The 72,089-nt window shown below is 44.5% G+C and overlaps 1 protein-coding gene across 1 annotated transcript; it reads right to left on the reverse strand.

Annotated features, from left to right (window-relative positions):
• Positions 1 to 44,156: 44,156 nt before the first annotated feature.
• Positions 44,157 to 48,280, reverse strand: LOC124649920 (acyl-[acyl-carrier-protein] desaturase 7, chloroplastic-like). Its single transcript, XM_047189491.1, has 2 exons — positions 48,083 to 48,280; positions 44,157 to 45,137 (listed from the first exon to the last, which is right to left on the reverse strand). The coding sequence occupies exons 1-2, from the start codon at positions 48,278 to 48,280 to the stop codon at positions 44,157 to 44,159; spliced, it is 1,179 nt and encodes a 392-aa protein (XP_047045447.1).
• Positions 48,281 to 72,089: the final 23,809 nt, after the last annotated feature.

Consider the following 72,089-nt stretch of genomic DNA (forward strand, 5'->3'; position numbering starts at 1 on the left):
ACACGATAGAAAATTAATTATTTATATTTTCGAAATTCCAACATCAAAGTGTTGATATTAAAATTATGAAACTAACGCAAAAAGAATCAACTAAAACGGAGTTGCGGTTATTTAATTATGATTTTCGGAAGATTTAGCGTTTTCGCGGTTTAGAACGAACGTGCTCCGTCCGATCTGATGACTCCTGATACATTGTCTCCGAACGCTTCATTGATCTTCACCGCCGCTGCGACTCTCAACAAAAACAATTTTCAAAAAGAAAACTACTGATACCAGGAATTTAATTTATAGGAGACTCACAGATTTGAAGATAGCTAAAACTAGATTCAAATTTAAAATTTAAACTTACAGATTCGAAAATTCTATAATTAGAAAAACTAGTACCAATACATAGATCTTTTAATTACGAATTCAAAGCAAGAAATAAAATCTAAAACGGAGCTCTAGATTTAAAGATATAAAATTTTGAAGTTTTCACCAGAGCATGAGCTAGCTCATTGGAACTGATCGATTGGATCGTGGCATTACAGGCGAGAAAAAAAAAACATTGCACGACATGTGCTGCTACCGATTCTCTGATACGTATAAATAAAGCTAGCTCTATACGGAGTGTTACCAGGTGACGGTGGACGACGGAGGAGATGGTCGCGGCGGTCGTGTGCGGATGGACACGTCGGTGCGCTGGCCTCGGGCTCTGAAGATGGCGACGATGTGCGGGTCGACGAGATAATCTTCTCCCCTTGCTCGTCAGCGACTCTCCTAGTCCCAAACGACGTCAATCTTTGGCTGGAAGCGACGAACTCCGGCGGAACTCCGACGTCTTAGTCTGCTCGTTTCCGGGGTCCTGCGTGTGGGAAAAAGAGGTGAGGAGAATGCGGTCGACGATCTAGGAAGGTTAGAAAGAAGAGGGGAGGCAGGGAGGTCCTGGAACCTCGACTTCAAGTTCGCGACGGTGGAACTCCGGCGAGATCGGAACGAGCTCTCTGGTGGTCTAGAGTTTGCGATTTTAAGAAAAACGGAGAGAGGACAATGCGTGAGTATATATGGAGGAGTTTTCGTGGAGTAGGGGTCATGGATTCTAACGAAATCGGGACGAATTTCTGGGGATTGAAGTTAGTTTGTTCGTCCCGTGTTCATGTCGAACTCAGCCAGAGGTTGAAGATAGTATGCGGGCCCAGCTGTCATCATCGGCAGAGAGAAAAAAAGAAAAACAAGAATAACGGGGGACATGCGCTGCTCTGCCTAGCTAGGTCCGGCTCGGCCGCTGCGGTCGCGCGCGCGTGCGCGAAAACGGCGAGGAGCTGGTTGGCTTGGTAAGTCTGATCCGGTCGTCATCTCCTCTTTTCTTCTTTTTATATGTTTCTCTTATATAAATGTATCTAACTCTAAATTGGATCCAACGAAATTGATAAATTTTAATAATTTAAAAATAGTAATTTAAGATAATTATGAACATATTTCCTGTACAATATATACAAAAATAAATTCTAGTGTTTAATTAAATTCAACGATCAATCAATCAAACAATTAAAACATGATCCATTAAAACACAAAAGTAAAATTTTCAATTATACAACATAAAAGAACCAATTTAACATCCAAATAAAAATGAAGAAGTCATTTTATCTTCGCTCTTGATTTTCCCAAATTACATAATGTTATTAGATGCAAATAACCCCGAACAAAAGCTTCTCCAAAACTTTACTTTTAATTTAGGAAAGTCATTTTATTCCCTCTCTTTATACATTTAGTATGGTTGGATAATTATTTAGTTCAAACTAAAGAAGTGGTTGAAACAAAATATGAAAACAGTTTGGATAGTCATGTTAATCCACTCGTATAAAAAAAAATATTTTAAAGCGAGGTTGAAAAATAAAATCCAAACAAGTCATCCTAATTTCTTTTCATTCATAATTCCAATCAAATTCAAACAATTCAATCAACTTAATTTATTAATTTTAACATTCCAAAATAAGGAATATTTTGGGATGTTACAGACTACCACCCTTAAAAGGAATCTCGTCCTCGAGATTTGAGAAGGCTAGAAAGAAAGAAAGGGTTTGGAGAGAAACTAGGGTGCTACCACCCTTAAAAGGAGTATTCCTTGGTGTTGCAAAAAATTTATGGTTTCACCTTGTACCCTCGTCTTATATTGGTAGCTCTATCTTCTGGACTTCTTCAAAGCTATTCTCTTTAGGATGTCTTAATGTCGTTGTCTTGTCTGACACATATGGATGAACATGTGAGGTTGTCTTGGTACCACCACGATGTGATGATTGCTTCTTGTTGGCCTTCAATGGCTTGCTTCTTAGTACACCATGTTGAGTGCCCTTCTCCAGGTTTTACTTAAGGTAGAAGATCATTTTCTTCATGTCCGTTGTTTTGTAGTCCTTCTCCATGTTTTAGATGTTCTTCTGGTCTTCAAGACATATCCACGTCGTGAATCCATTGTTTCGGGGTTTAAGATAGGGGAGAATAGACTATAGAAAGAAACGGAAAGATACGTTGGTACCCCATACAAACAAATTTATTTTGAATTTGTTTTTTGTTGATGTCAACAAAATAAAAAAAAAAAAACAACTCACATTTTATCGCTCCTAACGTTGTAGCGGAGTCTATCTAGGTTTGGTTCCTAATAGGGAACTTGAAATCTTCATAGTCTTCATAGTCTTCATAGTCTTGAGAAGTGTCTTTGTAGTCTTCTAGTCTTCTGAACCTTCATAGTACTTCAAGGTCTTCGAAGTATCTAGTAAATTATCTTTGAAGCATCATTGGCTGGAACATTGTAGATCTGGCTTGGTGTAAGATATCATCTTGAGAAGTCTCTTGGTGAAATGGGTAATGGTCAACTAAGATATTGAAAAGATAAGAAATATAGAACATTTCAAACTTTTAAGACAGAAGATAAGAAGTAATAGTATTTTATAAATTACTTAGAAATTATTAGTAATAAGGTTTTCCATGGCTAAGGTCACGTCCTACAGTCAACTTGTGCTCTGATACCATCTGTAGCGACCCCGGATCTGGTAAGATCCAAAGTCCCTGTGATTAAACATGCTAGTCCCTGGATCATTAGCTAGCACTCACAGTCGATGAATTATCATGTAAAACACAAGTCTTTATTACACGATTCGAATAATCCAGAGTACAAATAATTACAACTTGCATAGCCAAATGCTAGCTCAATACAACGAAAACGAAATAACATCTTGGAGTCCCATCAATGCCACGAGCTCGTTGAGTGTAGACTCGCGACCTACGCATTCTCACAAGTCATCGATTAACCCGCAACATGAAAGGTTGCAGCCACGAGAGTGGTCAATACTTTGAATGTATGGCAAATTACACCAAGAAGAGGAAAATTTGGCTACATCTACATGCAAGGCAGACAAGAGGAGGCTTGAGTTTTATTTGCGTAAAGCCAGTTTTTACTTAAGAAGTAGAGAAAATTCTTTTATCCTACTTTGCAAAATTTTGATAAAGTAATACTGGCCGAGTGGAACACATGGATATTACACACCAAGCGTCCAAATCAACCTAACACTTGGATATGACACACCAAGTCCCAAACACTTGGATATTACACACCAAGTCCCGAGCACTTGGATATTACACACCAAGGCCCAAAACCCACCTATGAACGATATTACACACGCCATAGGGTTTTGAAAACTCATTTGAAAAGAGAGAGGAAATCATTCAGAGGCTCCATACTTCAGATGCTCAAATTGTCCTGTTACCGTGGACACGGCTGATCGATCAGGTTAACACTCTCGAGAGGTTGCGCTCTTTACCCACAATTCACAACCAAGCCTTTTCGCCAAAACTCTTCATCTTCATTAAGGCTAGGACAAGGTCACGACGAAGCTTTTCCTTAGCAGCCCCTCTACCTTCCGGATCCGCCCGTGCCCAAAATTCCTCCCAATGGCGGTACCCGGTGAGGTTTCCCACTAAGTACTTAGCCAAGACAGAGCCCATATTGTATTGTGGTTGCACTCGGAAGCTTCGACATCCGGAACATGGCAGACTTCTTTGATCCCGGGCGGCAGTCCTCCACCAATCTCCACACTCGTTGTCCCGTCAAAACCATTCCGCCCAGAAGAAAACTTAATTTTATTTTGAAGGAGACTTTTGGGAGAAAAGTTGCGCTCATAAACAGAGCTCAAGTACTTAGAAAATTTTCTTGTTTCGAACCCCTTTTTGATATTTACGTAGCATAAGCATAGCACTTAGAAAAATTTAGGGATTCCTATGACCATGATATCAAGTGGAAATATTTCCAAGTAATATTTCTACTCATGGCAATCTAAAAAAAATAGCTCGCGAACTTGTAAAATTTTACCAAGTAAAATCTACAAAAACATCCTACACATGCATACTATTCATTTGAAGGAAAAAGACATGCATAGTAGAAAACTTGGGACAACGTGAACAAAGGTGTAACTTGCCTTAGTAAAATTTGACGATGATTTCTTCCTTGTGAATTTTCGCTCGCACCCCGAATAAATCTAACGCATAGAAAATTACACGCAATAAACAACCATTGCAAATAAAGAGCCAAATAAAACACATAATCATGTAGAACAAAGGAAAATGCAAAAATATATTAAATAACATATTTATTTCGTGGTACCATATTTATTTTTTTTAAAAAAATTAGATATGTTCATAAAAATTATGTTTTAAAGGGATTAATTTAATAGGATTTATAAAACTCCAAATATGTTAAAATTAAGGTTTAAGCGCTTTAATATTACACGATAGAAAATTAATTATTTATATTTTCGAAATTCCAACATCAAAGTGTTGATATTAAAATTATGAAACTAACGCAAAAAGAATCAACTAAAACGGAGTTGCGGTTATTTAATTATGATTTTCGGAAGATTTAGCGTTTTCAGCGGTTTAGAACGAACGTGCTCCGTCCGATCTGATGACTCCTGATACATTGTCTCCGAACGCTTCATTGATCTTCACCGCCGCTGCGACTCTCAACAAAAACAATTTTCAAAAAGAAAACTACTGATACCAGGAATTTAATTTATAGGAGACTCACAGATTTGAAGATAGCTAAAACTAGATTCAAATTTAAAATTTAAACTTACAGATTCGAAAATTCTATAATTAGAAAAACTAGTACCAATACATAGATCTTTTAATTACGAATTCAAAGCAAGAAATAAAATCTAAAACGGAGCTCTAGATTTAAAGATATAAAATTTTGAAGTTTTCACCAGAGCATGAGCTAGCTCATTGGAACTGATCGATTGGATCGTGGCATTACAGGCGAGAAAAAAAAACATTGCACGACATGTGCTGCTACCGATTCTCTGATACGTATAAATAAAGCTAGCTCTATACGGAGTGTTACCAGGTGACGGTGGACGACGGAGGAGATGGTCGCGGCGGTCGTGTGCGGATGGACACGTCGGTGCGCTGGCCTCGGGCTCTGAAGATGGCGACGATGTGCGGGTCGACGAGATAATCTTCTCCCCTTGCTCGTCAGCGACTCTCCTAGTCCCAAACGACGTCAATCTTTGGCTGGAAGCGACGAACTCCGGCGGAACTCCGACGTCTTAGTCTGCTCGTTTCCGGGGTCCTGCGTGTGGGAAAAAGAGGTGAGGAGAATGCGGTCGACGATCTAGGAAGGTTAGAAAGAAGAGGGGAGGCAGGGAGGTCCTGGAACCTCGACTTCAAGTTCGCGACGGTGGAACTCCGGCGAGATCGGAACGAGCTCTCTGGTGGTCTAGAGTTTGCGATTTTAAGAAAAACGGAGAGAGGACAATGCGTGAGTATATATGGAGGAGTTTTCGTGGAGTAGGGGTCATGGATTCTAACGAAATCGGGACGAATTTCTGGGGATTGAAGTTAGTTTGTTCGTCCCGTGTTCATGTCGAACTCAGCCAGAGGTTGAAGATAGTATGCGGGCCCAGCTGTCATCATCGGCAGAGAGAAAAAAAGAAAAAACAAGAATAACGGGGGACATGCGCTGCTCTGCCTAGCTAGGTCCGGCTCGGCCGCTGCGGTCGCGCGCGCGTGCGCGAAAACGGCGAGGAGCTGGTTGGCTTGGTAAGTCTGATCCGGTCGTCATCTCCTCTTTTCTTCTTTTTATATGTTTCTCTTATATAAATGTATCTAACTCTAAATTGGATCCAACGAAATTGATAAATTTTAATAATTTAAAAATAGTAATTTAAGATAATTATGAACATATTTCCTGTACAATATATACAAAAATAAATTCTAGTGTTTAATTAAATTCAACGATCAATCAATCAAACAATTAAAACATGATCCATTAAAACACAAAAGTAAAATTTTCAATTATACAACATAAAAGAACCAATTTAACATCCAAATAAAAATGAAGAAGTCATTTTATCTTCGCTCTTGATTTTCCCAAATTACATAATGTTATTAGATGCAAATAACCCCGAACAAAAGCTTCTCCAAAACTTTACTTTTAATTTAGGAAAGTCATTTTATTCCCTCTCTTTATACATTTAGTATGGTTGGATAATTATTTAGTTCAAACTAAAGAAGTGGTTGAAACAAAATATGAAAACAGTTTGGATAGTCATGTTAATCCACTCGTATAAAAAAAAATATTTTAAAGCGAGGTTGAAAAATAAAATCCAAACAAGTCATCCTAATTTCTTTTCATTCATAATTCCAATCAAATTCAAACAATCCAATCAACTTAATTTATTAATTTTAACATTCCAAAATAAGGAATATTTTGGGATGTTACAGAGTGCTACCTTTAAATTTCCATTCTCCACCTTTACAATATATAGCTCATGGGACAAATAGCTTAAAAACTATTGTGGTATTGAATATGTACTTATGCACTTTATCTCTTATTAAGTTGCTTGTTGTGCGATAACCATGTTCACTGGGGACGCCATCAACTACTCTTTGTTGAATATCATGTGAGTTGCTATGCTTGTTCGTCTTGTCTGAAGTAAGGGAGATATACCACCTTATGGTTAGAGCATGCATATTGTTAGAGAAGAACATTGGGCCGCTAACTAAAGCCATGATCCATGGTGGAAGTTTCAGTTTTGGACAATATCCTCAATCTCAGATGAGAAAATTAATTGTTGCTACATGCTTATGCATAAAAGAGGAGTCCATTATCTGTTGTCTATGTTGTCCCGGTATGGATGTCTAAGTTGAGAATAATCAATAGCGAGAAATCCGATGCGAGCTTTCTCCTTAGACCTTTGTACGAGCGGCATAGAGGTACCCCTTTGTGACACTTGGTTAAAACATGTGCATTGCGATAATCCCGGTAGTCCAAGCTAATTAGGACAAGGTGCGGGCACTATTAGTATACTATGCATGAGGCTTGCAACTTGTAAGATATAATTTACATAACACATATGCTTTATTACTACCGTTGACAAAATTGTTTCTTGTTTTCAAAATCAAAGCTCTAGCACAAATATAGCAATCGATGCTTTCCTCTTTGAAGGACCATTCTTTTACTTTTATTGTTGAGTCGAGTTCACCTATTTCTCTCCATCTCAAGAAGCAAACACTTGTGTGAACTGTGCATTGATTCCTACATACTTGCATATTGCACTTATTATATTACTCTATGTTGACAATATCCATGAGATATACATGTTACAAGTTGAAAGCAACCGCTGAAACTTAATCTTCCTTTGTGTTGCTTCAATGCCTCTACTTTGAATTATTGCTTTATGAGTTAACTCTTATGCAAGACTTATTGATGCTTGTCTTGAAGTACTATTCATGAAAAGTCTTTGCTATATGATTCACTTGTTTACTCATGTCATATACATTGTTTTGATCGCTGCATTCACTACATATGTTTACAAATAGTATGATCAAGGTTATGATGGCATGTCACTCCAGAAATTATCTTTGTTTATCGTTCACCTGCTCGGGACGAGCAGGAACTAAGCTTGGGGATGCTGATACGTCTCCGACGTATCGATAATTTCTTATGTTCCATGCCACATTATTGATGATATCTACATGTTTTATGCACACTTTATGTCATATTCGTGCATTTTCCGGAACTAACCTATTAACAAGATGCCGAAGTGCCGATTCTTTGTTTTACTGCTGTTTTTGGTTTCAGAAATCCTAGTAAGGAAATATTCTCGGAATTGGACGAAATCAACGCCCAGGGTCCTATTTTGCCACGAAGCTTCCAGAAGACCGAAGAGGAGACGAAGTGGGGCCACGAGGTGGCGACACCATAGGACGGCGCGGCCCAAGCCCTGGCCGCGCCGACCTATGGTGTGGGCCCCTCGTGACGCCCCTTGACCTGCCCTTCCGCCTACAAATAGCCTTCGTCGCGAAACCCCCAGTATCGAGAGCCACGATACGGAAAACCTTCCAGAGACGCCGCCGCCGCCAATCCCATCTCGGGGGATTCGGGAGATCGCCTCCGGCACCCTGTCGGAGAGGGAATCATCTCCCGGAGGACTCTACGCCGCCATGGTCGCCTCCGGAGTGATGTGTGAGTAGTCTACCCCTGGACTATGGGTCCATAGCGGTAGCTAGATGGTTGTCTTCTCCTCATTGTGCTTAATTGTCGGGTCTTGTGAGCTGCCGAACATGATCAAGATCATCTATCCGTAATTCTATATGTTGTGTTTGTTGGGATCCGATGAATAGAGAATACTTGTTATGTTGATTATCAAAGTTATGTCTATGTGTTGTTTATGATCTTGCATGCTCTCCGTTACTAGTAGATGCTCTGGCCAAGTAGATGCTTGTAACTCCAAGAGGGAGTATTTATGCTCGATAGTGGGTTCATGTCTCCGTGAATGCGGGGAGTGACGAAACCTCTAAGATTATGGATGTCTTGTTGCCACTAGGGATAAAACATTGGTGCTATGTTCGAGGATGTAGTTACTGATTACATTACGCGCAATACTTAATGCAATTGTACTGTTGTTAGCAACTTAATACTCGGAGGGGTTCGGATGATAACTCGAAGGTGGACTTTTTAGGCATAGATGCATGCTGGATAGCGGTCTATGTACTTTGTCGTAATGCCCAATTAAATCTCACTATACTCATCATAATATGTATGTGCATGGTCATGCCCTCTTTATTTGTCAATTGCCCAACTGTAATTTGTTCACCCAACATGATGTTTATCTTATGGGAGAGACACCTCTAGTGAACTGTGGACCCCGGTCCAATTCTCTATACTTGAAATACAATCCATTGCAATCATTGTTCTACTCGTTTTCCGCAAACAATCATCATCCACACTATACATCTAATCCTTTGTTACAGACAAGCCGGTGAGATTGACAACCTCGCTGTTTCGTTGGGGCAAAGTACTTGGTTTGTGTTGTGCAGGTTCCACGTTGGCGCCGGAATCCCCGGTGTTGCGCCGCACTACATCTCGCCGCCATCAACCTTCAACGTGCTTCTTGACTCCTACTGGTTCGATAAACCTTGGTTTCTAACTGAGGGAAACTTACTGCGGTACGCATCACACCTTCCACTTGGGGTTCCCAACGGTCGCGTGCTGTACGCGTGTCAAGCTAAATTTCTGGCGCCGTTGCCGGGGAATCTGAAGAAAAGTTACACCACAAAGATCTCTAACTCCCACGTCAACTACACGCCAGCAGGAAGCCAACAAGCTTATCGACACGCTTGCTCAGAAATTAGAGCAAAGTGAAGCGGCTCGCAAGAAGGCTGAACTTGATGCTAGCAAAGCTAAAGCGGAGGCTGATAAGGCCAAGGCAGAAGCTGCTGGTGTCGAAGATCTGCAAAAAAGACTTGATGATGCTGAAACTGCTTTGACCGAGCACAAAGCCGCGCAGGCTACTCGTGAGAAGGCGATCATCAAGCGCTTGAACACGCAGATTCAGCGCTTTGTCGGTAATTTTGTCGATCCACTCTATTTTTCTTAGACTTGCTTTTCTTTACTTACTGTCGACCAACATATATTTTCTGCGATAGGTAAAACAAACCAAGAATTTGAGCTTGAAGATCCCGACAACGATCCTCTTCTTGACGCGCTCTCTGTCCTTGAGCTTAATGGAACCGAAGCTCGCGAAGGCATTAACAGGCTGACGCAGGATTGTCACGGCTGTTCCCCTATTTCTTCCCGAAGAAAGCAGAACCCAAGACTTTCCTTGCACTTGCCAAGGACTTCAACCCACCAGAGGATCTTGGACTGAAGATGCGCCAAGAAAACATGAAGATTGCTGTCGAAAGTACTGTCGCCTTGGTTGCCGACGACCAACAAACTATCGGCCGGGCGAAAGTAGGCAACACAGAACAGATAGAGCAAACACAATGGCGATCGCTGATCAGGGCGGCAAAGCCCAACACGAAGAAAATCCTGGCCTATCTCGGAATCAAGCCATCTTCAACTCCTAGCTCATCAAAGCCGGAGGTCTAGTTGAATGCCCCTTCTTTTTATTTTTTCTGTTTCTTTAGCTATTGTCGCCATATTAGCTTTGGCGACAATTACCTTAGTAGTCCTTTTGAAGAACTCCTTCTGTAATATCCATGTAAATTTCCTGAAGATCAATGGAATTCTGTCTTGTGCAACCATTTGATATTGCAATTTTCTTTTCCAGTTGATATTTGATAACTACTCTGCCAATCCTCATCCTGCCGATACTTCTCCTGCTTCCTCCTTCTCGAAGAAAACACTAGTCGATGATAGCCTCATCGAAGGTTCTTCCAGCAAACAATTGTCGCAAGATTTGCAAGAACTTCGACAACAACTTCAATCCATGAAAAAACAAACTCTGGCAATGATGGAACAATCTCGAAAAGCATCCGAGAGAGATAAAATTGCTCTTCAACAAGCCAAAGAGGCCATAGCTGCCAAGGATGTTGCAGTGTCGGAAGCTGAGAAAGCCACTACTCGAGAAAATAGCATGCTCGAGCTAATGAGTGAAGCTAGCGTGGATATGCTAGGTATGTTTTTCCAACCTCACACTGCTTCTTTTTTGTTTTACTGTGCCTCCCCTTAGATTTCTTGCTTTGTCGCTTAATAGGCTTGGTTCTCGACGCTGCCGCTGAAGATGAAAGAGTGAATGTTAGAACGAATCTCCTCGTCAATCTTTCTCTTAACCATGGCTGTCATGCATTGCGGGCCACCCACGAGCGAACCCGACAAATTGTCAGGTTCCAAGATCGCGCTTGTCAGGTGCGCGAATTTCTCAATTTCTGCACGAGAACCTTAACCCTTGTTTACAAGACTTTATTTCCTCGAGATGATGCTCCCGAAACTCTTCTTGGACTGATGGAGAAATTTAGAGATGCCCCTCGCATTCATAATTTTGTGCGAGCTCAATTGACTGCTGGAGCAAGGTTCGCCATGATTATGATACACATTTGCCATCCCAAGTTGGACCAGACGAAGATTGTTGCTGATTGCTTGGCCAAGAAATCACGGCAAAAAAATAACATTGACTCAATCAATGAGATGGTTACTCCTGTGGCTGAGGCGATGATGGATGAACTTCTTCGGATGGATTCAGAATTCTTCATCAAGGGGACCTATGCTGAGCACAAGACAACCAAAGGTTTATCCATAGATAGTATATTAGGCCTAAACTGAGCTGTACTATATTGCGAGAAATTATGTCTATATCTTGTCGATCTCTTTTTGTTCCGAAGAATTTGTTTATATTGTAAAGTAGCCTATATTGTTGGAGCCCCGAGCCTCCGGGCCGTAGTTTATACTGTTTTGCTATCTCAAAGATTTTTCTCTTGTTGCAAGAAGATATATTTATTTTTCCGTCGATGGGTTACGAGCCCCCGAGTGTCTTGGTGGTGAAGTTCTATATTTTAGTTGCGAGTTTTTCAGACCAAAGCAATAGGATTTTGACGAGTATACTATATTTATAGTTGTTAGCTCCCGATGTTCTATTTAGCGAGGTATTCTTGTACCAAGGCGAAATATTTCGGTAAGTCTAGTTTATCTATATTGTGTATATTTTGTAACTTGAAGGCGTTGAGCCCCCGAGCGTGTCGAAGAATAAGAAGTATATCTCCACTATCTTTATTATATTGCAGCACCGCGAGCCCGCCTCATTAAAAACCTTTCCGGCCCCACTCGGTGCCCCGAAAAGGAAAAGAGTGCGTCTGAAAACTCGCGGGCGTTTCAGTACATTGTGTTTTTACAGAGGAGGACTATATTTCGACTCTAAGCGTAGAACCGCCTGAGTTGTGCCACGTTCCAGGGGTTTTTCTCGGGAACCCCTGTCTTCTTGTCCTTGATCCTGTATGCTCCTCTGTCGATGACTTCCGTGACGATATAAGGTCCCAACCATGGTGACTCGAGCTTTTCAGTACTTTGCTGGTTAAGCCGTAACACCAAATCGCCAACCTGAAAAGATCTGGGCCGCAATCGTCGACTGTGGTAGTTTTTCAAGTCCTGCTGGTACTTGGTAACTCGTGATAGTACTTCATCTCGAGCTTCATCGAGTGCATCCATATCGTCCTCCCGAGCTTTTCGTGATGTTTCCTCGTCATACTCTGTTACTCTTGGAGAATCATGCTCTATTTCAATTGGTAGTACTGCTTCGGCTCCGTGGACGAGAAAAAACGGAGTTTCTTGTGTCACCGTATTTGGTGTTGTTCGGATACTCCATAAAACACTTGGCAATTCTTACGGCCGGGTATGTCGAGCTTTTCAAGCGGTCCTAGCGGACGTTTTTTAATGCCGTTGCGAGATGATACCATTGGCTTTTTCGACTTGGCCATTGGTTTGTGGATGTCCTGCGACGCAAAGTGCAATTTAATGCCTACTTCTGCGCAGTATGCCTTGAACTCCTTAGCTGTAAAGTTGGTACCGTTGTCTGTGACAATGCTATGAGGCACTCCGAACCGAAAAATGAGGCCTTTCACAAACTTTATTGCCGACGCTGCATCTGGTGAATTTATTAGCTTCTCTTCTACCCACTTTGTGAATTTGTCGACAGCAACCAACAGGTACTCATATCCTCCTGGCGAAGCTTTGTGCAACTTGCCCACCATATCGAGTCCCCATTGGGCAAAGGGCCACGACAATGGTATTGGCATCAGCTCCGCCGCCGGAGAGTGAGGTTTTGCGGCGAATCTCTGGCACGCGTCGCAGGTTCTTACTATCTCTTTTGCATCTTCGATTGCTGTCAACCAATAAAATCCTGCCCGAAAAACCTTGGCTGCAATAGCTCGGCTGCTCGCGTGGTGACCACATATTCCTTCATGCACATCCTTTAGGATTATCCTTCCTTCTTCGGGTGTGACGCACCTTTGCAGGACGCCTGAAATACTTCGCTTGTATAACTCCCCTTTGACCACTTGTGAAAGCTTTGGACCGTCGAATAATTCGCCTTGCCACAACTGGATCGTCGGGTATTTCTTTCCGAAGGATATATGATATGTACGCTTGCATCCAAGGAACTTCTACCATCATCACAAGCTCTTGGTCCTCTTCGTCCTCCACGGCTTCTTTGAGGGGCGCCGAAGTTCTTTCTTCCTTTGCTTTTTTCTGCGTTTTCTTCGGCTTTGTGGATCTCTCCGCTATTTCTTCCCAAAATACACCTGGCGGGATTGGGAGGCACTGCGACCCGATGTTTGCGAGAACGTCGGCTTCATCATTGCTCAACCTACTGATGTGATTTACCTCGCATCCATCAAACAGCTTCTCAAGCTCATTGTACACCTCCTTGTATGCTATCATGCTATCATTGACTGCATCACATTGGTTCATAACTTGCTGAGCCATCAATTGTGAGTCACCAAAGATTTTTAGTCGAGTTGCGCCGCAAGCTTTCGCCATCTTCATCCCGTGTATGAGGGCCTCGTATTCTGCTTCATTGTTGGATGCGTTTGGGAACGTCATCCGTAGGACATACTTTAACTTGTCGCCTTCGGGTGATATAAGTATCACTCTCGCGCCAGCTCCTTCTACTCTCTTGGATCCATCAAAGTTCATGGTCCAAGTTCTCGACAAATACGGGGTCCCGTGTTTTGCAGCTCCATCCACTCTGCAATGAAATCTGGCAAAACTTGCGACTTGATTGCCTTTCTTTTTTCATACGTGATGTCCCGAGGGGAAAGTTCTATTCCCCAAAGGGAGACACGCCCTATAGCTTCTGGATTGTTCAGTATATTTGAAAGAGGTGCTTCATTGACTACTATTATCGGGTGTGCCGAAAAATAATGGCGCAACTTTCTTGCCGTTGTAATCACTCCATATGCTAGTTTCTGGTACTGCGGATACCGCTGTTTGGGAGACGATAAAACTTCACGGATGAAATATACCGGCCTTTGCACTCCATGGAGTTTCCCTTCTTCTTCTCTTTCGACGACTAGCACCGTGCTAACCACCTGGGGTGTGGCTGCAATGTACAGCAGGAGAGGTTCCTTTTCCTTTGGCGCCACCAAGATTGGTGGTGTCGAGATTGTGCGTTTTAGATCCTATTGTGCGTTTTAGATCCTCGAAAGCTCTATCGGCTTCTTCGTTCCACTGGAATTTCTCCCCTTGCTTTATTAAAGCGTAGAACGGTAACGCTTTTTCTCCCAGCCTGGCGACGAATCTGCTTAAAGCTGCGACTCGCCCAGTTAATTGTTGTATTTCTTTCAACTTGGTTGGCTTCCTCATTGTTACGATAGCTTGTATTTTGTCGGGATTTGCTTCAATCCCTTTTGCTGAAACTAGAAACCCAAGAAGTTCTCCTGCTGGGACGCCAAAGGAGCACTTCGTCGGGTTCAGCTTGAGGCAGAATTTGTCGAGGTTGTCAAAGGTTTCCTTGAGATCCTCGATCAGCGTCGTCCCCTTTTTTGACGTTATGACGACATCGTCGATGTACACTTGCACATTTTTTCCAATCTGTGTCGCCAAACACTTCTGCATCATCCTTTGATATGTTGCTCCCGCGTTTTTCAAACCAAAAGGCATTGTTCTATAGAAAAACACGCCATAAGGTGTGATGAACGCTGTTTTTTACTTCATCTTCTTCTTTTAATCTGATCTGGTTATAACCAGAATATGCGTCCAAAAAGGACGTTCACATCCTGCCGTGGAGTCGATAATTTGATCGATCCTTGGGAGGGGAAAGTGATCCTTTGGACAATGTTTATTGAGACACGTAAAGTCAACGCACATGCGAAGGACCTTAGTGTTTTTCTTCGGTACCAACACTGGATTTGCTACCCATGTGGCCTCTGTGTGCAGCTCCTTGATAAAACCAGCTTCTCTTAGTCGATCAATTTCGACGAGCATAGCCTTGCGGTTTGGTTCCGAAAACGTCGCAAAGGTTGTTTGATTGGTCTCGCTAGTGTATCCAAGTTTAGGTGGTGCTCGGCAAGTTCCCCGGGTACTCCTGGCATGTCAGCTGGACACCATGCGAAGATTTTCCAGTTCTCACGGAGGAACTCGATGAGCGCGCTTTCCTATGCGAGGTCCATGTCGTTTGCGATGGACATCGTCTTTTTCGGGTCTGTCGGGTGAATTTGCACCTCCTTAGAATTTTTCTCAGTATTGAAAGTTGATTCTTTATTTGGCCTTCCAACGTCTGGCAGCACGTCATAGTCAGTCATGAGCCTTGACGCCAAATACTCAGCTTGCATCCCGAAAGTTTCTGATATTCGATGAAAATCCTTATCACATTTATCGGCAAGGGCGAAGATTCCTTTGACTGTGATTGGTCCCTTAGGTCCAGGCATCCTCCACAACAGGTACGTGTAATGTGGTACCGCCATAAATCTAGCATATGCTGGTCGTCCCAATAGAGCGTGGTACTGTGACGGGAAATCTACGACTTCAAACTCCAACTTCTCGATTCTGTAATTTTCTCGGGTCCCAAACTGAACGTCGAGATTAATCTTCCCCAGCGGATAGCTTGGTTTCTCTGGTGTGATATCGTGGAATCTCGTGTCTGTTGGCTTCAGGTTTGCTAGGGATATGTTCATCTTCCTTAATGTATCTGCGTACATAAGGTTTAAGATGCTGCCGCCATCTATAAACATGCGAGATACGTCAAATCCTGCGATGACCACTGGTAGTATGAGTGCTGACTGCCCTGGTCGAGGAACTTGCTGTGGATGGTCCGCTATGGTGAAGCCAATGTCTTGCCCTGACCAATTAAGATACTCGACTGTTGGTGGAGGCATTTTTTCTGCCATGAACACCTGCCGCGAGATTACTTTCTGAGCTCTATTGGATGGCCTTCCCTTCTGAATCATCGAGACCGCTCCGTTAGAATTAGGATCCACGTAAGGCGGTGGTGGAGGTGCTGCCGCTATTCTGAGCTGATGTCGATTGTCGTCCGTAATCGCGGGAGGAGGTGGCAAGTGAATCTCACTCCTGGGTTCTCGAGGATTTCTCGTCGTTGCCCGAGCATTAGCATGCCCCGCATACCTTAGCATTGCCTGGAAATTGCGACAATCCTTTTGCAGATGTCCTGACTATCTTTTTCCATTGCTGTCGAGGAAAAAGTGCATCTGACACGGCCCGTTCATCATCTCTTCGGGAGACACGAAGGGTCTCTGGAACCTTGGCCCGCTATTTTGCCTATTGTTTCGAGAGTCATCTCTATTATCGCCTCGTTGCTCGTTGCTTCTCTGGTACTCATCTCTGTTGTTTCCTCCTGCGCTTGCTCGGAAACCAGCCGAGATTTGTCCTGGAGCATCATAGCTCGAGTACTGCCGAGGAAATCGTCGCCTTGGTTGATAATTTCGACCGCGGTCTTCCTCTGGCGACCTATGCCGTTTGTTGTGAACAACATCTTCTCCATCTGCCCATCTATTTGCTATTTCCATTAACGCGGATACTGTCTTTGGATTGGTCCTCCCCAAATCCTCGACAAAATCTCCACGCCTGATCCCTGCAACAAACGCATCTATTGCTCTTTCGTCAGATATATTTTCTGCCGAGTTTTTGATGATATTCCACCTTTGGATATATTTTCTCATTGGCTCGTCTGGCTTTTGTCGGCACGCTCTCAGCTCTTCTAATGACGCAGGTTTTTTACATGTGGACCGGAAGTTCTTGACGAACACGTCCTCGAAGCTATCCCAGCTGTCGATAGATCCTGGAGGGAGTTTCTTTATCCAAGATCGTGCGGCTCCACTCAAATGCACCTGGATGCTTTGCATAGCTGTTGCTCTGGTTCCTCCTGTGAGTTTCACCGTCTCGAGATAATCAACTAGCCCATCCTCTGGATCTTGAAGGCCGTCGAATTTCTTGAAGTTATCAGGTAACTTGAATCCCGAAGGGACTCGAGTTTTTCGAACTCTCCTTGTGAAGCATGGCAACCCACACATATCCTCGTCGTTTAGCTCTGGGGACTGCCGATGTTCCCTTCTGCTTTGTCGCGCTCTGTCGACCCTTGCTTGTGCTGCCGTGTCCCTTGCTCCACTTGGTCCTTCGGGAGCTCCTGCTGTTGCTGCCGCAGGTCGTGGACTATTTTGCCTTGCTGTTCCTTCGGGAGGTGTTGATACAAATGCCGTCCCCATGGCTCCAACTCCTGCCATTGCCATGTTATACAGTGCCTCCCTTGGATCTCCTGGTGGTGGCCTAGATGCAAGGATGAAAGCTTGTGTCGCCATATACCCAGCCTTACGGTGTCTTGGGGATGATGTTCCCTCTCGTGTCTATCGACATAAAAGACATGTCGAGGTTTTGAACCAAGTGCTCTCTTTCTCCTTCAGGTACGTTTTGCAACCTTGATCTTGCTCTGTTCCGAGCTTCCTTGTGGCTATCACCCGAAGTTCTAGATTGTCGACTCAGCTCTGCCCTTCGCCTACTTGATGCAGAGGCTGCCTCCTTTCTTCTGTTTAGCTCAGCTTTCTGTTTTTCCAATTCCCTTGTAGCTCGTGCGAGCCTATATTGATATGCTTGTAATTCTTCTAGCGTGGCTGTGGTGGCCATTGGTTCTGAGCTATCCATAGCCCTTGCGGCTCTATCTCATGCTGCTTGCGGGAGTTGGACTCTGTCTCGCGGCTGTGGCCCGATATATTTATTGCCTAGGCCTCGTCGCAAATCAGAGGGATAGACGTATGGATTTCCCAAATCTTCAAAAGCCTCAGATGTTTCCTCCTGATCACGACTTGGCTCTCCGATGACATAAATCTGATGATACTTTGTATTCAGATCTATGTTGGGTTTGGTGACACCATCATGCAGATTGGCGAAGACCTTGCCCATCGTAGTAGATTTGTCGATGAAGTCGTAGGCTGTCGACACTCGCTTGAGCCATCGCTTATATAGGAGTCCGCAGATGACTCAAACGACATGTCGCTGAAGATCTTGGCAAGTTTTTCTCTTGCCCTGGTGCTGATGAAGCGTGACGACGAAGTTTCTTCCTCTACTGATTCGGTTGACGATGTATAGCTTGAAAAAACGGAATCGGCCGCCGACGATCCCGACGAAATCGGAATTTCGACACGATACGATCCCTCTTTCTCGACGCGAAAGTGAAATCTTCCGAACGTCATCTCCATAGGCTCCTCCAGATACGCATATGCATCCAAACGGGAGGGCGGGTGAGGAAAAAAATCGACAAGACCAGTTGCGATCTGTTTAGCTCGATCCATCGCGTTGCTTGCGGTTGATGAAGTCGACGATCTTGAACGTGCCATCGAGATCGGATCCTTGACGCCTCTAGTTCCCACAGACGGCGCCAATTGACAAGGTATTAACTTGTCAATGCCTACGGGTTGTAGACTAGGGTTTAGTTGGAAGTAGAGGGCAAGTAGATCTCGAAGGTTTCAGCCGAAAAGTACTCGACGATTATGATACTAGGGTTTGAGAAACGATGATTCGATGCTTTCTTTGTCCCTCGACTCCCCCTTATATAGGAGGCGGAGCCGAGGGATTCGTATTGTACAAGTTACAGAGTCCGGGAAGGTTTCTAACTCATCCCGCAAGATTACAAATAGTGCTTCCTATTACAACTCTAACTTTCCTTAATAATATCTTGGGCTTCCGAATCTTCTTATTCTTCGGGTAGTGGGCCTTCAGTAAACCCCGGGTACTATCTTCGGCAGGCCCATTGGGGGTGCCTATGTCAGTCAGATATCTCATCCAACAAGGAGAAAACCTAGTTTAGCCATAGAAGGGAACTAGCTTCCTAAACCTAGCTCCTATTTAGCTAGAATCTATTCATAGCCCCTATAGCTAGTCAAATACTCTACAAATAGAGTTCGTGATAGAATTAGACTACGAGTCGTTCTTCTGGAGTTTATTTGCAGATTTACCTCATTGTAAAATAGGAGGTCTGTGCTCGATCTTATGTACGTAGTCTGTATGCAATTCTATAGACATGCCTTGGACCCGCATATGTTTCTGTTGTACCACTCTGAGCAATATAATACTAGTGGAACGGTGTTTCATTGGTGTTATATCAGACTTGCATACTACACCATGCAGTGGTATGCCGGGTCACCACATTTTAGTCCTAGGCCAGCACTAAGATTCTAGAATTTTCTTTTCATAATACTGCATGATTTTAATACTTCAAGGACATATGAATAGTATGGTTTCTCTCTCTCCCAGATTTCTTACTACCGAGAACGCTTTTGATTGCATTGTCATTTGTTTTATTGGGCTCTAAATTAAAATAATACTGTATTAAACTATTTGTTGCATAGCATTAGCCCACCCTTTGATCATACCTTGTATAAAGGTTGGTTTTGTGCTTTTTTGTGTTCATGCTAACATTTTGCACGCCTTACCACCTTGGACAAAGTAGTTATTGTCTGGTTACCTTTAGATTTTTTGTTTCATAGAGAATTAAGTGCAACCTGTTTTTGTACTTTACTCAACGGAAATTGCAGTCAATTATCTTGATAATATATCTCAATTCCTATGTGCTAACTATTCCTTCTGTAGGAATTTGAGAAGATTTGTGCAAATTGGTGATGAAATCCAAGCTGCTCGATTTCTTCTCGGACATGGATGAGCCCCTCAGGTTTAACAGATCTCTCAGAGGATCTCTGCCAGCATGAAAAGTTCATGTTCCAGTGAGAAGGCTCACCATCACCTACGTCATGTTACTTAGGTATAAATTGTATGATGGAATTTCTGAGTAATAGGCACAATTATTATCTGAAAAGTAGATGCCATGCTTTGTTTAAGATAGCATAGTCCAGTAATTATATATGTATCCAGAAATTTCATATTTATATGCATTTGGCCTGAAAAATAGGGTGGGGAAGGCAACTACCACCGGCGGTTGTCTGGCTTGTGGGTGTTGCCATTTTACAACATTAGAGATTAGAGAATATACTGTTATATCCACATCTGTATTGTTAGTAATTTTGGATCGATCCTTTTTCATGCATTGACAGGCGTTTCCTTGTTTTAATCTATTTGAAACATGTTTCCTGGTGGCAGCGACGCATAGGTACCATGCGGTTTACTCGTCTTATTTTTATCCTCTTTTATCATGTATATTTTGGTGAATGTTCAGCAGCTTATGTGCTATTTTTCCCCCTACTAAACAGAATTTCCTCTATGTAGGAATTATATACTGAGTTTGATTGTGTTTCAGGATATTAAGTGTCCGTAAGAATTTGAAACAGGCTACAGATCAATTTACTTTGGTAATCTATGTTCAGTTGCATTTCCAAATAAATGTTTCACTTATCCCGCAAAAAATCCTCTATAGTTCAGTTGCATGACTTTAAAAAATCCAGTTATAGGACTAAACAGTTAGGGATTTGTACATACATATTTGATGTTGTGATCTCTGGCACAACAAGAATTCTTATGTGTTACTAACTGTAGAATGGTGTTTATCATTGGTATTGGTTCTAGGCTACAACTTATTGTGCTTACTTCAGCAAAGTTGACAACATATTTATCCTAAATCGTTCAGCTAGCTCCTAGATATTTTACTATTCCATTTATTCATAGTACACTAGCGCAATATTATACATGGTTGCTTTTGGAGCAGAGTGTTCACTGGGAAATTGGCAATGGCAAGTCTGCAAATCTGTCTATGACAAGTTGGTTGTTGAAGAGATTCTTGAGACAATTTGTCCAATTCTTCCAACTGCCAAACGACAGACAGTGGATGGTCTAATTATTCCCTAATTAGGCAAATTGGGTTCCAAGAGCACGTAGATACCTCATCAAACTGACTAATGATTTTTCTACATGGCAGGTGGCATTTATTCAGTCAAGTCATCCTAGAACCTGACACGGGCCTGCTTATTATCTCCTTAATCTCCCTACTTTTATACCTGATTTGTGTGTTGCCGGTTGACATGGAGCCTCCTTCAGGTATTTATGGCCAGGCTGATAGCTATTTGCAGTCAAGCCTTATGTTTCGTTACACAATTTTATATTGAGAGTTTCTATCTCATGTGCGCAGGGCCATGACCGTTTCATCGACATCAGGAGTGCACATGCCTTTGTCTCAGGGAACCCGGCACCACGGTGAGGCTGGACAGGTTAACAATATACTAGCCAACTTTCTCTTCAGTGTTCAGCTTAAACTGCAACTGGACAACTCAATCAATATTATTTGGTTTATCAATCAATATTATTTGGTTTATCTGTGGCAAATGGTTTGTGCTATTACTGAAATCAACTCATAGTTTCAAGCGATATTGTTTAGATCATAGGATTTGGCTCTCCCATGCAAATATGTAAGCACTGTCTATATAGGATCTGAAGGCTGAAGCTTAAAGTCCAGCTAAAATCTCTTGAAATATTATGTGCACGGTGTGAATTCTTTAGTTTGCACACCTTCTGAAATGACATGTCTTCTCTGATCCCTTTCATCTGTCAACTACTTAAATTATTAGTGATAAAAACATCCTTTGCAAACAAATTGTCTTTTCACCATCTAGAAGGTTGATTTTATCTATTTTCACTTAAATATGGTGACCTACTTGAACTCCTTTTTCCTTTTTCTTATGCCTACTAATGATGTTCTACCTCAGCAAATTCATTGAGAAAGTTGGTGGGAACCTCCCAAAACGGCATGTGAGTATGTGACTAAAGCATGTTTCTAGAATGTTTGCTTCTCGTGTTTTAGCTGATCGATATTGTATTGCCCATTACTTTGTGAAGTGAAATATGTTAAAATGGATCTTTTGCTATATAACAGGTCTAGAGAGAATCAGTTTGTGCTATTCAGATTGACTTGCGATTTTCTTAGTTGTGTTTTTATCAACATATTTTCTTATGCTCGACTAATCAGGACATTAGTCTAGAAACGTCCATTTTACCTTATTTTGCTCGAGGTATATGGCGTTAGAACTATCACTCTCTCTTTAATTTGTGGTGGTTGCTGATAATCTCTGCTTCAAGAAATGGCATTGCTAGAATATCTTTTATTGTATTGACTAATGTAGCTATATTTTTATTTGCAGTTTTCAAAGGATATAAGAAAGTTAGGAGATGCAATCGCTGGGTGATGATAACGGTGAAGCAATAGTTTTTGTTGTTGCCACAACCTACAAGCAAATGTAGGTATACAGATGTTGTAGAGTTATGGAAGAAGTTAATGGTGTCGCATCTTATTTGGCTTCACATTATCGATAGAAATCTGCATTGGCGCTGATCATTATCGATAGTTGTATTGATTAGAATGATGGAGCAGTTCAAAAGTTTCCAATCAAGCTTTGTTTTTGTAGAATGTTTATTTTCCTTTTCTTGAAGGAAATAATTGTGTTGTCCGAGGTACTTGTTCTATACAACCTGATATGTATTTTATTTTGCTCAGGTTTATGGGCTGGTCTCCTTAATGCACAATGTCGGTGATTGCAGGGGAAGATGTGGCTGTGATCTGATCTTGTTCGCTTGTCTGATGTTTGAACTTGTAGTTTCTTCCATTGCATATAGGTATATTTTGCCCTCCCCTCTTCCATTCCACCTCTTAATGAATTGTATCCTTATTTAACATTAGTTGTTTAGATGCATAATTATATAGTTCCATCCAATCGGTTACCATTTCTTGAACTGTATCACTCAGAAAATTATTGTTTGTTTCCATGAGTGCCGCTCATGGACAGCCAGGTTGCAGGTAGCTAAACTTTACTGATTCATTCTTCGTGTTTGCAGGAAGCTAGTATTTAATAGGGACACAAGTAACAATAGGATTCCACATGTGAATAAGGATTGGATCGTGAATGTCGACGCGAGGTCAATACACTATGATCTGACCATCTACAACATCCAACCATGTTTGACCCTTTCAGTTTCAGTGTACGCATTGCAAGCCTGAAGAAATTAGTACCATAGATATAGCTTTGTGATTAGACTGATGGTACATTTGGTTTTACAGCTGCAGAACATGCCCAAGAACAAAAATCCAGGAAAAAGAAGTAGTTAACATTGTTTTAACAACAACTCACCTAATTTTACAATACCTGGTTGGTCATAGGACTAATTTAGTTCTATGGTGGCCGACGAACTCTCGTAGTTCTTAAACATTATGCATCTGATATTTCGCATGTCTGGTGCTCACTGATATACAATATTTCATATTTAGAGGCAAGAAAGTCAGGTTGGTTCTAATTTTAATTTTTGTGTTGATGCATTGCCTGTTTAATGCTCTGGATTGTTGAAATTTTGAATACAGTATTAAATGTGTATTATGCCGCGACAGTAGGCTTGTGATGTCTTGTATGGTGGCCTAGGCCAGCCAAACTTCTCTAAAACTTCTCCTTAATTAATGAGACGAGACAAAGCTTTTGCCTCCGTTTCAAAAAAAAAAACTGCCCATAGCATTGACAGATGGTAACTGATGCATTGGCCATTATTATTTTCAGGCTGGCCCATCAGATCCCGAGCAATTCCCCTCATTTTAGTCGGGAACAAGGTTCATGTAAACACTGGAAGCAAACGAGTGGTTAGTTTCTGGAACACTCAGCTTTTTTTTACCACAAATGCTCTACAATTAATTCTGGTAGAAATGAAAAAGTCAAGTGTTTACGCATGTCCAGCTTTGCATGGCGACGCTTTTGACCTCTAAGAAATTTCTTCGCTTATTGCTTGAAAATGAGGATGCTACATGTGGTTAATTACAACCTCCTACATTCACATGATAGCATTTACTAATTTTTTTTATCATGAAACTGGTTCTGTCGGAGCCAAGGTCCAGTTCATTTTTGTTTGCGGGATATAGATGTTTGTCACACATAGCTTTGCGTGTGTATAAAATAACCTCTTACGATGGCCAAGGGCAATTAGATATTACTATAATTTCTGCTCTTATGATGTACTATCTTAAAAAGCCAATCAAGAATAGTAACATGTTTCACATGATAAGTTTATGGTTCTGTTAAACAGGAAAAAATGAAAAAGAAAAGAGAATTGGCGATTATGGCAGAAGCACGAACTCACATGCTTGCATCAATGCATAAGGCAGGTTCTATCACTTTTCTTGCTCTGGTTGATGGTTACTATTCTCTTGTTAGAAGCCGCGTCTTTGATGTTGGGGCCTGGCATATTCTTTTCGATATGCTAATGGTCGGCCTGGAACTTTGTGACATGTTTTCTTAGACTACAGTAGACCAGTTATTAAGTGGCATACCTTTTTCCTTGGTTTCTATTTTAGTTCTCAGATGTCCTAAATATTGCTTTGCTTCGCCATATCGGCTCACTCTTGATGCTTGAAAGCTATTACTTCAAAACTATGCTCTATCTTCAAAATTTCAGATGTTTGTTTATGCTTTCAGTTGCTTTTGTTTTGGCAGGAAGCTATTTTAATTGTTTCTTTTGCAACATTGAGTTAAAAACTTCGTTCGTGATAAAATTGACCAGGATTTGCAAACCAGACATTATTAACTTTGTTTCTCTTTTCTGTGCTTTGCCTTCAAACGTGCGGATACCTGATTATGTTTTCAGTTCCTTCTTTGGTTTATTACTATTCATTTTGAAGCTAAAATGTTTGTCGCTTTCTTTTCCAAAATAAAATACAGTGATTATGACAGCAGTGGAGACTTTCCCAAATTAATAAAAAAATAGTTATTTCAAGATTATGTTATCGTGTGCTTTCCCCTGTTTTCAGGAATAGAAGAGATGGTAAATTCATTATAATATGTTTAATTTGGTTCCTAAAGATCAAAGTTGTTTCTCCTTTCTGTGATTTGCCTTCAAAGGTTCAGATACTTCATTATATTCTCGATTACTTCTCTGGTTAATTATCTCTGGATTCAAGTATATGGATATCGTTGTTGCGGACACACCGTTGCTATAGCAGCTATTAGATACATGGAGAATGCAGCTAATTTGGTGGTCAAGGATTTGAACTACCGCTGGTTAAAGCAAATACAAGAAGAGAATGGACATATCAGGAGTCAGCTTACATATATCGCTGTTGTGGAACACACCGCTGCTGTAGCAATTATTATCGTGTATGCAGTACTTTTGTTTTGTGAAACCAAAATGAATCCAGAGCAAGGAGAAATTGTGCCATCACACTAGACCTTCAACCATTCCATACCGTCTTATGCAGTGTTGTTGGCTTCAGGACAGTGTTATTAGACCTTGGCTATATTAATGTAGAATGTACACATTAATTCAACCAGCTATGTTCTATAATATAACTATTACAATATTAGACTTAGATGAAACAATACTTTTATATCTATTGATGTTGGAATCTATATTATGTGTAATGTACACATGAATTCTTCCAGCTATATTTTGTAATATACTTGTGATAATATTAGACTAAGATGAAAAATTACTTGTTTTTATCTATCAATATTGGAATCTATGCTATGCGTACCTCATGGATACCTTGATAAGCCTCATAGTTTAAAGCCAATAAATCTCAATTATATATAACACCATAGATAGAACTTATTGTTACAATACTATCTCACTTTTATCCTTGTGCCGGGGTGCAACGGGTACCTACAGAAACATAGAATTGCGGTACAAGGTACAATTAATTGTCTGCATTTGTTCGTTGTCTGGCTGAATTGTTATCCGAATTGAACTACTAACCAAAATTTGGCTGAGGGTCGCTGTAGTGGCTACGATGCTGAGTGGGTCTAAGGGGTCGGAAGAGGAAAATGAAGATGTAGGAGAGGCCGAAGGAGCCGTCGAATGGGGGGCCAGGGCAGTAGCCAAAGGATAGCGGAGGAGCCGTCGAAGACATTTTCTCCAATGCATGTCGTCTGATGCTGTTGGAGCTCAGCCTGGATGGCCAGCCAACCCGGCTACTCTCCCTTTACCACTAGGCTTGTGGCCGGAGGGTCAGAGCTTTTGAAAGCAATTAAATTACATGTTAATTCTTAATACTATATAATAAGCTAAAACTTATGGTTTAAATTCTGACTTGATTATGCCATTTGCGCGATAGCGCAACGGGTCATCTAGTATGGAGAAAAACTGACTCTAGTTATGTGCACCCGGTTCACCCCATCTTCAGGGCAGCCATCTTCGAAAAAAAAGATTTATTCTTTCTGCTCAGTTATTGTAAGCTTTGGACTCTACATGCACTTCTGTTTACAAACAAATATTTATCTTGATTTATTGAATGCTATTTTTTATTACTATACAATTTATTTACATTTGTATTTTATAAGTATATGGATATTGATATTTTGCATGTCGTGTTAGTATAACAGATCAACATCTATTTTCATATATTAGAACATTTATTTCGATAAGGGGACAAAAAAATTGTAACACAACTAGCTTTTTTCTTGTTATTGAAATATTTTATAAGAGTAAATACGGTTTTCGAGATATAAATAAAACTTCACCGAGGAAGTGCAGCTCATGTGAAATCCCTTGAGGAATGACTAGTTGAATGCCCGTGCGTTGCCACGGTCACATCTCTTCTGCATGAACATTCACATGTATAAAAAAACTCATACTCCCTCCGTTCCTTTCTATAGTGCCTATTGTTTTTTGGCACGGAAATTAGCGCGAGTCATTTTTTCACACAAAACCCCCTAGCGATATCACAGACAAAATAGGAAACTGAAAACCGATCTCAGAAATACATGACCAGATCGGTTTCCAGATTTTCTGGACTTGACCTGATCGGTGGAAGGGGTTCTTTGCAAAAAAAACATGGATTTACTCTTATATTCTGAAACAAATGCGAAAAAACAATAGGCATTATAGAAAGGAACGGAGGGAGTACTATTTTATAGATATTTAAATTCCAATTTGCTTGAAGATATCACTTAGGTAGTTACAAAGTGTTTGTGCATGAAAAAAAACTGTATACATGCTTTAGTTGATTTCTAGTTGCCCCGTGACTTGGTTCGCCCTCTTGTCGTCATCCTACCATCTCTGCTGCTCCGCCCTCTTGTTGATGCTTTTCATCAACATCAGATATCTTTTCTCAGACTGGTTTATGCATTACCATTTTTCATTGAAGATGTATATCAGAATATTTTTCACCTACAAACATGAAAGTGCAATATTAGTACCTTGAGATGTTTTTCAGAAAAGTATAGCACCATCATTTGGGAGATACATATCAACAATCATGTTTAGCAAAACTCAAGCCACTATCAACTGAACCAAACATCTCCATTCTACCAAATATATCCAAGAAAAATCAATGAATAGGCGGGAGGCAGGCACCGTAAGATTAAGATGGTAGTAGTTGGGATTTTAGCGCGGGGTGACCCTTGGAAACAAGAACTGAGGAGGCAACTTCGCCAACAGCTCGACACAATTAAACTCCTCGGGTTTAGATTTATGAAGAGATTCAATGATACACGTAAAAAAATCTTGGTCAAATACTTTGTAAAACATCTACTTCCTCCGTTACATAATTCTAGTCATGGTTGTAGTTCAAATTTTACCTAAAACTACGACAAAATTATGGAACCGAGAGAATAACATTTTACATTTTCCTACCAGAACAGAGGTGCAGATTTCTAGCTGAGTGTGTTTTCCTTCTCTAAAGTAGATCAACATGAGATAAAATATGGATTTTTTTCTAGACCATCCAGTACATTCTTCCACCTTTGATACATATTCGCGGTAGGCTTTGCAGTTTCAAAAAGAGATCCATATGAAGCAAAGATTTTAAAAAGTCAGCATGATTTGAGATGATTTAGCACAAGTGAACACACATACAAAATCAAGTGACTAAATCAATGCTCTTACTCTAAATATTTGGGTTAGTAGAAAACATAAAGTTGCATACATACTATGCAATCAATTATCTCAATCACCGTGACACCTAGGGTGGTTCTAATATCCCTTTATGTAAACACAAACTTGAGAGATACATAAATCCGAATTAAGCACATAATTGTGAAACCTCACCCTGTTCATAACCCCAAAACCGACCAAGATGAGAGGTGACATTGTTTATGTTTAGTTAACAACATATGGTATAGCTTAAAAGTTAATCATTTAATCTGCATATTTATCTTGACAAGTTGAAAACAAAGAGTTATATTTTGTTCTATGTTCTGGAAGGTGATCTACATGGACTACTGTTCAGTTAAAAAAACTTGATAATACCTTCATGCCAATAGCAACCATCAAAAAAAGAAACACATGCATCCTAGCTTATGCTTCTGCACTTATCTCTTTTGCCTAGACATAGGAAATGGCAGCACAAAGAGATCAAAACCTCGGCCATAATTTTCAGTTAACAGCCATGGAAAATCCGGCATATGGTTATAGCTATCTGATTTTGAACATAAATTGTGGAAGCCTTGAGCTGCATGTGGATGAAACTCGTTTTGGCTGTTTTGTACATCGAAGGCAATATATGCCAATGGAGCCCAACGGTAGTACCCAATCGGACGAGCAGTTTTAGAAACTTAAAGAACACTAAGAGATTAGTCCGCAAGATCCACAACTTAGCATATAAGCGCACACACAAAGCTCACACCTTATTTCATTTGACCAGTAATACTTGACAGATTGGAAGACTAAGATATTACTGCTTTTACTTGATGAACTCTATGGCCGGTCAGTTTCCAACTCATGTGATCGACGCAGAAAGAACTCAGGGTAAGCTGCATTTGGGTTCAAGGATACCTTTTGGACATGCAAGAAATCCATCAAGCACTTCTTGAATTTCTGCAGAATACAGGGTTGAGGAAGGAAAGGGAAAACTCATTGATGAAGGATAGGGAGGGGGAGCGAGAGGAGAGGCGTACCTGGTCACGATGAATACAGTGAGAATTCTCATGGTAGCCAACAGGTTCAGTTTATCTTCAAATTGATGCTTCAAGAAAGAATACTCACAAACTTCTTAGCTCAAAAACGAGCTGCATACCTGCAAGATTACAATAAATAAATTTAGTATCATGCATTGTGAAAACTATTTAGACGAGGAAATTTTAGTTAGGATAGTAGGCCATTCTGTATTCATAGATGTTAAAGGAAGCTCGTAATATTTGTAGTGGAAAACTATTTCTACTCAACTGACAGGCTAAGAAACAAGGTAATTTTCATCAAATAACTTCTCGACAATCATCTGCATTATAGATTTTGGAAGCACATATGTTTGAAAAGTTCATTACTACGTAACCGATGGAAATATGATGAAGAGTATTCACTAAGAAATCCAAAGTGGCGATATTCACTCCAGAAGTACCTATCAAATGATCATTGACGAAATTAGACTTAGAGTTAGAGATATAAAACTGGTAGGAAGATATCAAGACGATGCCAAACATATATGTTTCAGAAAAAAAGGTCTCTAACAGACACCTACAGGAGTACTCAAAATCAACATAGGAAGGAAATTACTATAGTGAAACAGAAATAAAATTTACCTATTTTCAATACATGCAAGTGCAGACTATCTAACACACTTGGACATGTTAAATGGTCACTGATAGTAACTAACTGATAACATGAACGGACATGTTAAATGATCACTGATAGTACCTAACTGATAACATGAGCGGTGCATTGACGATAGAGACAACTAAGACAAACTGAACAACATTGTAGCCTAGTAACCAAAGCCGGTTGGATGAATAGGCAGCTCCGTAAATTGCGAACCACCTCGGCAGCATGAATTACCCTACCTTCTACTCTAGCCAACAGTATAAGCGACCCCATCCGAATTCTCTCCGCGGACTGCACCTTCTTGGCATGCACTTTCTCCGGTATATTTAGTTTACCCCAAATCCGACAACCCAACACGAAATCTCTCTCTCACACGCCAGCGCAGGGGCGCATGCCTCCTACACTATGGTGAAGCCTCTCTGACCTGCGCTCACCGGCAATTCACCCACACCACCGTGCTCCTCGAACTTGTGAGTCACACCTCCTCATCACTTCAGTACAATATTTTTTACCTAAGACGGAAGCTCTATACATATATGCTTTCATCTTGTATGCCTTTGAATTTCTTCCATTGTCGCTGGTTTTTTTTTTGAGATAATTGTCGCTGGTTTGTAGCTTTGTACTGTGCATTTTTTTAAGTTATAATGCAACAATCGAAACAAATTCAAAGCAGTTTTTGTTTGACACTTCCAAGCACATATATAATTTAGTAATATATATTGGAACTGCAAGTGTTGATAATCCTTGTAAAATTTTGGTAAGAGAGTGCACTTAAGTTATGACATACATACATTTATACTTTTCTGATGATTGAGGTCGGTTTAACAATTTACAAAAATAAAGATGGTTATACTGGATATAAAGGCTACAAATAATAGGGAAAGCAAACTGTGATTACCAGCATATGATTCTGGTCCTTCGAGATAACTGCAGTACTGATATTCGCTCATCTTCAGAATCCATAGATTTAAATTATAGCATTTCTCGTCTTGAAAGAAAAGAGAAATTCTGAACTGAATGAAATTAATTCTAAATTAAAGAATCAGTCATCTAAGTAAAATAATTGACACAAATAAATTTCGAAAATTGGATATGAGTAATAAATAGAGATACAAATGGCAATTTATATCAGCAATCGTGTACAAATCTTAACAATATTTATCAACTCTTGGCTTTGGTTATTTGTCTATCAATGTAATAACTAACAAATTCTATGGAACAACTGAACAAGTCAATCCCTAAAAAAGCGGAAATTCAATTCGGCTCCCGGGTGCATATGCTCCCTCTATCAAAAAATTATATTTTGAAATGTCGAAAAATTTTGAAAAAAAATTCTACATGTACGTCTCCACAATATACGTACGTTCGTCAAGTTTCGCGAGGAACCAATATGTTTTGTGGTCTGTGTAAAAAAGAGAAAATTTATCTCCTGAAAAGCCTTATTTTCAGCATTGAATTTTGTCTTTTTTACACACGTCACACGACAAGTCGGATTTTTATGAAACAACTTTGTGAGCGTGTAGCACGTGAAGATGTACGTTCAAATTTTTCGTTTCAATTTTTTGAAATTTCAAAATGTATGTAACATGCATTTCAAAATAAAGGGAGCATATGCTCCCATGTGCCAAAACACCATTCCCCTAAAAAAGCACGAAGAAAGTTAACAGAACCAGAAAAGCTGGCTTGTCCTAAACACAGGCTACTGGAGAAGACAGGGCGGATGTCGTCAAAAGAACTTGCTGACCTTTGGCTTCCATTCCATGACGGAGAAAAGAAAGATCTGTCTCAAAACGGGTGGTCGCATGAGCGCCGACAGTTGGGCTAACAATCTTGCCGCCTCCAGGCCACGTCGCGGACATTCACGAGAGGAGATGCAGTGCGGCCCCGATCCCTGGCTTGCCGCCGCCCGTGTCCAAGGAGATCTGCGTGCACGGCGCGAAGAGGGGACGGTCGGTTCTCTCAAGATTGGAGTGATGGGGGCGAGTCTGGGCATGGTGCGCGGTGCCTCTGCAGGCGGCGGTGGGACTAACGCGACATGTGGTCGGGGTGGTGGCTCCTTGCCAGAAAGGGAGTGAGGAGGTTTCGCAGAGGGGCGCAACCGCGCAAGGGTAGTGGTGCAAGGGGGTGAGAAGCGTGGGAAAGATGGGCGGGCCTCCAAGGTGGCAAGGTGGTTCCAGAAATCGGGAGAGATATCACCCGGTTTTCTTTCGCGGATCGCTTCAGGCCGATATCCGTCGGGATGGAAACGGAAGGCCAACCTACCAACCATGCCACCACCTAGACATTTAATATATAGGATAAAACCCGTGCGTTGCTACGGATCAAATCCCGTGACTAAAATCTATTTCTTTTAAAAATGAGCTGCATTAAGATTTTAAAATTGCAAGTGCAAGTATTGTCATAATTTTCATTGAACACTTCTAAAAATGAAATACAAAAATACCTAGTGGAATTAATCAAAGCCAACAGCACTAATATCTTGTACAGTTCCAGATATAGCTTATTTAGAGGTTTCAACTGTACTCAGGATGCGAGCGCCGCTACCAGGTTGCTCCCGATCGTTGAGGAGGCGACGGCCGATCCGATAGGATCAGGAAGGCAACAGCATCTTACCAGAGTTTGAGCACTTGTACATGTATTGCACGACAATAAACTGGCCTCTAGATTTTTTTTATGAAGGCTGTGATTTTCGCCGAAGCCTGGTTTCTGTGGACACGTGATCGATCGCTCAAGACTATGGCGGGTCTCGTCGCGTTCGTGTATGCAGTACCAGACCTTTGATCTACTAATTGTTATGGAGTGCTACATCTTTGATTCGCTGGTTGTGATTGAACCGGCATCATTGTAATATACAAAATCTGACACAAACGCACTGATGGAATAGTTGGCACTGAGAGCGCGTCCGCGAAGAAGGTGCGCGGCTGGTCCTCGCCAGCGTGGTCACGGTCGAGGTAGGCTGCGACCGGGGATATACCGCCTCACCGCCTCGCCGGCATGATGGCGGCCGAGGATATACCACCTCTCCGTCGCGACCATGGGAGTATAGCTGTATATCCGGGACCGAGGATACCGGCTCTGATGCGACCAAGGGAGTATATGCGGCAAGGACGGCCTCGCGCGTCCTGGGAAGTAGATGCGATGAAGAGGGCTGCCGTGAGGTCAGTTGCGATCCACTCTGTTTGAGTAGGACACGGCAAAATCACAGACGTGGCCTTCCTCCCTTGGATACGAAACAAACATTTTGTTCGAACAGAAAAAAGTCCAACCGGTATGACTTATGGGTGGCATAGTGGGTAATTTCAGTCTGTTTTTGTATTTCAGTGGGAGGGCAAATCCGTCCAAAAAAGTGTTGGACCAAGGAAACAATCCTCCCTTTATTATTAGGTAGGTACTAGTAAAAGTCTTGCGTGCGTTGCACCGAGAGAAAAAATATACTCGCACATCTCATCAAACCATGCATACATGTTGACACTTCTCCTCTTTGTCACCACCGTCGAGGGCGGTGACACATGTATAGCTAACTTATACCCAAAAACATACTATCATGGCGCCTTACCCAATCGAAACGTATTATCTTACTTACCTAAGAAAACTTTGTTAGCTCGTTCACTTTGTACTTGCACGAATCCTCGATAGAACTTCGATAGTACACCACACCTTCCACCTTTGAACCAAACCATCCGCCCCCCTAAATAAAACCTTGGTGATTTGCTCCCTTCACCGTCCCACCAACCTGAAGGAGAAATTCAGCAGCACACCACACCTTCCACCTGCGCGCCGCCTCCCTGCCCTTCACCTTGCACCAGCGCACAGCCTCACCCTCGCCGGCCCTTAGCTACGCCGCTTTTCCTGTTTGTGGGCATCCCTCCCTCCCCTTCCTTTTACTCCAGATCTTCGTCCTCCTTGTCGGCCAACCACTTTTTTTTCATTTGATGAAACACAATCAATAAATATTATTGAATAATGGTGCCAGTAAGACAATACCAGATATAAAGTATTAATTCTCACACAGAAACAACTATCAAAGCCTAGCCAATTATCAAAGCCTTCAAAGCTGTGAACAAACAAAAATTGAATATGTTTTCTTGTGCAACCTTTTTTTTTGGAAGGAGAGAGGATTGAGCAGCCAGTCTTGATGGGCTTTGCCAGCCTGATGTCGATGTACATCGCGAACTTTGCAGCCTCCCTCTTGATCTGGTGCGTGAGGTTGTGTGTCGGCGTCGTAAGGGCATCTCCAACGCTCCGACCCAAACGGACGCATTGAACCGTCCGTTTTTTGCTGTTTGGGTCGGCCTCTCGAGAGGCGGATAGACGAGGACATCCGCGATTTTTTTCGTTGCCCAACGCGCGGAGACCCAAATACTATTCCTCTTCTCCGCATGTAGTACTAGTTGAACCGAGAGCACATATCGCCGAGCACACATCGCTCGCCCCTGCCCACTGGTACACGGCCGGCACGGCGGGCCCGAGCGGCTTCGGCTCGCGCACCACCGCCGAGGAGGCCACGGACGGCGCCGGCGACCCGAGCCACGTCGGGGATCCGGGCGGAGACGGCGCGGGTGCCGGCCAATCGCGGCGCCGGGCGGTGCTCCCGGCAAGAAACCCAAGGCGGCCGAGGACGCCGCGCGCGCCTCCTCGCCGAGCTCGGCCCCGCCACGGACGCCGGCCGCGTCGTGGTGCTGCCGCTCGACCTCTCCTCCCTCGGCTCCGCCCGTAGCGCGTCCCCGCTCGTGCCCGCCCGTGGTCGGGCCCACCTCCGCCCGTGGCGCGCCCCCGCCTGTGCAAGCTCTGCCGGCGCGAGCGCCTCGCGCACGCGATGCACGGCGAGCTCGGCCGAGACGAGCGCCTCGCGCGGGTGCACATCGCCGCGCGCACGACGACCAGGGGCGGCGGCTTCTCGGCGAGCGGCATGGTGGCCGGCATGCGCGACGCGGCGAGTCGTGGCGCGGGCGCGGGCACGAGCACGCCCGTGGCCGACGCGCGCCGCCCCCGCCTGTGTCCGCCCGTGCCGCCCCCGCCCGTGCAAGCTCTATGGCCGATGCGGCCGGCGCCGCGCCGCCCGCCCCGCCCGTGCCCGTCCCCGTCCGTGGCCGACGCGGCCGGCCGGATGGAGGCGCGGCCCCGTGCCTCGCCGCGTGCACGGCCCGTCCGCCGCCGCGGCCCCGTTCGACGCCGCCGGCGTCGGCTGCAAGCTCGTAGCGGGCGCCGCCCCGTTCGACATCGCCGGCGCGGCTCCAAGCTCGGCGGGGGCACGGAGCTTGTTTCGCCTCCGGCGACTTCCGGCGGGTGTGAAAAAAGGGAGACGGCGGCGACCGGTGCCTCCATGAGTAGGCGACGGCGGCGGTCCACGAGGCGAGCCAAACTGCGTCGGCTCCACCAACGATTTTCATGGAGAAAGGAGGACAGAGGAGAGAGAATGCTGCGGGGTCTCTCGGCTTGCTTTTGTCTCCCTGTCAAATGGGCCGGAACGCTTGTCCGGCCGGACGAACGACCACGGATGGACGCGCGCTCGCGTCCGCCTCGACCCAAAGCGCTCCCGGATTTGCGTCGGTTTTGGGTCAAACCGGACGCTGAGAGTATCCGCTTTTAAGATGGGTTGCCCCGCTGGGTGCAGTTTTGACCCATCCGGACCAATTCGGAGTCCGTTTTTGGGTTTGGGTACCCGCGTTGGAGATGCCCTAACAATCGGCGGCATGCTTGCGACCTAGGACGGCACGAGGGCACGAAGGCGGCTGCCTTGCCGGAGCCGGTCTGGCAACGCCTACGACGTCGCGTCCCCGGATGCCGAGCGACACGGAGGGCATCTGGATCGGCGTCATCCCGTCCACCCCCTCTTCCATCTACTTTTGTACTGCATGTCCACGCACATGCCCACAGTGTCGTATATTGCGGAAGCGGCCGAGATCACCCCTTCTTCCATCTACTTTTGTACTGCATGTCCACGCACATGTCCAGAGTGTCGTACATTGCGGAAGCGGCCGAGATCTTCATCTTGTGGTCGTCGATTCTAGCGAGGAAACAGGGGAGAGTCGGCGGCGTGGAGTGATCTCATGCGGCTGGTGTTCTGGGACCTGTCACGGGGTTTGGCGACGGCATTTGGCCTGTGATCGCCAGATGACTTCAGGTACTGCTCCATGATCGCCTTCAGCTCGGCCCAAGACAAGCTGCACCTGGAGCGGAGAGGTATGATTCTTGAGGTCCTGCACAGCTTCGACCGGTGCATCCACGGCCACTTGTCTATCTGCCAGTGCCAGCGCCGCCGATTTCGCTTTTCTCTTTGAAGGGTCATGCTTCCGTTCATCATGGTGGCTTCATATATCTTGTCTGACAACAATCGATCGCTTCCATATTTAAATACGGAGAGAAGGCAAGAAGCGGAGGATAATGGGTCTGGTCGGGAAGCTTCGTTTGGATCGGTCACGTTCTCGCTCAGCGATCCAATGAAGGAAATACAATCTCAGCAGCGGTACGTGGGTACCAAGTGGAGATCCATGGAGAATAGACTTCTACCGATGCACGATCGAGCGAACGAACCAAACGACGGACGAAGAGAGCGACCAAACCACGGAAACGATTCTAGTTCTATTGATATTTTTTATTTTTACTTGGTGGCGGAGTGGGTTATATTTACTTTTATGGGAGGGTAAATTAGTCCAAAAAAATATTGGACGACGGAAACAATCCTCCCTTTATTATTACTAGCAAGAATGCCCGTGCGTTGCAACGGGAAAATATACCGATATAACTTTGGGAACAATTATAGTATGGACCATCGCCGATTGCGTGGACCTGCAAATGTGTGTGAGGGCCGCCACCGTGAAAAGAAGCTCGTAGTCGCGACTCGTTGCGCCGCCAGCAACCGCCTCTCCGATAACCTTTCGATCGACATGGTTGTCAACTCGTGGTCGCTCCGGTAACCTACATAGATATCCAAACTAATTTATCGGTTCTCCAATTACGTTGGGTCTCATCTATATTGTGCTCAGGAGAAACAAAGCATAATTAAAAAATAGTTACAGAAAAGAGACATATGGTTCCAAAAAAAGTATCATGCAAATTAAGCTAGCTCTCACATGATTAAAAATAAAGTTTTATACAAACATACGCGATACTATAATTATCGAAACTGCAGATTCCTAATACCCGCCGAAGGCCGCCCTGCGCATTATGGTTGCGGAAATCCTAGACGTACGGAAAGATTGTTACGGGATAGTCTGTTGTGTTTGGTTGCATAGAATTGGGGCGTGGAATAGGAATTTGGGCCAAATGGGCCAATTCCACCGTTTGGTGTGCGCTCGGAATCTTTGCATGGAAATGTAACCAAATTCCGCGCTCCGAATCCCCTAGTGCAAAGAGCGGGCCAAAGATTCCGAGCTCCTTCGCTCGGAAACGCTTGGAAACGAGCGTACGCTCCACCCCTCTCCCTCCCTGCCTCTCTCCCGTCACCCGCCGGCCGCCGCCGCGTGGCCCCGCCACCAGCTCCCGCGCCGGCCGCCGCCGCGTGGCCCCGCGCCACCAGCTCCCCCGCCGCCTGGCCCCGCCACCAGTTCCCCCACCGTCGCCGCTTGGCCCCGCCACCAGCTCCCCCGCCGGCCGCCGCCGCCTGGCCCCGCGCCACCAGCTCCCCCGCCGGCCACCGCCATCTGGCCCCGCCACCAGTTCCCCCGTCGTCGCCGCCTGGCCCCGCCACCACTTTCCCCGCCGTCCTCCCCTGCAACCGGCGCCGCCGCCGTGGACCTGTGCCCCAACCACCGCCGCCGGGGGTGCCTGCAACCGCCGCCGCCGCGGACCCGTGCCCAACCACCGCCGCCGGGGCCCTGCAACCGCCGCCGTCCTCCCCTGCAACCGGCGCCGCCGCCGCGGACCCGTGCCCCAACCACGCCGCCGGGGCCCTGCAGCCGCCGCCGTCCTCCCCTGCAACCGGCGCTGCATGCCCCAACCACCGCCGGCTCGATCCATGGCGGGGCATGCTGTGGACTAAATTCCGCAAATTCTATAGTTTGTTCATCCAAACAAGATTTAGAATTGGTTATAAATATTGATTCCAACAACAATTTCCAAACACATCCAAACAACAGAATTGAATTAGAAGTCAATTCATTTCCATCTTGGATTTAGAATTTTAGTCCAATTCAATTCCACACTCAAATTCTATGCATCCAAACACAACATAGGGATATTACGTGTAGAATTACTCTTATGGTCGTACCTCAGTTGTTGCCTACCTTGTGAGTCTCCACGTTGTAGTAATAACGGGCATTAGCGCATCTCGGCGGAGATCAAACTTAATGATAGCGCAGTTTTAAAAGGCAAGATCATAGAGCCATCGAACCTAAAATTTAGGAACATTACCTTCATGAATTAACCTGAAGCAATTTGCATGTATGTTCAAGCTAGCTAAGCAAGCAGGGTGGTCGATCTGGACATGATCCGATGCATTATTGGTTAGCTTGGCTAGCTACGTTGATGTAGAGATCGATTTGCTTCTCGTGACTTGCTTCTCGCGCCGAAACCCACGCACCGCAACCTGTAGCTTGGTCAAGCCCCTGACCGAGCGTCTGCGACACCGCCCAGGGCACCTTGAAGCTCGGCCAGATCCGTCGGTCCAGCGTCGCCGCATGCCGGCGGCCCGCGTCCGTGGCGTAGCAGCTTTATAAGGCGTTCCGGTCGGCCAAGATTGCTGTCCGATGAACTGAGGTTGCTCTGGAACTTGGTCACCAACAGGTTCGTGTTGATTTAGTTATCTCCCAGGTACCCTGTGATGCCAGCCGGCGACGGCCACTTCCTGGGCACTTGCAGATATCCATCCTCGAGAGACCTCCACGATGATCTTCTAGAAAGCGCCAGTCCTGATGGGTCAGGTTTTCCACACGGAGCTGCTCCGCGATGTAGAATTTTCTGTTGGAATCGAATCTAGGGAGAATTGGCTAGATGAGATTAGCTCTGATTAATCCGCCAAGCCACGCCGCTATGTGCTTCGTTCGTACGGGTAAACCCGGAAGCTAGCCGGTGATGAACTGGAAAAAAAAGAATAAAACAGTTTGGTGGCAATAGTGCGTTGTATGTGATTTGATGGGAGGGTAAATCGGTCCAAAAAAGTGTTGGACCAAGGAAACAATCCTCCCTTTATTATTAGGTATAGATAGATTATTATATTACTAGGAAAATTACCCGTGCGTTGCTACGGAATAATAGAAAAATACATAAAAATACCAATGGCATGTCTATTTTTTTAGTGTTCTACTCATATTTTTCCCTTGTTTTTGTCCACAACTCACCTTGGTCTCGGATTTTATCTTTAGCCACACGGTCCACCTCTTAGTTGGTTTGGTGTCTCATTACATGCATATCACAAAATTCACAACTTGCATTACAAGACTGTTGCTATAGCTAGCCCAATTAGCACTTGAATTATGCGGTGCCTAATTTGAACATGTTACCTCACCTTTTTTTACTCCCTCATCGTACGTCTGTGTGTTAGTTTTGAAACAGGTTGATCACGCATGTAAATAGTTCACGGAGTGGTATTTTGATCAAAATAATATTCGGACCTTAGTTGCTTGCCCTTCCTTATTTATGTTCTTTCCAAAAAAAAAAAAACAATTTAGCTTACTGTAATATGAACATCAAGTACTCGGAGATTTGACATGCATAAACAGATTAAAACCACCTCAGAGGATACCTTGTGTTTTCCTCTTTCGTCAGATCATCCCTTTGCCTGCCTTCTTTAGACTGAGCTGAGCTATTTCTGGAGAGCACAAAAGAAGAAACGACGGGCAATTTTGCTTGAGGTTCTCCTCCTGCGAAGGCTGGTCCAGGCCGTTGTTGGCCTTGCCGCCGCTGCCGCCTGAGCCGACCTTCACCGCGTCGTTGGATGAGTGGTGGCCACCGTGCGCGAGACGACATCATCCTCTCTGCTCCTGCTCTCCGTGCCGGTTACCGCAGCCCATCGTGCACAAGTCGAATTGAATGGCGTGAGCATGTACTGTACATCAGCAGACCACCACGTCCCAGAACACAGCGCCGCCAGCACCCCTGTTCAGCTTCCTCTGCCTCTGCTCGCCAGCGGCGCAGCCCCGCCCTGTTCGGCTTCCTATGCCTCTGCCAGGTTTCGACTTTAGGTGTCGAGCGAATTTGGGAGACTCGCTTTATATCGGCTGATTTGTGTGGAAAGAGTAGGCAAGAAACTCTATCCAAGTTCGTACGGAACTCTTTCTGGTAGCGAGAGATTCGGTAAGACACGGGGCAAACTCTCTAGCGACCTAGGAAACCACGACGTACATACGAAAGAAGACGACGACCAAACCGGTTTTTAACTTGCCTGTGGCATGTGCTGTAATTTAGATGAAAATTAGGGGTACTAATAGACGGACGAACAAGAAACCTTATTTTCTTTATTATTATATATATATAGGTACTAGGAAATATGCCCGCGCGTTGCGGCGGTTTGATTTTTACTGAATGTTATTTTACGGAAATGTAACCATCATCGAGAATATTTGAGAATTTGTTTTTGTTAATTTTCAGGTGTCTAAAACTGTTCATAAAACTCAGTCACCTAAATTGCATATTTGAAAATATGTTTTTGTTAATTGTCAGGTGTCTAACACTACTCGTAAATCTCAGTCACCTAAATTTCTTTTTTAAAATTTAAAAATTAACAAAAAAAAGTAGTGAAATTGGATATTTGAAAAGTTACATTCCATGGAGTAGAATGGTCTATTTTCTCAATTACCATAGCATCCCATGTTTCCTCCGTACTGGAAAAATCCCCAATAACGGCCCTTCATGTTTCCTTTCAAAAAAATCATTTTAAAACGTACCTTTTTTTGTGAGGAAACCATGTTAATATTAAAGGTTGAACATTACAGAAAGGAACCCAACAAAGATAAAAAAAAATACACTCCAATCCTTCTGCAAGTCAAAGACGCCGGCATGGAGAAGGACGTGCCGGTGCCGGTGCCGCGCCGCCGCCGCATCTTCCTTCAGGCCTTGGATCGGAAGACGCCCCCTGATGGACGGGAAGTCGCCGGACCTCGAACTCCGTGGAGCCTCCACCGCACTCCAGCTACATCTTCGTCTACCTTCAACATCACCGGCTTCAACGTCGGCAACCTAGATCCGCCGCCACACGGGATCTGGGAGGGGGATGGCGCTCCCAGCAGATCCTCTGATCCGAGCGAGCGGAGGGGACAGGTACACCACCGTGGACCTCCACCGAGCTCCGCCGCCGAAGGAAGCACGTACCTGCACTAAAAGCACCGCCGGCGACCCAACCTCCTCCATGGCGCCGCCGGCTGAAGAGCTCACAAACCCTACGCTATCTACAACCGAGAAGCGGGGATCCCCCACCCTCCCGCCGCCGGAGCGGCCGACGGAGGACGAGGGATCCGGCGAACCTGCGGTGAGGTGGTGGATCTGCGGGCGGGCGAAAAAATCACCTCTCTCTACTGTAGCGGGGGAGAGGAGACGTCCAAGGAGCGTTCACGGTATTTTAAAACGTACCTTATAGCAGTAAAGTGCATCATTTTAACGGGACATGTTAACAGGCCCGGGCCTGCAGGAGTGCGGCCCGTGCGGCCGCACAGGGCCCCAAAATTTTGGGGGCCCAAAAAATTTCTGCCTTTGTATTATATAGCCTGTAAATGAATTAGATTCACAAAAGTATTGCAGCTCCAACGGTAATGGTGCACACTCTCGTTTGCCTGGGTACGTATAATTGGAGGTGGCCGTACGACTCATGCTTGCCCCATCTTGTATTTTTTCTCTCTGATCTTCTTGCTGGCTGCGTCTATTTTTTTTCCCCTCCTATTCTAGCTATTCTGACTAATGGCTACGACGTACTAAGAAATAAAATTCTAGTTCTAAGTCTTAAACATGCCAAGATTTCTCAGATTCAAATCATATAAAAATTAGCACTACGTTTTAATTTCATAGATTGTTAGGTAATTTAATATAGCGTTATTATATTTCTCAGAGGGATAAACTTATAATATGCACTACATATTGGGATAGAAGTCTTTGAGATTCTGAAAGTATTTTCCTACTTTTAAAACCTAAGTAGGAAACCATTACGGTTAGACCACCGGTCTGATCGGTTTTTAACCTATACAATATGTTTCCTCTTAAAATAATTTTAAGCTGATTTTATCACAAATTTAGAATCTACAAGCGCAAGCAAGTAATTCACAGTTTAAATACTCATCTAAGGCATATATAAATTATAGTTATTCATCAATTATATTTTTAATGAAATAGGGCCCCATTTACAATCTCGCACAGGGCCTCAAAGTTTGCCGGCCCGGCCCTGCATGTTAATCTACGAAGGAAAGACTCAAGCCACCTAGCAATAACTTGCACATCATTGTTTTAAACAGTCGTGTACATAATTATAAATGTACCAACCGCTGGATAAAATCCACCGTCAGAATTGTAGATCCTTCATGATATCCCAATATTTCCAAGAACCTGTCTTCAGTTAGATCAATGTATAAGCTAATGTAAAACTGGAAAAAGAAAATCAGTACACCTGTCCTCCATATCACGTAACTCTTGGCATCAATTGATATCCAAGACCAAGTAGTACACTTACGCACCGTGTACGCACTGTTGGAATCGATTAATATCCATCCAGACCAAGTATACATCTGAAGCCACGGGCAGAACAACATCGCCATGACCAGAAAGATCGCATCCATGTAAAGCTGGGCACTCCACGCATCCACGCCCGACTGTTGGAGACCAGGCGCCGCCGCGACCAGATGTCGCCACCTCAACCAAGACGATATCAAGGGCCGCGTGAGCCTACGCCCGACTGTAATACCATCTTTTTTTTTTGAAAGAGTCCCGAGTGTAATCAGAGACACATGTGTGACCTCTGCTTCAAACAAAGAAAAAGGTCTATCGACTGGCGTAGGAGCTCCCTTGGTGACGGCCACGAAGGGCAGTTGTTGCATTCTCGGAGTCGGGGTTGTTAGCACTAATCTTGATGGGTGCGTGTGTGGCCGGGTCGTGCGCAGCTGCCGGACCAAGTCCTGTGGCCGTTGTGGACTGAATCCTAGAGTGGAGTACGTGCGTGCCTGCATGTAGCTAGATTAGTTGGCTTAGTGGCCAGGCATGGCGCCAGTTTAGTGCGTGCGTGGTTTGGCTAGTGGGCAGGAGTGGAGGGAGGCGTGCGTGCGTGCGTGCGCTAGTTCTCCGCCTATATAACCAGCGCGTGTACTGCTTGTATGTGTGCTAGAGCGAGCTGAAAGAAAACGAGAGTTGGGCGTTGGTGCGCCCCACGGCGGCGTTCGTGCGCCGGCCGGGAAAATACTGTATTGTCTCCATTGCCTTTCTTCTACCTCTGTCCGTGAGGTGAGTGAGAGAGAGCGGGTGCAGCCCCGGGCTGCACCAACAGGGGTGCACGCCGCGGATGAAGTAGGCCGGCGGATAGTTCTCGTTCTCGTCCAGACTGCACGATTTACTTCACATGAAATATACAACAATTTAGGATACTCCGCACATGTATTTGATGCAGTTGGCGACAGCGACGATCTCGGTGGCAGAGATCAAACTCGACGACGAGTCGACGACATATTCCGACATGGTCAGGAGAGTCGATGATCTCTGCTTCATACAAAGAAAAAGGTTTGTCAGCTGGCGTAGGCGCCTCCTTGGTGATGGTCTGATATGAAGCAAGCTAACATGGCACCGCGTTGTGTTTCAGATCGCTGGAGGTTGGATCACGAAAAGGATCCACAATCATGACTGGCCGGCTCCGCTAGGCCCAGGGATCGTGCGTCGCCTACGAGGCTTGCCTCTCCGTGAAACAACTTTGCATGTCCTTGCTTTAGCAAGTCTATCTAGTATCTACACCAGTCTGGGATCGTTGCCGACGGGCACTGCTCATATGAACCAGTAGTAGCACTTGAACTTGCAGATTCCAAAACAACGGCGCTGAGATGCCTGTACTGTACGTCGACCCGAAGCAGGGCCGCCGGGTGATTTCCCCGCTGCATCAGGTCCCAGCGCGGCACGGTGATGAGTATACGTACGGCGTTGATGGTGGCCTGTTGGTTGACCTTTTTTCCTTTGCGCGTTTCGATGGATTGGATTCGATCTGATCTGATTTCGAGGGGAGGTGGCTTCGCATAGTTCGCTCCTGGCTATATATGGCTGGGACGTTGAAACCGAGACAAAATAGAATTTCCATTATGTACGATGCATCGCGTTCGATCAAAGGACACGGGCGGCGGACGACGAAACCAAAAAGAAAAACATAGACAACGCCCATTTGCCCACGCACGGGATGATGGACTGGAAAAAAAAAGAATAAAACGGTTTGGTGGGAGGGCAAATCGGTCCAAAAAAGTGTTCGACCAAGGAAACAATCCCCCTTCATTATTAGGTATAGGTATAGATAGATTAGGTATAGATATAGATAGATGAGGATGCAGTGAGCGCAGAGCCGCGATTAGAGGTTGACGGGCCTACAAAAGATCCAGCTAAACGGGACGGACTTTGTGGTTGTGGGCCGCTGAGCACTACGGTGGTGGGCCCTTTCCTCCAGCCTGCGGATCTTGTGCGGCAGCGCGCAGACGTACTCCTGGGCGCGCCTCCCTTCGCCGGAGAGCCCGTCACCCAGCTCCTCCACGCGCCACTGCTTGATCAGGTGCTCCACGATGCCGCGGTAGTCGGAGGCCCTGTACACCCCGGCCTGCTGCGCCACGGCCGCGTAGTCCGCGAAGAGGTCGCCGCCCGGCGCGTGGCATCCGTCGTCCATGAGTGACGCCGGCATGGTGATCCGCCGGCGCATCATGTACGCCAGCGCCCGCACGGCGCCGTCCGGGTCGACCTCGAACAGCTTCCCCACGACGCGAGTGTAGGCCGCCTCGTGCCGCTTCTCGTCGGAGGCGATGGCGCCGCACACGCGCGCGAGCGCCGCGTCGCCGTGCTCCCTCGCGAGGCGCGCCGTGTTGCCGTGGGAGATGGAGGTGGCGCGCTCCTGGAAGGCCACGTAGATGAAGCCGTGGTAGGGGCTCCGCGCGGCGTTCATGACCATGCCGGACTGGATGAGCCGGTGGACGGTCGTCTCGACCCGCCGCATGTCGACGCGGCCGGAGAGGAAGAGGTACCTGTTGAGCACGTCGCCGTGGCGGTTCTCCTCGGCGGACCAGCCGCGGATCCAGCGCGCCCAGGCGGTGGCGCTGTCGCCGGTGAGGTCGCGCACGCCCTCGAACCGGTTGGGTATGCTCTGGTACGTGGGCAGCGCCTCCTCGGTGACCATGTTGCCCACGAGGCACACGAGGTGCGCGTCGGGGATGCCGGCCGCGCGGGCACGGAGCTCGGAGCAGGCCGCGTGGAAGCCGTCGGCCCCCAGCATCGCCGGGTCAGGCAGCATGTCTGACGGCTGCCACGCCGCCTCCACGGGCTTGAGAAGAGGCAGCACGTTGGCCTCCACTCAGGATGCAGACGGACACGTCCGCGCCATCCGTCAAGTCTGCGTACTGAGCCGTGTAGCTAGTTTCCGGTGTCCGTGGAGTCCGTGTAATCGCGCTGAGCTGTTCACGGAGTCCGCCGGACAATACGGACGCACGTCGACGCAAACTAGCTAGCTTCGCTGTTTCTTTGATCAAGATCGGGTATATTATACACTAGCTGGCTTAGCCGTGGCTCTGCATGCTAGCTCAAGGAGAAAACAAACTCTTCCCAATATTTTCATTTTGTTGCACTTCACTCATATCAAATACAAACTAGTACTGAGAGAGAAACAACACAGTCAGTTTTTTTTAAACGAGGCAAAACTTACTATTTTCATTAATAGAGAAGAATGGTTGGCCAGTTTATTAAATGGAAAATGCCCTGTTATCAATGATACCTGTATACTACTATCTTAATGACAGGCGGAGATCTTGACATAACATTCAGAGATTTAGCATGGGTTAACATTCAGAGATTTGCTGGTAAGCATGCACTTTGGAAATGGAACCGGAATTGATCACAAGGAATCAACATATGCTTGTGCAGAAGTTTAGCAGAGAAAAATGCATATGCCTGAATTATGTACAAATACTAGCTTGTTCTGTTTGTTATCTCGATGCAATATTCATGGTACTCTGCATTTTGGATGAAGTCCGACTAGTACCATTCTAGCAACAAGCAGAAACCAAGAACAAGTCCTTTCTAACACTCATTGCTAAATCACAAGCAATACATTGTCACTAGCCATCTCTTTTGGAGCAACGGTGCTGGAATTGGATCATGATGCAAGTTGAGAAGCAATCGATGAAGGCTTAACTCGAGACACCCAGTACCATCACAGCAGCAATTCTTCTTCATCTGATCGCGCTATCTCAAGGAGAAAAGTGGGAACAAACCATTAGTTGGGTGGTCGCAGCATGAACTTGCATAATGTAATCAGACAAGATCATTCCGACGAATTATTATTTGATAGCCTTTCAGAATCTGAACTTCAGATACATAACTCATATATCTCACTAAATGTAGTAGTAGTGAAGGAAGCACTCACGTGAGATTGAGGGAGACAGTGAGCTGCTCGACGCCGGGGAGGAGAGCAGCGACGAGGAGGGCACGGAGGAGCGCGAGCGAGTGCGGCCTTCTTTGCGGCACTTGCTTGCTTGGTGGAACTCCTGTTAGGTAGTTTGATGTAGGTGAGACAAAGACAAACATTAATTGGTTTGATGCTAATTTTGGAGAACTCTGTCCAACTTACCAAGTATACTTCCTCCTCAGCATCTTTATTAGTTGGTTTAGTGTCTGCAAGATTGAAAGATCATCAAATCATTTACAAATTTGAAATTTTTATTATACTATTCAACAATAGAATAACTTACCAGCGGCATTTAGCCAATCTTGGAGGCATAACAACCCCTCAACTGTGTCACTCTTCAGCCTGGTCCTGTGATCACTAATGATTCTCCCGCCGGCGCTAAAAGAAGACTCTGATGCAACGGTCGATGCTTGAATGGCTAGGACATCACGAGCAATGCAAGATAGGACTGGGTACTCAATACAAGTCAAACAGCAGGAGCAGAGTAGAGCAGACGAAGCGTTGCAGCGGTCCAACAGCAGGAGTAGTCCAAGGCCGCTGTTGCGCAAGTACTATGACTCGTTTCCTGCCTAGAGTAGATGTCATGCCTATGTCTTTTGTTCAACATTGTAGATGAAGTCCAAGCACATGTTAAAAAGAACAGGGGTCTACTTTTTTTTTGAGAGAACAGGGGTCTACATTTAGGAAGAAGCAGAAAAGATGCTTGAATTACAATCTGCACATTCTTGCTACTTCGTACTTTGGTCGTTTGAACTTGCGGATTTTGGATAATTAATTAGTTGACGCAATGCGCTATGAACTTATTTGCTTATCCATGTAATGATACATGAGACAAAAACAAGTATTATTTTCCATGATATATGATAAAATTCCATGTTTCTAGTCTTCTTTAAAAAGAGCTAAATGGTTTAGCTGCCGCTATAGCTTCCGGATGAGTCCGCCGCTAAATCAAATTTCGCGCTGTTTTTCTTCATTTATGTAGCACTATTTTCATGTTTTGAACTATTTGCATTCTTGTCATGAACATTTGAAATATATGTATTGAACTTCAATTTTGTGAATCAATTGTCCTTTTATATTTATATTTGCACAACAATCGAGCATGGGAAACTACTCGTAACCAATTCAGATCGTCCACGAAAATGATCACAGAAGCAAATGAACAAGCAGACATCAATAATAAATCAGCATAAGGGGAAAACCAGACCTGCTCCTTGCCCAGCATAAGGTTGACGCCGATTCCGCCGTCCTCGCTTGTTGAATTCTTGTCCTTCTCCGGCGCCGGTTTCTTTTCGACCTTCGATGCCGGATTCTTGCCCCACTCCCCGCCTGCATCTTCTATCGGTACCTCCTCCGTGCTCGACATCTTCTCCTGAGGCAGCGACGGGAAGCGCACGAGGCCGAGGGTCGCACAGGTTAAAGGGGCATGGCGGCGACGAGCGGGGAACCGGGCGGCGGCCGGCGGCCAGGCACTCGGCGTGGATCCGGGCGCAGGAGAGTGGGCGGACAGGCACAGGAAGTGGGACGAGGGGGTGGAGGGGGTGGAGGGCGGCGAGGATCCGAGCGCAGGCTGGCGGCGAGGAGCGGGGCGCCGGCTCAGCTGTTGCGGCGTGCCGGCGTGCCCTATCGAGGGGGAGAAGTGAAGGACTGGTGCGATGTTTGGTTTCGTTCTTTTTTTTTCTTGCAGGAGTGACGGGCCTGGCAGGCTTCGCGGAAGCTTTCCGTGAGTCCGTCTAAAACAGACGGTCCGTCCGCGACGCCGTTTTTCAATTTTTACGGACACGGACGAAGAGATTCCACGGACATCCGTGTCCATCTACATCCTGAGCCTCCACCCACGGCTCCAGCTCGTCGAACACCTCCAGCTTGGACGGCTCCAGGTACCTCAGCCATTCCTCGTCACCCTCTTCCTCCTGCTGCTGCTTCTTCTTATTCGGCTTAATCGCTGATGCGACCGCGCTTCTATCATGAGCTGCTATGTCGGCCGGCCGTGGTGCAGGTGAGCACTTGTTCATGTCCGCCGCCATGATTCTTGTTCGACCAGCGGTACCAGTGCATCTCCTGCGTACAATTACAACGTAAGGTGTACATGTACCAAATTTTCATGATCTAGGAACAACATAAAACTAATTAGCTGCTCCGTACCAGTATGGTACTGAAAGATTCATCAGTGTTTTAGCCCATGGCCGAGAATGGTAGTACACTGGTAGCAATCCTTGCAGCGTTGCCATACAAATCTAGCTAAGCTAATGCCAATGAAATGCACCGATAAAGGTAGTAGTTCAAATATGGAATGGAAGTGTGTGAGAGAGAGGAACGATGCATAGCTCGGGGGGTGACTGCTTATTTATAGTCATCGCAAGGGAGAAGGAAATGAGATTTTTAAATTGCAAGTGTGTATTTTTTTGTAAAAAGGGTTCACGCATTAAAAAGAATATTTACATTGTACAAGCTATTATTCATATAGTACCACAATATTATTATACGATAATATCACTTGACTGAGAATTAAGCTAATTCAGATATATTCGTTTCTTTAGGAAAACGACCCTGTACTTTCTCCTCTCCCTGCTCCAAATCCGCATGTATTTCATCTATATAACCAGGGGTAGAGGCACCATAATTGTACATACTATTTTCTTCGGAAATATCATGTATACTGATGAGTAGCTTCTCGTTTTTCTCTGGAATTTTTGAGCATGGCAATTTTTGCTAACACGGCGCACCACATGTTTTTTTTTGTTTTGAAATGGGGTTGCTCCAGCCTCGCATCAATAGCTGCATACGACTCTTTATTGCACAAATCTCCATAGACTATTACAAATTATTACAAATAATGGATCCGAAAGGGTCTCAACGTGGATAAGTCACTTAAAGATGCCTAAAAATTGTTGCGGAAACATCAAGCTATGATGCGCCTCTCAAATTGTCAATCGCACTAGCTGTAGCAATCTCGTGCGACCATCGCCAAACGGTTGCACCTAATATCCATGTCGTGCCGATCATCCGCCAGCTGAAAGAAATACCACATATGAATCCCCAGTGGGTAACCAAAAATAACCTGCACGAAAGATAGAATTTTTTTTGTTAAAGATAAAATCATTATGGACAGTCCATATGGCCCATAACAAAGCGCACACATCAACTCTAACGTGGCCTTTGTCTTTTTTTTGCAACACCATTTAATCAATTGCTAAACAAATTTGTAATATTAGAAGGAGGAGTATATTGAAAGTCGTGTAAATAATCCTCCAAATAATGACATGAGAAAAATAGACGTTGTATTGTCTCTTGCTGATCACGGAAACAAAATTTTGAGCAACCATACCAATTTCAATTGATAAGATTATCTTTTTGTTAAAATCACCTCCTTATGAAGGAACCACATTTCTTAAGATCTATATTGTGACCATTAAGCAAGTCAAGGTACATAGATTTCAGAGTGAAAGTGCCCGAAGTGGTTAGAGACCACTGAAAAACATCGCCACGATCGGTCAGCTAGACCATCATATGATGCATAACAAGATGTACTCATCTACCCCGTTTATTCCCCAATAAGACTCGTCTGAAGCATGTTTTTAGTGAAGTCAATCCCATAACATTTGCTACCGTAACATTTGTATGATTCACAATATTACAAAGAGTTGCGTATTGATCCTTTAGAGGCCTATCCCCTACTCATTTATCCTCCCAAAATCTGGTATTCTGCCCATTGCCAACCATAAGAGAACCTCTGCTAAAATTTTGTCTTCCAAAAGGGAGAGTCAAACTTGAGATAGCGTTTTATTTTTTTTTAGATATTTGTTTTGGATGATCTCTTGTCACACACCATCTTCATTCATCAACTTATATAGCCATTCACACAGGGAAACGGACTTTTGGCTCTCGGGTGCCGCACACCCCCATACACCAAAAAAGTTGTAGTAATTTTAAAAAAAAATTTGAATCTTCCTGGAAACCAAATATGATCAAGTTTGTACTCGTAAAAAAATATTTGCAAACGAAATGATTCCCATGGTCTCCAGGGAAAAAAGCAAAATTATGACGAATATAAAGTGAATAGTACCTGGTCATGGCGCATTTCAAGTTTTTTTTTCAGGATACAATAAAAGTAATTTTCTAGGGAAGTATTTTGTTTCAAGTACAATACCTGATCATCTCTGATTTTCAAAAAATGTTCAAAAATTTAACCTTTTTTACATTTTTTTATTTTTCCAATTATGAGGGTGTGTGGCACCCGAGAGCCAATCTGTATTTCTCTTCACACGGGACCTTAAAATACTCTATCTATACTTGTGTACTACACTACAAAATATACAACAACGAGAATTTGTGCATTTTACACCTAATATTTTACCCTAACCATATCTTGTAAAACATATAATATACTAGAATTCTAGAAATATATATATGTATGTAAGTATGATGACCTCTTTTACTTCCTTCTAATTTTACTGCTCACAGAAGTAAATAGACAGCAAGTTGTAAAGGGTGTCTATAGACAGCCAAATATGCGATGGCAGGTGATTATAAATATAGACATCAGCTGCACATGCCATTAATATCTTTGTACCATATATTACTGTGTGATTGTAATATCTTAACGTCCTTAATTATTGGTGGCCGACACATTTACTAGTTAAGATCGCCCTTGAATGCAGCTACTGCGTTTCAGACTGTAGTCGCAGGTATGAGATTAGTTAGACTAGCCATAGTGCTAGTATCTTAGCTAGTATCATGCACATTGATTCCACAAAAATGCTGATGTGACAGTTAATTAAGAAAGAGAGGAAAGATTAGAGTAGTAACATGGGTGGATACCGTATCATAGCGCATGTTACGAGAAAAGTTAATGTCAAACAAATCTTGTAGTACATAAATTTGCATTGAGATTCTAAAAAGCAATAAATATAGCATAGCTATGATACTACTCCATGATACCATCCACTATAGAGATAGTATCATACACAAGTAGCAAATGCATGATTCTACTCATGATACTTAGCACTATGTCATGATATAATTTTTATAATGCGTAGTATCCATAATATCTAAATAGGAGCAACCACTGAGTTGATATGTCTCAACATGCAAGGTGTCCACATCATAAAATCTTCCACGTCATTAAATTACCACTACCCACTAACATTTTTCTGCCAAAGTCATCACACGTGATCAAATAAATTTTCCAGCTGGGCATGGAGGAGTTTAATTTATGCTTGTGATTTTTAGTTCTTCCATTCTGACTCATTGTTTCCTCTCCCCACTAGGCACGTTGCCTCCCACCCCAACTTCCCCATATGTGCTCAAATTTATTAGTTCAGATTTATTGTTTCATCTCTTGCTATCCCTACGTCTCCCCTTCTCCTGTTCTCCGCTTCTTCGATCTAAACAAGAAACTTTGTTCTGCATCCAGTTCATCGCATCACCCATGGCTTCTTCTCAAGCACATCGACTGCACAGCTCAACCCCCTAGGCGGTCTGATGTTTGCACTGCTGCTTCGTCGGCCTCTGTCACCGTCCATCCCCATATTCTTATCTGAAATTTGGGATAAAGATATGCAGGTCTTGCCATTACATCTGAATCGCTTTTTAGGATGAACTGGCGAAATGCAAAACTTTGAATCGCTTTGTCTTCGTCCCTACTGCACACTAACCTTCATTCATATTTTTTTCACTTTTATCTTTCTTTTCCTACGTTTTTTTATTAAAAAATAGCACCATTCAACTCTACACTTCTATATAACGGTGATGCATGGTTCTTACAGATCATTTAATTTCAAACAGGATTAATTCTCAAAGTTCTTGAGTTTGGCGAGGACTGTTATATTAGCAGCTCCACACCAGAAAACTTTCTTGTGAGCAAACTTATCTATATTTTCATATATTTTGATTGTTCTGAATTCTTTACATTTTGAACAAGCAACTCCATATGTATATATATCATTGGTTCTTAAGGTCCATTTTTTTTTAAACGAAGGCAAAAGCTTTGCCCCAATCTATTAATTAAGAAGAAGTTTTACAAGGCCGACGGCCGAAAGTTACACCACATGCGGATTATTCTCCCGGTATCAAAGCACCCAGGCGTTTAGCGCCTGCCAACACCCATAGGCGAGCCTCACACTTAACCTTATGTAGAACGACTATGGAAGGAGGATGCTTATTACGAAAAACTCTAGCATTGCGCTCACACCAAATCTCCCAAGAGATGAGCAAGGTTAGCGAAGCGATGCCTTTGCGGCTTGTCGAGGATCCTCCCGCCATCATAAACCACCAATCTGTAATATTGCGACCCTCCCAATTGTTAGGGTGAAGATCGTCCAAACCCAACCACTCCTTGACCCGGCTCCAAATGCGCTTGGTGAAACGGCAATGAACGAAGAGGTGATCAATAGTTTCGGTGCATTGCTTGCAAAGAGGGCAAAGGCCGCAATTAGGCCAACCACGTTTTTGAAGACGATCGGCCGTCCAAATCCTTTTTTGATAAGCGAGCCATGCGAAGAACTTGACTTTGGGAGGCGCCCACACTTTCCAAATGCACTTGTTCATGGGGGATGCAATAGAGCCGAGGAATTGTATCTCATAAGCGGACTTAGTAGAGCCGTAGAGCCGTCGCAAACTTTCCCATATGAAGCACTCCAAGGCCGCCAAGCTTCTTAGGACCGCACACGGCCTCCCAATTTACTTTGCACTTGGCCCCGGTCGTGGTTTCTTTGGCGGACCAAAGGAAAGCCCTCTCAATCTTGTTGATGAAGTTCAAGGTCTCCGGAGGTATGTTTAGAGGAGTTAGGTGGTAGATGGCTTGTGAGGCAATGACCGACTTGACCAAGGCTGTGCGGCCGTCCGTGGTGATGAACTTTCCATTCCAAGTGGGGAGCTTTCCGGCGCATTTGTCTTCAAGGTGTTGGAAGTCCACCCTCTTAAGGCATTTGACCGAGAGCGGTAATCCGAGGTATCTAAGGGGGAAAGAAGTCCGGGCAGCCGGGTTTCCCACAAGGATCTCATCAAGATCAATATCGCCGCATCTAATAGGGACAACAGAGCTTTTTTGGAAGTTGGTACAAAGGCCCGCGACTTCACCAAAAGACTCAAGAATTTTTGCCAAGGTTTGGATATCATTTTTGATGGGAGCCACAAATACCGCTGCATCATCCGCATAGAGCGAAGTCCGCAAGATGGTTCCCCTTCCCCTAATCTTGTGTAGAAGCCCAAGCGAAGTAGCATTTTCTAGGATTTGCGCTAGGGGTCAATGGCGAGGATGAAGAGTAGTGGCGATAGTGTATCTCCTTGCCGTAGACCTCGGCCATGGGCGATGGGAGCACCGGGTACCCCGTTGGTTAGGACCCTTGAAGTGGCGGTTGAAAAGAGGGCAAGAATCCAGTTACGGAAGCGAGCGGGAAAGCCGCGGCGTTGAAGGAGATCGATGATGTATTCCCAACTCACGGAGTCAAAGGCCTTGCGAATGTCAAGTTTGAAAAGAAGCGCCGCGGTGTTGTTTTTGTGGAGCCTAGTGACAAGGTTCTTGACATACAAGAAGTAGTCATGAATGCTACGTTTCTTGATGAAGGCGCTTTGCGCATTTGGAGACAAGGTCGTCCATGAAAGGCCCAAGGCGAATGGCGAGCATTTTGGCTATTATTTTGGCAACCCCATGAATCAAGCTAATGGGCCGGTAGTCCGCAACATCTTCGGCACCATCTTTTTGGGCAAGACGACAATGTTGGTGAAGTTTAGCCAACGGAAGTTCTCGGAATGTAAGCTCTCAAAGAGGTGTATGACCCCCATCAAGTCCGCTCTAATGGTCTCCCAACATCTCTTGAAGAAAGCACCGATGAACCCGTTCAGACCGGGGACTTTGTCCGAAGGCATTTGGGAAATGGCTTTTTTGACCCCATCCTCCGTGAAGGGTTGCCCAAGGCTATCCAAGATGGGATCATCGAAATGGATACCGTCCCAAACAAAGTCGCGGGTGCGTTGATTGCCGGGTCCCATGACCGCTTGGAAATGATTGAAGACAAGCTCCTCTTTAGCCTTGTGGTCCGTGACCCACCCATTGTTGTGCTTGAGCCTATATATGTGGTTTTTCCTTCTTCCGGCATTGACCCGCATATGGAAGAATTTCGTATTTGCATCCCTTTCTCGAATGTTTTGGATGTGGGCACTTTGTTTTTTGCGGGATCTTTCCACCACCGAAAGGGCAATGACTTTACGCTTTAAAAGATGACGAAGGTCAACTTCACTGAGGGAAAGGGGCCTCAAATCTTGCGCCATGTCGAGGTGAAGGATGACAAGAAGCGCGGCATGCAAAAGAACTTTAGAGCATCTCCGGCCGTTAGGGCTCCCCACGCCCAAATCCGGCGATATTGTCGTCCGGATTGGAGGAAAATTTGGCACTGGGGAGGCCCATTTTCCCAGCCGCGAGCCCAGGATGGATGTAACGGACTTCGGCGAATTCAGACAAAATTGGCGACTTCGTTCAAACATAAGCGAAATTTAATGACATTTAACATATAGAGGCGAGTTCGTACATAAATAGGCCGAATTCGTACATATATTTGAATTCGGCGATTGGCAAACTAAAACTTAAGCTAAAAAGCGGCCTCCTACATGCCGAAATGGTGGTAGAAGGCCGTGTAGTCGCCGCCATCATCGTCGCTCGAGCCGGCGTCGTCCTGGGGCGGCGGCGTCTCGTACCAGCGGCTCGTGCCTTGGCCAGCGTCGCCGGCGTGTGGCGGCGACGGACGGTAGATGTCGTCGTCGCTGCTCTCCTCGAGCTTGACCACCTCCCTCCTGGGCGCGGCGTTCCTACCGGCGGATGGTGCGGCGGCGCGGGCGGCGAGTTGACGCGCGGCGGCCAGATCCATCAGCCTGGACCACTCCAGTGCGGCGTCGATGGGGAGGCTGTTGTCGGCGGGCACCAGGTCGTTCAGCGACCTGGCGATCGCCTCCGCCATCGCGACGTCCTCCGCGCGCTTCGCCTCCTCCTCGGCGAGCTGGTTTGCGGCGGCCTCTTTCTTCGACGACTTCCTCTTCCGCCCGCTCTGCGGAGAGGAAGGCTGGTCGCGGATGACGAGGGTGCTGCTGCTGCGCCCTCTGGTCGGCGGTGGCGACGCCGGTTCCTTCTTGACGGTCGAAGGAGACGCCCACTCCCGCGCGCGGTGGCCGGCGTCGACCCGCCGGACACGGACGCCGACCGCGAGCCGGACGAGGAGGAGGATGGCGCCATCCTCCTCGGCATCCGGGAACTACCGTGCCGGCGCGACACGGTAGCCGCCACCGGCGGCGGCATCCCCGAGGACGGGGAGTTCCCGTCCTCGATGTGCGCGAGCACATTCTCAAGGGTGCGGCCAGGCGCGCTCCACCATCGGCGGCGGCCGGCGGCATTATTCCTTGCCGGAGGAGGAGGAGGGCCGTCGTACGCCCGGAGTTCGCGTTCATACCTGCGCCGGAAGAACGCGATCCACGATTCGTGGTTGTCGGGGAAGAAACGCGGATCCGCGCGCTGCTCGTCACTGAGAGTGACGAGTACCTCGTTGATCGCCGTTTCGAGTAAGGCCCCACCCGTTGGCGGCGGCGGGATCGGCACGCCGCCTGCGCTCAGCCTCCATCCCCGGTGCGCGGAAGTCCGGCGGCGCCGGGTAGCCCGCCGCGTGGAGGAGCCGTCCCTCCCATTGGTGGAGAGAGCGGCGGCCGAAGCCGTTGTTGGCCGCACCGTCGTTCGCCATTGCTACCTCTTTCGAGTTCGGGGAAGATTTGGTGGAATGCGAGAGAGGTGAATGCGGGGCGGAACACGGTAGTTCGGCGATAAATAGAGGTAGGCGCGCGTGATACCGAGGCGACGGCATTAACCTCGCCGCGTGGAAGCTACGCGTCCGGCGAATACTGACCGGCAGGCTTTTACAGCGCGTGGAAGACGATGCGATGAGGACGACGATCGGTGTCTCTCGCCGACAAGTTGGGGCCACCAGACTCGCGGGAAGTTTCCTCGACGTTTCGCGCGCTTTCGTTTCGTCCGGAGTCCCCGACCGCTCCCCGGGGGCCGGGGATGGCGTGGGATCGCCGGATGAATTTAGGCCCAAATCCGGACGAAATTGAGGAACCGGGGCGCAACTGAACCGAATAACGCCGTCCGGATTGGAAAAACGTCGCTCGGGGGTCTAGTCGGGGAGACGAGTGGGGATGCTCTTAGTGTTGGAATATCGCGCGCCCCCCATTACTTCTATAAATGTTCAAAGACTACCCTCTCAACCAGGGGGTCTGAAGGGGCAAACGAATCTGGGTCGTCCAATCAGGTTGCAACAGTAAAATCTGCATCCCACTTTTCATCTCAGCCGTCCGATCGGTCAAAACTTTTCTCACTCGTTCGGCTTCGAAAAGACTCCATGACAGGTGGGACCTTCTACGTGCCGGGCCCGACGGTGAGAGGCAGGAAGTCCGCTCGTTCGGTCGATTCCTTCTCATTTCCACAGACGAGAGGTGAAAACCTAGATCGAAGAAGCTCCCCAATCCCGTGCGGCGTGCGCTCGCCTCCACTCCTCTCCTCCCCAATCCCTCTAGAGACAGCGGCGGCTCGGCCCGGCCATGGAGATCTCCTCGTCCTCTCCTCTTCAATGTCGGCGCGAGAGGCGGCCGTGCCGGCGTTCCGGCGAGCAAGGAGTGCACCGGAGTCCTGCGCGACGCTCTCCTACGTCGCGGCCTACGGGCAGGACGGGGAGGCGGGCGTGGCGGCGTTCGAGCGCGGGACGAGCGCGCTGAGACCACTGGACGCCGCCGTGCTGGTCTCCGGGTTCCTCCTCGGCGTGGTCCGCATCTTCCCCGCCAAGATCTTTGGTGGAGTTCCTCCCCGGTTTTCCTCGGTCAGCGGCGACTCGCGGCGGAGCGAGGGGCTCCCAAGACGGCGGCTCACGCGTTGCGGAGGAGCTGGGTCGAAGTCGCTGCAGCGGGGAGACGCCGTCCTCCTCGGCCGTCCTACCTCCGGCGACCTCACCATCTTGAACGGATCTGCGGGTATGGCAAATCCTCCTTTCCTTTTGATTTACGTGCAATGTCAATCTCCTCTCTCGGTGATTCAGAAAGGTGGCTTCCATGCATGTAGATTGTAGATCCTCTAATACATGTAGATCCATTTCTCTTATTTTCTTCTTTTGAGACTAGCTGATGAAAGTGGTATGGCTGCAGGCTGACCATAAATTATGGTACTGCTGCTTTGTGAAAGTATTTTCTGTTGATTTAGCCTCTGGTTCAGATAAAGGAAGGTACATCATATGAGATAGGTATATTTCTGGTTTCACAACCATGTGCCATTGGAGAAGAGGCTGTAGTTTACTTTGCCCTAAGAAATGAGCTGTAGTTTGCTTCATGTAAGAATAATTTTCAAGTTTTAAGTAGGATAATATAAAACTTCAAAAGTTATGCTGCAAGTACGATTGGCGCTTTGATGGAAAACATAATCTAAAGGTTTTGACTGAATCTTGCATGGACAATGTTTGGTGCAGGAGGAGAAGCACATGCTATTGTTACAGGTACATGGACGGTGATGATCTGATGGGTCAAAATCAACATGTTCATTAAGAAGTGAAATCTAAAGGTATTCTGTACCTTGCTAAGTTTGGCAATTCAGTATTTGGTGCATTGACATGCCAAGCATTTAGAAAAAATAGTGGTAATTCAGTATTTGGTGCAGGTATTCTCGACCTTGCCAAGTATCGCCGCAAGAATTTCCTTGGGCAAATGCATATTGCGGTAAGCCGTGTCTGTTGATTTTACTCATATGTTCAGAGACTGTTCATTTTATCTTGGTTAGATACTGCGCCCCTGATCTACCAGGAACTTGATTGGGTCTAGGCGGAGGCGACCAGCTAGAGGCACGTAAGAGGGCGACAGTCGCTTGAGTACACCATAGCTCAGACTATCATCAAATGTCCTTACATGGAAAAAGAGGCAACTTTTCTATCATTTTGTTTCTTAACCATCAAGCTGAATATTTATGTTTGTTAGAAACATAATTACTGTGATATTAAGGAAGTTAACCATGAGCAAGTTCTTGGAAAAAAATAGTTCGCCGTTCATGTTTGTTTATGTACTATCATATCTGAGACCTGATTAGATGATAAGAAGCAGCTCCACCATTATTCAATACACATGCAGTGTTTTGAGAGTTAATATACATGCTTGACATATTGTTGTATTTTTTATTTTGGTTTGATATCGAATACATTTAGTTAATTAGAATTTGCAGCAACATTGCTTTAGCATTTATTTGGGATCCATTTTGTATCTTAATTTCTTCTCTAGAGGTCATAATACAATTTTGTTATTCAATTGAGTTTGTGGTTCCTGACCCCCTATCGTTTGTTTGACCCAGAATGAGAATTCAACTCTTGGTGGTTGCTTTCAATTGTTCCATCCAGAAGTTAATTCTTCTCTAGCAAACTTTTATGGTTAATTAAGGTAACTCTTATAACTTTCTTCATTTTCTCCTCACGTAATTGGTACCTAGACCCAGGTTCATGTCACTTCTAAAAATCATTTTTGTCGTCATGCGCTATTGAGGTGTCTCTTGTGCCCTTTTATAGGATTCTTTTATTGCTGGATACTTGTGCCCTTTGCCTTGTCGCCTTGCATTGCTATGTTTGGACCTGGTTCATCAAGGTTAAGGAGGTTGGTGGCGTGTGGCGCATTTTCTTGCCTCCTACGCCTCTTCTCCCATGGTTACCTGGTTTGTAAATGAGGTATGTTGTGTTGATTCTCTTTTTCAGTTCATGCAAAGTTCAGTAATTTTGTTCCCCAGAAGAATCTTTAGATAAAAAAGTATATGTGGAAGCAAAGTATGAATTTGCACTGGGCATGCAAAGGGAGAATTCCATTTGTACCAACCATTTATATCAGCTTTATTTAAGATTCAAAAGTCTTGGTTACTGAAGGACCAAACTATAAAATCTGCAAGAAAAGCTTCAGATTTTGGAGTACACAAATTACAAATTATCACGGTTTATAAGCAGCACTAAAAAATTGCAGAAAATGAGGTATGTCACCTCCTACACCTCCTACCGGCGCTGTGTTTGGCCCTGGTTCATCAGGGCCGGTCAAGGAGGATGATGGCGAGCATCGCAACATCTGACCTCCTTCACCTGTTCTCCCCTGGTTACTGGATTTGTAAATGAGGTATGTCATGTTGCTTCTCTTTGTCGGTTCATGCAAGGTTGATTACTTAAAGTTCCTAGAAGAATCTGTATAGAGGAAAGATATGAAGTATATTTGGAAATCAAGTATGAATTTGCACCGGGCAAAGGGAGAACCTTAATGCATATTGTATCAACCATTTACATCAACTTGTTTTAAGATTCAGAGTTACTTCTTAGTTACTGAAGAACTTAATATGCGAATACAGATTATCCCCAGCTGACTAATTGATGTATTTAGTCTGCTCCAAGCTATTGCATATGAACTGGTATACTTAATACTAATGAGAGGTTTGATGATTTATAATTATGTTTTATTCATATATTTCTCTTTACCTTTTGTTTATTAGTAAGTGGCACAGCCTGTTGGGCATCAGGTTAAAGGACATTGTTTTAACAACTTTTGGCTTCTAGAATTTATCCAGTAAAGATACACCAGATCCTGATAAAAAGTGAACTACTAAGTAGCACATCGTACAATGAGCTATACAAGTTAGTACCAAAATGTTTTCTTCGGTTGGTTTCTCTACTTGCTCACTAAGCGTTTGATTGTTATTCATACGTGAAACAACTTCTTACTGCATCTTGGTAAACTATACTCGAACAAGTCAACTAAAATCCGCACAGTGTGGTTCTCACATTTCAGCCGAGAATATCATTTGTGACATATCCACATTTTTTGAGAAACATTACTTACATACTTTTTGTTTACATACGTAAACATTACTATCTGGCTTCCTTGCACACGATAAAGTAGATAACTGAATATTCATAACCATCTTAGCAGTTGTGCAAGAATTCTGCAGCATTAGGCTGTGTGCATCTTTGAACTGTAAACAGCCAATATCATAGTTGATTAATGTATAATGTTAGTACGGGTCTCTCAGATACATCCTTTTTGTCTTAGAATATGCCCTAGATCAGCTATGAAACCTCAGCTTCCACTGTATGCCGAGACCTTATTGCTAGAAGTTTTTTGAGTACTCTAAACAGATTGGAGAAAAAGCGAGGATCTCACACAACTTGCATTACAATGCTACAAGTGTTTCAAAATTTACAGCAAGATTTGGTTTTAGTCTCCTTTTCCTTCTATCTCGCTTGGTACTATGGTAGTACTAACAGAATATTTATAGTTATGTTTACTTCACTGCATTGAATCGTGTGTTGCTCTCAGACTAATTATGAGAGTAGAGATATATCTGATGATTCTCTTGCACAAATAAAATATATTCTTATACTTGGATTTTTACTGTCCGTCTTATGTTTTTCAAGAACTTATACAATAGCTAGCAGAGCATTGCCTGATACGGTGCGCTAGATCCTACTTATTAAAAATGCTCGTGCAGTTACACATTTACATGTTCTTATTTGTATTGAATTCTTAATCACTAAACTGTATAAATAGAGACCTATTAATAAGTTTATTCTTCATGTTGACTTTTCGGTGCAATTAACTCAAGGCGACTATTTTGTGTGTGGCTGAAAGGTGTTGCTAATTTTGCCCGCTATTATTTATTTGCATTGGCTTCTAATTTTTATGTCTCTAAAGAGAATTTCATTGTCATTTCTTATATATGGAGGTTGATTTAAACAAGATATAATGGTTGGTGCCAGTCATGCAGATGTATTCTTCATGCTCAAAGAATTCCATTGATGTCTTATATAATGTGTGCCAAAATAATTAAAGGTAAGTTCTTACTGGATGTCTTATATCCTACTTTTCTACGACCAATTCAAATTCCTTCACTATTCGACTTATTTATATATGTCCTGAGATCCTTCCATTTCAGCAATAGATACATGCTTATAATACTATTTAGATGCCAATTCGTTTCTCTGTACTTGTATTTAGTTGAGCAGGGATATGAAAACAAGTAAGAATTGGGTGTTTGCCGAGTTATCCTAAACAGTGGCCTAAGATCAATTCTTACTGAAGATGAGATTCGTAAATTCCTACTGATGCTACCAAGATCAATTCTTACACCTGTTGAAGTAGGTTTTACTATAATTATTTGTGCATCAACGGTAATTGAATTGTGATATGGCATTCTCGATGATTTCCCTCTTTTGGTGTATAAATGGTGTTCCATCATTTGCTGATGTACATGTGCTAGCCAATACTCTTGAATGACTTTGGGTGTGTTCACCAATCTTTTACTGCTTACATCAATCATAAATTATTTGGTCATTCTCTTGGGCCTAAGGCAAATAACTCACTTTCTCCGATGTCCGAGATGTGCTTGGCAAATTTCAGAAATCTCAACAATGCGTGGTGTTGATGTTTTCGCGGTCCCATGAAAAGGGTTCGGCTCTAGCAGGGAGGGCTGTATTCTTCTCTAATCAAAAGTAGGTAGGTGATGTTGGTCATATGACTGACTATTGCATTGACTGCATTGGCCAGGTACTAAAATTCAATCTTTGAGGTGATAGTGCTTTCATGGAAACACGTTGGGGTTCTTTGGGCAAACCAGTAAGTTGTTGTTATCTTTGATGGCACCACTATTTGAGATTATTTCAGTACCCGCTCATTTATTTCATTACACATGCCAACATGGTATCATTTCTATGTTTGTTGTCAACATATATTTGCAGGCCAAAGGGGTCTTGCCGGCAGGAAAGGACATCCCTGAAAAAATTGTCCTCCCCTTTTTGTTCTTATCAAAAGTAGGTAGGTAAAACATTTTATCCTGACATGTTTGTACTGTAACATTGAATGACACTGGCTGATCTTTTATTCTTCTTTTAGTGCGGTCGACCAATTTGGAGCCATCACAATTTCTTTGTTGGCTATCAGTATTGCGTTGCATGACCAAATAGACGGACTATCTTAGGATATCTCTTGATGATTTTATCAATTTTTGGGTATGTTTGGTTGGTGCCCAAAAGTGCCCAGCCAAAATTTTGGTAGCCTATAGTATTTTGGTCCTTGTTTGGTTGGTAGCCAAATTTTTAAGATATTTAAGATATTTGAATAGTCTGTTAATGCACATAATACATTCAGTAGTTGTGACTTTCTTGCTCTTATAATGTGACAGCAGGTCCAGTTTTCTTGCTAATATCAACCCTACTTTTTAATCTGTTTCCACCAGGTGATAAGGTTTCTCTCAGGAAGCTTCTCAACAATTTGGGATGTATCACGGCCTTCTCTCCACCGGCAGACCAGCCGTAATGCAATTTTTTTTTCCTTCACATCACTCTAAGCAGCGGCTACAGGTACCATGTTTTAATTCTGTGGTATTGGGCATGCCATGAAAACGGGCAAAAGATAGATTAGATCTCATGGTACAGTAGGCATGGAAGATGCTATTCTGCTGCATTAGTGCAACGAACAAATTTCCATTGATATGATTAATCCGATGGTCAAGCTTGCAAATAGAAAATAGTAGCATGAGCTGGTGGAGTTTGAAGTAAAGCTGGTAAACAAGTAGTCATATTTAATTCAGTTTCATTAAGCTAAAGCTTATAAACATTAATATGGTAGGATGGCATGCCGCTACATTAGCATGACTTAGTGTTCCAACCGTGGTGAATATATGACTGAATTTAACCACGATTTAGATTGTTGGCATAACATATCAGTTGGCGCAAAGATGATCATACCATGCTTTTTTATATTGTTTCCGTTGCACTCATAGGCAGAACCAATTTCTGTCCAATACAGGATCGGCGAGCGTAGAACATGGCCAGGGAGGTCAGGGCTATCACATTGGAGCATACTCAGGTGAAGTGACGCACTTTTTATCTACCATGATCACACATTGATTCAGTTTGTTTAGGAATGTTGTTTCACCATTAACCTTTACAGATGTTTCCATTTCTCAATCAAGACTCGAGAGTTCTACAATATAAATACTAATTATTGCTTAAAATATTTGTAGACTGTTTCTTTGATGTTAGAAAGATACAAAACGATAACAAAGAGGCTTATTAGTATTGGATTTGCCATAATTACTTTTTCTTTGTTAAAAAAAGAGTGAACTCGCCAGAATTACTGTGTGATTCCATTTTGCTTTCCTTTTCCCCTATATACTTATACACTCGATGTTATAGTACTCATTATAAAATTATTATTAACCCACTGCATCAAAAAAATTTAGGTTGCATTTGGTTCCCTTCCAGAAACCAGGTAAGCACATCAGATATATTTTTTTTTGTATATGCAGTATAGAGAAAGTATTAAGCACAACCTGCTACAGTTCGTTTTTCCTGCTGTTCTCTATCATAATATTGCCTTCTCTTTATGTTGCTCCTATTACAGAAATTAATCGAGTACGAAGGAAATAAGATGATATTTTTGTATAGATCCATGATGCCTTCTTTCCTGTCCCGTCGACTTCAGATTTTTGTAAGAGCAGATCACTCCGGTTTGTGTAAAGGACATTTGAAATTCGCGTTGAGCTGGTTGAGCCTCCAAAATCTGCTGCCACGGGGAGGAAGGTAACCTTTCCTGGGCACTCGGGAGAGCCGAGCCTTCTCTTAACGCCAAGAGTAAGAGTTGGAAGAAGTTATCTGCTGACCTGCACATCAACAACAAGTTTGTGGCATGCCTCAAAGGTGGTTCACAACTTCGGTTGGGGTATGCAAGGTCAAGAAGACAGACTGCATGAATCGGACATACAAAAATTGAGGCTGGGGTATGCAAGGAAAGACTACAAATACTATGATAAATTATGATATACTATTTGATCCGATGTTCCATGTCAATCATGGTGTGCAAACATGCATTAAATGATAGCTGAGGGACAACTATTGTAGGCTGTGAAGAGAAGCAATAATATGGTGACTATCTCCTAAGATAGCTGAATGAGAAGGACAGATAAATTGATGTATGCGGGATACATTTTGCCAACTGGGCTTTGTGATGATTTGGATATAACGTAGTGAAGGAACCTGAAGGTTCTCATGTATTCTTAAGTATGAAGAGACCTTATGTATGAAATAGTAGTGTATTTTGATCTTAACATAAACTGTTGCCGCTATGTGTAACATTTTCCCTACATTCTCCCTCTGTCTATTTATTGACTAATTATCTTCGGTTTGTATGAGTGCTTAGCATAGTGTTTTAACAATCTTATACTTGTGTGAAAGGTGGGAGCCGCGACGGTAAGCTGCATCCCACAATATGTATTTCCTTTTGGAACGAGTAAGCCTTAACATTTATTTGCCTTGCAGCGAACGACTAAGTATCAAACATGAGTTAAGCGTCTATTCTTCCCGTTTCTTTCATTTTAAGTTCTCATTTGCAGCTGGTTTATGTTTACTCCGATGTAGCCTCTAAAGACCATATTGTCACAATGACATGCTTTTGTAGGTTTGCTATGTTTATAATTTGGTGTGCTTTATCCTAAGTTTGTCCTATCAACTTTGTTTTGTGAAACCTACAGAATAATATTATTTTTAGCGTTAACCCTAAAGCCTCGAACCAAAAAATGTATCCTCCTGCTCGCAATAAGTATAAACAAAGCTAAATCTTATGGTTTAGATTCTGCCTTGATTTTGCCATTTGCGCGATAGCGCAACCGGTCATCTAGTTTTGACAAAGCACGCCTGGTGCAGCACAATTTGTGAAAAAGAACATGACAAGGCTCCGTATGGTTTGTGGGTTGCACCCACTCTTGTTGGACAATCTCGTCAAAGTCCGGAAGCCTTAGCCAAAAATTCTCAAACTTGAAAGACTTCGGTCCATTTAATTATAAACAGGAAGGCTACCCAAAGTTCATGAGCTGATCGATTATTTTATTGTGGAGTATCATACAGCAGCTGACTCAGCCACACCCAACGTTCTATTATTTCATAATAGACCTTGATCAACAAACCAGAGATTGGCAGGACTGGGTATTATTCTGGGCGAAGAAACCGCTTCAGCAGCGCCTGCAGCTGCCCAATACCACTTTTCTTTTATCGTGGCCAGGTAGTTGAATTTCATAGAGAATGTCATCACTTTCGCTTGACCTAGCTTTCGAGTACCGAGTACGCCTGTAATACCAATATTTTCTGCTAATTTAGTTTTATGTTGATCAACTAATTTAGCGGGAGATTATTATATGCATGGTTGGTCCTATTGCTGCAACAAAACAATATTTAATCGATATCTATAACGGGTAAGAAACCTAATTTCTTTCAAATTAGACCCACCTTTGCAACCTGATCTTTGCACCGACAACGATCCTCCATTTGGTTTTCTTGAAATCTTAAAACATGGTAATTGCTACAGCATGGTCTTCCAATTATGAAGTCCACGAGATATATATTGTCAATTGTTTCTCATCAGCATATCATGCTAGAGTGTCTTCTTTATCTACTAGTGATAAGACCTTCGTTAATGGCAACTATAGCAACATCAAGTTGGCTGTTGCACTGAATGCTAGAAACGATCCATAGCATAAAGGTATACACAGTTTGGCTTCGGAGCTTGCATATTCTGAATATTTTTCTGTAAAATTTATCTATTTTTGATACTTCGGTACGAACACAAATTAAGCACACAGTTCACATATCTATCTGGAACAAACATATATTTTGTTGCCTGACGAAAATTCCACAGGAAGATACTTTTTACACAACTTTCGGTTTCTTACAGCAAATGATAGATGTTATACATCTATATACCATTTTTACCACAAATTTATTGAGAGCAATTCCCAGTCAACTTGACCCATTTATCTATTTTATCCCTGTTTTGGTACTTCTGCCATAGTACGTACCATTGCCACAGACAAATCAATAATCTCATTTCACTATTAAATTGTATTTGTCATGATTATCTACTAGATTATTCATATACATCATATGTAGCGTGTTTATAAATTCAGTTGTCACTCCTGGTGATGAACCAATAGCTACAGTTAGTAGTTTTGATAACCCTTGCTTTAAGACATAAGCTAATTGGTAAAGATACCGCAGCAACGGGCAGGGTGTTATATTGGCTCATAGGAGCATATGTACCTATTATACAAAATAATTAATAATAAAATTAAAATTTTAAAAAATTCTGAAATAAAATTACTGGTGTACATTCTGACATTCTATGTTCGTACGTAAGTTTTCGTGGAAAAACAGCATTTATGTGACATGTACGAAAAAGAAAAAAAGTTCTCTACATAGTCGTGTTGGAGCATCAAAATTTATCTTTTTTACACGAGACACAGAAAATATTGTTTTTTCCTAAAAACTTGTGTACGAACATAAAATGTCTAGATATACGTGCAAAAATTTATTTTAAATTTTTTTGACACTTTAAATGTATTTTCACACAATAAGTTCATATGGACCCGTGAGCCGAGTTAGATTTCCATGTGCATAAGATCTATTAATGTTTTTTTCTGCATGAATGAATGATAACACATTGTGAGTAGTCTTAGAGCATCTCCAGCAGACGCGCTATATCGCGGCGCGCTAAAACCAAGAATCCGCGCGCGGTAAACAGATATCGCGCGCTGTGACGTTTTTTCCTCCGCCGGACGCGCCATTTTGCAGCGCGCGTTGGCGCGGTAAAATAGCACCTCCGCCGGACGCGCCATTTTGCAGCGCGCGGACGCGGCGCAAACAGCAAACACACACAAATATGCATCCAAGAAGATCAAACAATATATAAAAATTCATAAATATATTGTACCATCCAAATACAATACATTGTTCACAACAATACTTCACACCAAATACAACACATACAACAATACAACATGGTTTTGAGACAATACAACACATAATTTTCAAACAAATACAACAAATATGGAACTATTGTTGTCCATTCCAATTCCACCATTCTTCCATGAGATCTTTTTGAAGATCATCATGTGTGTCGTTACACCGAATGGCATGGTATGAGGCAATGAATTGGGCAATCCTATGTGCGGACCTCGTCACTTGCACGGGAACCCCCATCAAGTCGTAGTGGGTATGATCCACATCTTTTCCGCGATCATCCTCTATAATCATGTTGTGCATGATTACACACGCGGTCATGATATACCAAAGGCATTCTTGATCCCAAAATCTAGCCGGTCCTCTAACTATGGCAAATTGGGCTTGCAAAATCCCAAATGCTCTCTCTACATCTTTCCTAGCCGCCGCTTGTGCATTGTGGAATTGAGTTTGCTTTTTACCTCTTGGTTGAATAATTGGTTGAATAATTTGCTTTTTACCTCTTTTTACCTCCGGAAACGCCGCCGAAAATAGCTTTCGGGGAATATCGGATTCTCATTGAAATACGACCGCATCAATTTCTCATGCCCTTCAATCCTTTCTCTCCACAACTTCTGTCTACCAAACACCGATCCACCAAATTTTGGCCTCTTAACGGCGCGGTATGCTAATAGTATCGATATGTTCTCCTCTTCTTCTTGGTCGAACTCGTCATCCGATGAATCATATGAGGAACTCTACAAACATATGTATCATATTAATTCACTATAAACTATTGTAGCTACTTGACGAGTAGAGGCCGGCCGGCGGAGGTTCATACCTTGCGAGCAAATGGGCGAGCACCATGGGCGCGCCAAGTTGCAAGCAAGCTGCTCGAGGACGACGAGGACGACATGTCGACGCCTGCGTGGAGGAGAACGCGACGGCGGCGCGAAGGGGGCGGCGGAGAAGGACCGCCGGCTGCAACTCGTCGGCCGACGGCCGCGCGAGCGACACAGCGCGGCGGAGCGTCCGCCGCTGCCAGGAGGAGGTGCGGGCGACGCGGATCTACGACGCGGCGGCGCGCAGAAGCGGGGCGGCGGCGGAGTCGACCGGCGGCGGCTGGATTCCGCGCCGGCGGTAGGTGGGGAAATGAGGGCGCGGGCGCGGGGGAGGAAATTTCCAGCCGTTGGCTTTTCGCGCTTGGACGAGCGATGCCGCGCGCTGTAGCCAACGCGCCAGATATGCCGCTCCGGATTGTGCAAAAAGCCGCGCGCCCTAAAAATTTACAGCGCCGCGCCGTTTACCGCGCCTGCTGGAGCGCCTGATTCTGTCCCGCGCGCGCTATATCGGACGTTTTTATGCCGCGCGGCCTATATAGCGCGTCTGTTGGAGATGCTCTTAGGGCTTCCAACGTTAGAGACACTTAGCGCGAGCGTCGGGGTGTTGCTGATAATCCATGCACAGGGCGGTCCACAAATTTTCTCACGCACGGCGCAATTCTATCTAGCATGCATGCCCTATCCATCCGTAAAAAAATGTTTTTCTTCTTTAAAACACAAATACAGATGTAGACGCTTACAAATATATACATACACTCATCTATGTGAAAGCACACTGGCAGAGCTACCCCCACCACCCATAAAGATATGTACGGATTTGGCATATTGGCCTCCCCCAATTTAACTAAAAATAGTGTAATTTAGCAAAAAGAAAATTTGGGAATCAGATCCCCTGACTTACTCACTCGGTATTGCAGACGGACGTTCACGGCTGTGGTACGATCGCATCCGACGACAGCCTATTCAACCCTCTCAAAACAGAGCAGCTTGACTCGGCCCAAAGCTCACTTTGACGAACTGGTGGAGAAAACAGCTCTCCGTCTCAGGAAAAATAAACACCCATCCCCGTTACCTTTCACTCGCCATCGTCGTTCCGCTCGCAGAAGCTCGCCGCCACGCCCGGGTCTTTTGACCACGCCGTCGCGGCCACTCCTAACCAGCGCTTGTTCCTTCCTTGTCGCCCCGCTCACCTATGTGTTTCCTCTGCCCCGGAGCACGCCGGCCACGTCGAGGAGGAGAAGTCGATCAAGTTGCCGCCTGTGACCTCAGCGTTGCCGCTTGTCGGGCGCACACCGGCCGCATCCTCCAAGCGGAGGAGAAGGAGTAGTGTCTCAACCTCTGCTGCCGCCGCCGTTTAGGATGTTGCACGCGTCCTCGGTCCTCCAAAATGGTGTTCATGTAGTGAATAAAACTGTGTTTGCTCTACAGATTTGTTGTCATATAAATTACTCTTCAGCTGTGTTAGGTTGATCTCCACTACGTACGAGCCCAACGGCTCGACGTGCCCTTTGACCGCACCCTGATCGGCGGCGCTCAACCGTTCACTAGTTGGTAGGCCCCTGTCACATGTGCTATATATAAAGTGGTGGGGGCATGTGGCGCGCATCACGAGGTTGCCCTGAGCTGCCACTCGCCCCACCGAAACACCCACCGATTACGGTTCGCACAATGCCGACGGGAAGCTCCGCCGCCACCGCTCTCGCTCGATCTCACGCCGTCGCCGTCGCCACCATGTCGACTTCGACGGGTTCCTCCTCCAAGGAGAAGGTAAACTAACGAGTACCCCTCTCCTACCCGGCCATGATCTACCCTAGACGATCTAGCGATCTTTACATTGGTATCAGAGCTGACTAGGGCCTTAGATCTTGCGCTCGGGACAGTAAACAAAAAGAAAAGGCCAAGGCCAGGGCCTAACCCAAACCCTAACCCTAGATCAATCAAAGAAAGGAAAGATGATTACTAGCCAGGGCCTCGGGCTGCTGCTGCCGGCAAAGAGGGGCACCGCGCCGCCACCGCCACCGGGTGCTGCTACCAGCAAAGGGCGCTGCTACATGAGCCGTTTGGCGGCGGTGCGCCCACCCTCGGGTGGACGCATGCGCCGGCAAGAGGGCCATGGGGGGCGCTGCTCCTACCTCTCTCCGCTGTGGCCATCGGTCTTTTGGTAGGAGCGTTTGATGGCGTGTATTTCACACGTTCGTTGGGCAACCCCAAGAGGAAGGTATGATGCGCACAGCAGCAAGTTTTCCCTCAGAAAGAAACCAAGGTTTATCAAACCAGGAGGAGCCAAGAAGCACGTTGAAGGTTGATGGCGGAGGGATGTAGTGCGGCGCAACACCAGAGATTCCGGCGCCAACGTGGAACTCGCACAACACAACCAAAGTACTTTGCCCCAACGAAACGAGTGAGGTTGTCAATCTCACCGGCTTGCTGTAACAAAGGATTAACCGTATTGTGTGGAAGATGATTGTTTGCAGAGAAAACAGTAAAACAAGTATTGCAGCAGATTTGTATTTCAGTATTAAAGAATGGACCGGGGTCCACAGTTCACTAGAGGTGTCTCTCCCATAAGATAAAAGCATGTTGGGTGAATAAATTACAGTCGGGCAATTGACAAATAGAGAGGGCATAACAATGCACATACATGACATGATAAGTATAGTGAGATTTAATTGGGCATTACGACAAAGTACATAGACCGCCATCCAACTGCATCTATGCCTAAAAAGTCCACCTTCGAGGTTATCATCCGAACCCCTTCCAGTATTAAGTTGCAAAGCAGAGACAATTGCATTAAGTATGGTGCGTAATGTAATCAACAACTACATCCTCGGACATAGCGCCAATGTTTTATCCCTAGTGGCAACAGCACAACACAACCTTAGAACTTTCTCGTCACCGTCCCAGGTGTCAATGCGGGCATGAACCCACTATCGAGCATAAATACTCCCTCTTGGAGTTAAAAGCAAAAACTTGGCAGAGCCTCTACTAGTAACGGAGAGCATGCAAGATCATAAACAACACATATGTAATAACTTGATAATTAACATGACATGGTATTCTCTATCCATCGGATCCCGACAAACACAACATAGAGTATTACAGATAGATGATCTTGATCATGTTAGGCAGCTCACAAGATCCAACAATGAAGCACAATGAGGAGAAGACAACCATCTAGCTACCTGCTATGGACCCATAGTCCGGGGGTGAACTACTCACTCATCACTCCGAGGCGACCATGGCGGTGTAGAGTCCTCCGGGAGATGAATCCCCTCTCCGGCGAGGTGCGGGAGGAGATCTCCGAATCCCCGAGATGGAATCGGCGGCGGCGTCTCGGTGAGGTTTTCCGTATCGTGGTTTTTCGCATCGGGGTTTCGCGACGGAGGCTTTAAGTAGGCGGAAGGGCGGAGTCGGGGCTAACGAGGGGCCCACACCACGGGCGGCGCGGGCCCCCTTGGCCGCGCCGCCATGTGGTTTGGCCACCTCGTGGCCCCACTTCGTATGCTCTTCGGTCTTCGGAAGGTTCGTGGCGAAATAGGCCCCTGGGTCTTTGTTTCGTCCAATTCCGAGAATATTTCGTTACTAGGATTTATGAAACCAAAAACAGCAGAAAACAGGAACTGGCACTTCGGCATCTTGTTAGTAGGTTAGTTCCAGAAAATGCACGAATATGACATAAAGTGTGCATAAAACATGTAGGTATCATCAATAATATGGCATAGAACATAAGAAATTATCGATACGTCGGAGACGTATCAAGCATCCCCAAGCTTAGTTCGCTCGTCCCGAGCGGGTAAAACGATAACAAAGATAATTTCTGAAGTGATATGCCATCATAACCTTGATCATACTATTTGTAAACATATGTAGTGGATGCAGCGATCAAAACAATGGTAATGACATGAGTAAACAAGTGAATCATAAAGCAAAGACTTTTCATGAATAGTACTTCAAGACAAGTATTAATAAGTCTTGCATAAGAGTTAACTCATAAAGCAATAAATCAAAGTAAAGGTATTGAAGCAACACAAAGGAAGATTAAGTTTCAGCGGTTGCTTTCAACTTATAACATGTATATCTCATGGATAATAGTCAACATAGAGTAATATAACAAGTACAATATGCAAGTACGTAAGAATCAATGCACGAGTTCACACAAGTGTTTGCTTCTTGAGGTGGAGAGAGATAGG

This window comes from Lolium rigidum, chromosome 1, assembly GCF_022539505.1.
Source record: "Lolium rigidum isolate FL_2022 chromosome 1, APGP_CSIRO_Lrig_0.1, whole genome shotgun sequence".
NCBI classification, from domain to species: domain Eukaryota; kingdom Viridiplantae; phylum Streptophyta; class Magnoliopsida; order Poales; family Poaceae; genus Lolium; species Lolium rigidum.

Excerpts from the sequence above, each read along its gene's own strand:
- LOC124649920 (XM_047189491.1), bottom strand. The coding sequence starts at position 48,280 with ATGGCGGCGGACATGAACAAGTGCTCACCTGCACCACGGCCGGCCGAC. Across the intron at positions 45,138-48,082 it reads AGCTGGAGCCGTGGGTGGAG|GCCAACGTGCTGCCTCTTCT; the intron begins GCTCAGGATGTA and ends TCCTGAGTGGAG.